Raw genomic sequence first — 60948 nt, forward strand, 5'->3', positions numbered from 1 at the left:
ATGGGATTTAAGGTCCCTTCCCAAACAAATCTGAGGATTCTGGAAGCACAGCAGAGATGATGGGCCAAGGCAGGGCAGCAGGACAAGCTTTTAGGCTGTGTCTCTGCTGGACAGCTCAGCCTGAACCCCACTGGTGCCTGGGACATTTGGGATCCTGAAGCCAGGGTGCTGCCAAGCCAGCCCCCTAGAAAGCCCCGGAAGCCTCAGTTCTACCTCATCCCAAAGCCATCTCCTCCCTAATGCCCACAGGGGAGTCCCAGGAGCTGTAGAGGTTTTGGAAAACTCACAGTGGATGGGGAAGATCTGCCCAAGCCCTGCACGTCATGTCCCTGTTCCTGCTGAGCAAACCCTCTGAAACCTCCTCCCATCACACACAGAGGAGGGGCCAGGGCAGGGGAACAGTTCAGCAAAGGGCAGGAGAACCCCAAGGATGGCAGGAGAACCCCAAGGATGGCAGGAGGGTGACATCCAGCCCCAGACCCAGCTGGATTGACCCCTCCTTTGCTCCCAAGGGACAGCCAGCTCTGGCCACAGCTCTGAGGTGACACAGGGGAGGTCACCAGGTTCCCACAGCACAGACAAGAACAGGGAAACCTCTGATAATGCCCTAAATATCCCTCAAAAATCCTAAAAATGCCTCAAAATCCTGCCAGCTGAGCAGACTGGGAGATGTCCAGCTGAGCTGAAGGCCTGGAGGCAGGGGAGGGAGGGAAGGAGGGAGGGAAGGAGGGATGGGGCTGGGCCACTGAGAGCCACAAGATTTGGGAAGCATCACTTTGATTTAATGGACCTTGATGTTTGAAAATTAAGTTGAGAGCTCTTTTCTTTGCCACAGGGCTGAGCAGCCAGCAGGATTTAGAAGGGCAAGAGCTTTCCAGATGAGCTGTGCAATTGTGTCATAAGAACCAAAATAATGATAAAAATAATGAGCAGGGGAGGGAGGGAGTGCTGGGCTCACATACAAATGTTAACCTGAGGGTCCTCTCAGCAGCACCCTAATAAAGGGATTAACCTGTTCTATCAATTAGTGGTGTTACACCTCTCAAGTGGGAATAAACTCATCCTTACAGACTAATTCCATAAACACACTGCACTCAGGGCCTTCAGTGAGCCCAGAGCTTTTAATGAAAGGAATGAGATTTGAACACAAATGAGATTTAAACACACATCTCTCTGCAAAGGGATTAGAGAGAGCGGCCAGTGCTGTTGGCATCTGTGGGGCTGGAGCCGTGTTGCCATAATAACCCAAAAGGCTGGGATGCAATGGGGGCATGGATGGAACCCCCTGGAGAACCCACCAGTGCAGCCAAGGGGGTGCCCAGCCCTCTGTGCTGTTTGGGTGCCCTGAGCTGTCAAACCTGGCAGCAGCAGCCCAGAGTGACAGAGGCGTCCCCAGCACCCCGGGATGTGGCCCTGGGGCTGTGCCTGAGGGTGGAGGAGCTGCAGCATCGCCAGAGCGCCCTGTGGGATTTTGGGGTGGGGTTTAGGAGAGCAGGAGGAGAGAAGCACAAGCAGCTTAGGCCAGGCTGTGAGCTCCAGGCCACCAGTTCTGTCCCTCAGCCTCCCTCCAGAGCCAGCAAGGCAGGGGCTCCCAGCTGCAGCTGGGGCACAGCACATCCCACAGCAGCAGCCTGGCACCATCAGCCCTGCAGGACAGCCCAGCACTGGGACACCTGCAGGACTCCAGAGCCTGGGGGTCAGGTTGGGCTGGGAGAACTGGGAGCAGATGGAACCAGGCAGTAACTTGGGTGAGACAGGGTGGGGCAGAGCCAGGGACATGGGATGTGCTGCTGTGAGAGCTGCAGCAGTGAAACAAGGTCAGCTGACCCCAGAGCAGGAGCAGGAGCCAGAGATGAGATGTCACAGGAAGGGGGAATGTGACACGGGGGAAGGCACCTGATTTATGGCACTGGCAGCCACGAGCTCTCGCTTACAGGAATGCCATGTCCTGGGTGTCGCTCTGGGGGACACTTCCCTGCAGGCACAGCACACAGGGACCTGATGGCATTGTATGGAGAAGCTGTGCTTTCCCTCAAATGCTTCAAGTACCAAATTGTAGATGACAGATTTTAGTGAGGACATTCCCCTCCGAGCAGGCTGAGAGGCTCCCAGGCATGCTCCTGTACCCACCTGCTTCCATGTGAGACCAAAGGCTCTCCAGAGAGCTCTCAGCTCCAAGCACCTCCTCAGAACCCCCTACTAACCCATTACTAACCCCTACTAACCCATTACTAACCCCCACGTGCATTAACAGCTCCCCAGTGAAGCAGCTGAACAGCAGTTTGCCTCCCCAGGGCTGATGCAGCCCCTCACTCGCTGCCTCTTTAGCACTGCACTGAAGTTCAACGTCTGTGCCTTAGAACAGTCCCTGAAGAGCAGGGGAGGCCCACAGGGGAGCCATTTACCCTCCTGGGAAGGTACAGATCCAGCTGGATCCAGTCTGACAGGGCAGTACTGGGCAGAGCCACGGATTCCCATTATTCCTGGAGGGAACAGTGCCCCAGCTGCTGCACAACACGAGGGCTCTGCAGCCCCAGGGGGGATGTCTGGTCAGGTTTATTTATCCTCAGGTTTATTTATTTTGGTTTATCCACCTCACCTCGGCCTCTCTGGCCCAGCTTTTCCAAGTGCTCTGTGAGTGCTCACCCTGTTCCAGAGGTACAAACACAGATCCTCAGTGTCAGTGGACTCCGAGCCTTGAGCAGCCACCAAGGAGGGGTCTCCTTCCTATTCCCCTGACCCAAATGTGCAGCACAAATACAAAACACTTCCCTGTCCCTCCCAGTGTTGTGCTTCCCTTGGATTCCATACAAATGCCATGTCCTGGCTTCTCCACCTGCACAACAGCCACTCTCTCTGTACTGAAAGCATTCCGAGGGAAAAGCGGGAATGATGAGACCCTTCAGCCCAGTCTGTATTTTCTCAGAATTCCAGAATGGTTTGGGTTGGAAGGACCATAAAGCCCATCCAGTGCCACCCCTGCCACAGGCAGGGACACCTTCCACTGTCCCAGGCTGCTCCCAGCCCTGTCCAGCCTGGCCTTGGGCACTGCCAGGGATCCAGGGGCAGCCACAGCTTTTCACCCTGCTCTAACTGAGCCATTGTCACACACACATTCAACAGTGACAATGCTTCCCACCTTCCCCAGAGGAAAAAAAGAAGGATTTTCCCTAAACTGAAAACACCTGGATCCCAGATTTCTGCTTGCCTCCTTTAACAGCTCCACAAGAACACACTGGCACAGCTGAACTTGAGTTGTTGAGGGAAGTGAATTGAGCTGAGTTTCCAGCAGGAACTGGAGTGGCTTTGCCAGGAAAAGGGACTGAGTGGCACCCACAGAAACTGCTGGCAGGCACAGCTGCTCCCTCCTGCACTGCCCCATGGTGCTCTGGACAGGGAAGTTCTGCCCTCAGAACCTCTGAGCAAGGCAGAAAATGCTCCCTGTAAACATTCCAGCTGTTCACTAAGGCAGGGATAAGGAATTCAGGGATACCCACATCAGAAAGGTGCTCACTCCTCAGACATACTGTTAAACTGGAGGAATAAGAACCACCCCATCACTGATTGAAAGGATGAAGACAGAAGAGGTTGTAGGGGCCGAGGTTCTCATCCCTCAGTGACCAGGAAGCCCAACACGCACCCCCTGCTGCATCTCCCCTCTGAGCAGAGCAGGCTCTGTGCTTGGGCACAGCTGAGTGAACAGCAAAGCTTAACAATGAAATGTCAGAGGGACAGCTTGGTGCCTTTCAGCTGACCAGTCCCTGAACAACTACTAAAAAAATGACTTAGGAATTAAAATATATAAGAAAGCTTTTACAAAAAGTAACTAAACAAAACCATAGAGTTTAATCAAACAACATATTAACACTTGTTAACTTTACTTTTACAACACAGCTATACCTATAAATCAACCAAAAATGAATGTTTAAGTTACTTTAACCAAGTCAACAAACTCAGACCCATATATTTAACCAATTCAAAGCCAGGCCAACCCTTCAGGACCTATTTAGTGAGTGTCCCAGTGCCAACCAAGGAGCGGGCAATACCCCATGGTAACAATTATTAGCATGAAGCTGCCAGTGAGATAAATGCCATAACCAGTGCCAGGGGCATCACTGGCCCCTGCCACTGGGCTGCCTCTGCCACCCCCAGCTCTCAGCCCCACAGCAGGACACTGCACAGCATGAATGGTGCTGATGGGGCTGCGTTTTCCCCTCCCAGCTCCGCCTGAATGCTCCTGTTGGGACATGTCACTGCATTTGAGATGCTCCCTGTAATTCCCAGACTAAAACAGAGCTGCTTTAACAACATCTGTTAGCACAGTGCACAGCAGAGGTGATTTCCATGATGAAAAACAAAGCCAAGGGCCCCAGCTCTGTCCCTAAACCTCTTGCTTTGAACTTAATTCAGCTGATTTCTCCTTGGTGTGGGGATTTTCACACAGAACAGATTCCCAGGATCACTGAGGTTGGAAAAGATCTCCGAAGTCACTGAATCCAACCTGTGACTGATCCCCACCTTGTCACCAGCCCACAGCACTGGGTGCCACATCCAGCTGTTCCTTGAGTATCTCCAGGGATGGGGACTCCACCCCTTTCCTGGGCAGGCCCTTCCAAAGCCTGACAACCCCTTCCATGAAGAAATTCCTCCTGATGTCCAACCTGAACTTCCCTTGGCACAGCTTGAGATTCTGTCCTCTTGTCCTGTCCCTGTTCCCTGGGAGCAGAGCCCACCCATAGCTCAGCAGGCTTTAGAGCGGATGTCCCTCATGCAGGAAGAAGCCAAACTCCACCTAAACCACAGCCAGATCACTTAAACAGGACACAGAATTGACCACAGCAGCCACGGGTGAAAATTAATCGAGATATTTAATACAGTGCAATCCATAGTAGTTTCTTAATTAAAATAATTGTGTGCATGTATCTGAATGGGTTATCAATTATCACAAAAAAGCAATAAACATTGTAGTGCTGTGTAGAAAAATGTACAACTGAACTTGAAACCTTCCCTACTTCCAAGAGAGTGTGGATCAACTGCAGATCATTCTCAGCAATTAAAATGGGCACAGTGACTACGTCGTTGCAGTGACAGACACAGGGCTGGCCACACAGCAGTCAAGGGATATAAATAGACCTGGCAAAGAACTAAAAACCTAAAGCATTCTTGCACCTAAAACACAATAAAGAAGCCAATGGGGGCTTACGACTTTTCCTGGTTTTTAAATGCCTTACAAGACTCCTAGACACACTTAAACTGACTTAAAATTACAGAGTGTTTTGCAGCTTATTTCAATTCAATATATGGCCCAAATTGAAGATGAAGATCCAGCAGTGGCAGGAGCACAGTCCCAAAGCTGAGTGTTTGATTTTGCAAATACCTTTTCTACAGAAATTCAACCGTATCGACAGCAGGCAATTCCCCTGCTCCCCCTTCTCTCCTCTGGGCAGACTTTTTTCCATGCTATGCAGAAAACAGCAATGCAGTTCCCACTGCTCTGGGTTAAAATTAAAGATAAAGACATTTTGCTTATGCTTTCTCCTCAACAAAACACATTTGCACCCAGAATAGGTAACCAAAGTCTTTTTTCCAGCCAGGGGCTGCTGTGGTTACATGGTTCCTGCCCAAGCTTCCAGCTCTTTCATGTCATCATCCTCTTCTTCCTCTTTCTTCTTGGCTGCAAAACCACAAAAGAGAACGAGTGAGTGGGAATCCTGAGAGAACCCTCTGTGCCACTGACAAACCAGTAAATGAAGCACCCAAGGCCAGCTGTGGACAAAAAATACACAAAACCTTTAGATCTGAAGTAAAAGCTGCTTTGGTGGAAGAGCCAGCATGGGCTAAACTTCCTGAGTGGAAAAAAACAACAGCTCCCCCAGGAAGAAGGCAGTGGGCATGAAAGGTCAAGTGTGATATTTTCCCATAATTTCCAAACCTCTTTCAGAGGGATGCAGCTTCTTACAGAAATTCATCTGATGTCTCCAGTATGAATCTCTTCCCCATCCAAATTAAATTCCTTATTCCATCACTGAATACTGTGAATGCAAAGAATGAGGTGTTTGGGTCAGGTACAGAGTGTGGAGGGGCTGGAGAGCCCTGGGAACATCCCAGCCCTCCCCTCCTGTGCTCCCTGGCAGCCCTGGATGTGGCTGTGGATGGGAGGGAGCAGCCTGGACACTGCCCTCTCCTCCTTCCTGGTTGTTCCAGGGCAGAAAATGCTGCTCTTTGTTATAACCTGACAAATTCAGTTTCCATTAACTCAGCAAGAAAAGGTTGGAACCCACAAATAGCTGCAATAATTTTGGAAAATGTCAAAAAAAAAAACCCCAAAGAGTGAAACATTTCCCAGTACAAGTGGTTTGTGTCATTCCAAAAGAAATGTCTACATCAGGAAAACTGAGTCAGCTCCAAGCTCCAGACCCCTCATTTGTACAAGGCTGGAATTTGGTTTTCTATATTAAGCTCCTCCAGCCTCCAATAAACAAAAACAGCTTCTGCCTGAATTTCTCCTGACACCGCCAACAACAAAATTCCTCATTCAGGCTGATTAAAGCCAAAGTCCAGACTGCTCCTGAGAAGTGGAAAAGCAGGAAAGCTTGTGATAATCTTCCCCTCAGTGGATAAAAAGGAGGTAACAGAGTCAGCTCTACCTCAAAAGACACATTATTATTGCCAAAAAGACAATGACATGTGAACCTGAAGCATTAGGGTCAGTTTTCCCTTTGGAAGTCTGACCATGGTAATCACAAGCAAACTTTTAATCCCAGTGTTAAGTGAGTTTTAAGTGAAAATCAATTTAGGTTCAAAAAATAAACCCCCACAAAATCCCCACACAACACCACCCCAGAATCCCAATTCTTCCCAAGTGCCAGCCTTGGAGGCAGCTTTATTGAAGCAAAAAGTGCCACTTAAATACATTAATGGAATTCATGGAATTCTCGTTTCCATCCAAAAGCAGCTTAGCATAAATCCTGTGAAACACTGAGCTTCATGCTTGCAGCTTTCACTACTGAACTTGTACACAATTTATATTATTTTAGGGAGTTTCCCTAAGTTTTGGGCTGTGTAGCTCCTTAAATATGTCCACAATTACAACACCTCTTACTTGTGTGCAGCCACAAAATGCAAAGAGTAGATTTGGGTCCAAGACATTGTGTTTTAAGACCATTTAGAGAACAAACCTCATTAAACCAGCCAGGCAATAAAAAGGCAATGCACTGGTTCATTTAATCTATTTCTCCTGAATCTGATAAAGTCTCAGATTTCAGATACTCTGACAGAACTTCCTCCCCTCTCACCAACTCTGGTCAGCAGTTCTGCCTGGCAGAACACAACCAGGAACACACAAAGTCATGGTGTCAGAATGAAAGCAGTGACACACCAGGAGCGGGGCACAAAGCAGAACCTGCTCAGGCAGTGCTGCTGCTTCCCACACCCCTCCAAGCCTGGAAAGGCAGCAGGATAATTACACATACACTGACCAGCTGGGATTATTTACATCCACTGCTGGTTTGGACTTTTTTTCTCTTCCAAGACATGGAACAGAGCTGCAAAGTCTGGAAGTTATTCATCATAGTCAGGCAGATTCAGCAAAATGGGCTTGCAAAGCTCCATATCCCATTAGTGCTGCCAGAGGTGTCCCAGCTCAGCCAGATTCCATGGGGAATGTTCATGCAAGAGGGACCAGTTCAGATTTAAGAGCAGCTTTGAACTCTCTGTGTAAATACAAACATTTCCTGTCCATCTTCCAGGTAAAATCCTCACATCACCTACGATTCCCTGGGTGTGTGTGCTCCAAGACTGGGATCACCCTGACTTTGGGGCTGCCTGGCTTGGCTGCTGCAGAGGAGCCCACAGCCTTCCCAAAGAGGGCACCCAAGGGAAGATCCTCCCAAGGCCAGGAAAGCAGGGATGAAATGAAAACCCAAAGCACAGCAAGGAAGCACAGATCCATGGGGGAAGCTGAACCTGCCTGGGACTGGATCACCCTGGAGCTCTTTTCCAACTGCAGTGATTTTATGAGTTAATTTACTCCGCCCTCCCTTTCACCACCTCAGGGTGTCTTGTCAAGATTTCTTCCTTGTTGAGGCCCAGCAGCACCTCAGCAAAGGCTCCCTTCTCCCACACCTCCACTGCACCCTGAGCATCATCCAGGCTGCAGAGTACGTGGATGAGCAGGAGCAGAAAACAGCTGCTCCTGTGACAGGGAGTGATTTCTGTGCTTCTTCTGAAAGGCAGGTGCCCCTTCAGAGAGAAAAGGCACTGGGTGTGATGTGGGATTCAGAAAGTAATTCCAAGCAAAATGTCTGTGCTGCCTGCAGCCAGAGCTCCCAAATGCAAGGAGCTGGCAGATTAATAAGCACACTTTTAATGATGCAGGATGTTGCAGTGAAGGTTGATCCATACCTGGCTTGGAGGGTATTGATATTGAGGGCACGTTTGGTAGTGGTACTGTCTCCGGACCACTGATTTCCAGCAAGTTTTTGTCTAGTTCTTCTTGTTCTAGTTCCTCTAGCTCTGCCATGAGTTCATCCTAGGATTTCAAGGAGAAAAAAGAGAAAAGAAAGAACTTTAAGTCGTATTTATTAACAATCAGATATAGCTGATCATATTAAGAAAATAGCCCAAATGCACAGGGTCAGAGCAAAGTGAGGAGATGAGGAGTCTGATTCTGATGTGATTCCTGTACTTCATCTCGTGGAGGGAAAGCAGAGGAGGGAAGGAGAAATCCAAGTCCAAATATTCTCAGGTCAGGCCATCCAGACCATTCTGAGCATAAAGTCCAGATCACAGCCACCAACAACTGCAGCAGAGATTTCAGAGCCCAGTCCTGCAGCCAGGCACACACAACGTGCAGATCTCCAGAGGAAGATCTCCTGGGGGACACAGCTCCTGGAGGGATTTCAAAGCCATGCAGATGTGGTGCTCAGGGGCTGGCAGGGCTGGGCCAGTGGTTGGACTCTCTGATCTTCCCAACCCAGAGGATTCCATGACTCACAGGTACAAACAGAAGCAAATTAAAAGCCATACCTCATCAAATTCCTCCCCAAATCCGACTGGCTTGGAGATGGCTGTAGAGATCTCATCTGCCAGCTCCTGCTGTTCTGCAATGTCCTGCATTAATTCATCTACTTTATCAATGTCCCTGGAAAAGAAAGGAAAGAATTCAGTATCAGCAGGCACCTTCCCAATCAACACTGCATTTCCTGGCTTCTGTGGAAATGCCCCACCACAGTGACACTGCCAAGGCCCTTTCCCAAAATGCACTTTGCATGCAAGTCTGGGTTTTATGCCCCTGGTCTCAACACAATTAGAGATGGATGTTTAACTCTTCCCTGCAAGCTTAGCTCCCAGCAGTTATACAGACACCAGGGAGAGCTTTTGTTCTGCACCACTGATGTTAATAATAATTTGCTCTCTTCCCTGATTCAGCATTATTACATCCACAATATTTGCTTGTGGAGCCAGCACAACATTCCCATAAAGCAGTTTTACCTTTAATTATTGCTACATACACCAACTCCATTGCAGAAAAACAAGTTTTAAGACCCCCCCCCCCCCTTGAGGCCTGAAATGCTTGCTGTTACAACATGGATCTGTAACTGCTGCAGGCTCCCATTTTCTTTAGGCCACATGGTGCTACCCAGCTTTTGGATAAATGTAGAAAATAAAAGTGTAGTAAACTGAGGAAGCATCATATTTGTGTCTTTTGTTCAATTTTAGTTTTAAGTGAGAGCCTTTCACTGGAAGGTTTTGCTGCTCCAGCTCCACCTTTGGTGTGGAACACCTGGCATTCAGCAGATCTGACAAATGCCAAACTACAGATCCCGTGGGAAGACGCAGCAGGGAGTAACTTACATGTTGTCATGAGCAGCTTTCATGGCCTTAGCAGCAAACCCCATGTTCTTGAGCACTTCAGTGTTGGTGTTGGCATTCTCCAGGGCTTCCCTCTGGAATTCAATTGTTGATAACGTGCCATCTATCTGTGCCAGCTGCTTCTCATACCTCTTCTTGCGCTTCAGGGCCTGCAGGGCAGCTGCACAGCAAAGGACAGGGTGGCACTGGTGAGGTTTGTGCCCAAAACAGCCACTCACACTTTGCACCAAGTGCCTCTCAGCACAGAGAGATATGAAGCGTGTTCTAGTGTTTATTGTCCTTTCTTCCCAGATCACCTGCTGCCCAACCCTTGATTTGCCTCCTTCTACAAAGGTGTTCAGAGGTGGCTGCTGCCCCATCCCTGTCACGGCAGGGTGCCAGCCCAGACTCACTCCTAACACACCACAGACAGAGACCATGCTACAGCAAACAGAAAGCTTCGATATCCAGGCTCATCCCCCAAAACCAGCCTTGTTCACCTTCCCCCCATCACAGGAAGGCAGCACTGCTGGTGCAGCTCCTGCCAGGTGAGGTCTCTGTGCTGCTGCAGATCCCCCCTCCTGCTGAACCCCTGGGAGAAGCAGCTTGTTCAAATCCAAGGAGAAATGTTCCCTCAGCTTTGCACTTACACGTGAAATACACCTTCTAAAGATGTTGGTATTTATGTATGTTTTGTGTTACTCCTCCTAGAAGCTGTTTACACAACAGCCTGAGCTGAGAGAAGGCCTCATGAAGGTGGTTTGAGCAGTTTGCTGCTTGTGAGCACTGGGCAGTGCAGGAGGAGCCCCCCAGGACAGCTCCCGCCCCTGGGGACGTGTGTGGGAAGACTGGTCCAACCTGCTCTACCCACCCCACCCACGCAGGGAGCACCCAGCAGGTGACAACAGCCCACAGCCAGCTCCTCTCATGACACCTGGGCAGAAATCACTGCCATGGCCATTCCTGAGACAGGTGTGAAAAGCACGTTCCCCTCTTGTAAAAATTTAAGTTTAATAAAGGACTTTAAAAAAGTTTAATAGGAGATAAAGATTATAAAGCAAAGATAATTAGAGCCAGGTGTGTCTTGGCACTGAGCTAAGAGCACATTTGCTATTTTAGAAACACTCTTTATATCCTATTTTTATTGCATTAGTTTGTTACATATTTATAAACAATTATGCATAGTAAACTGTTTTCCTCAAGTTAGTTTACATAGTCTGAGAAGTGTTTAGTATGGTTCTTTTTCAGATTTGTTTTTTAGAGCATTGTGTATTCTCTGGCTGTGGTTTTACTCTATTTTTATTATAACTTTTAGTTTTGGGCTTTGGTCCATATTGTCTCTAGACAGTGAGTTTGATAGTTGCTATATCTGTAGTAGGTGTCTTCATCTGTTTATTGGATGTTTTCTTATCTCAGCAGGCATTTTAACACAAGCATACTTACATCAGCTATTTCACTGCTATGTCTAAGCTTCATTAACAACAGAAATAAAAACTATATCTTTATAACAGAGTCACTTTAACACTACACATCTAAAATCTATTTAAATATTTTCAAAAAGCCAATATTACAATATGTATCTCTTACCCAGGGAACACCAACTACCTTCACACAGAGCTCCACCAGACAGGCTCAGTGCCACAGCCCTGCAGTGTCCAAGGCCAGGCTGGACAGGGCTGGTGGCACATGGAGTAAGACACAATACAGCTTCCCCCCGTGGCACTGCCCTTCCCTCCCTGCTCTGGACTGACCTGTCCTCCCCAGGACAGCCCTGCTCATCCAGTACCCTCATCACCCTCACCCGGGCCCCGAGCTGCTGCTCCAGCAGCCTGCCCTCGGCCACACACACTCTTCATTTCTTCAGTGCTCTGACCTCTGAGTCTCACAGCAGAAACCCCTTCATGGGACACAGCCCTGGCTCTGCTGAGAACCAGGCCTGGCCTTCCCAACAGCTCAGTCACACACACCAGGAACGGTGGCAAATAAAGCTTGAAATCCTTACATCTCTGAGAGCCATTCTTTCCAGAGCAGGAAACAAGGAGTAGGAAATGCTGACAAGAGACAGCTTCCCTTCTCTCCCCTAGCAGAGGGCTAACTCAGGGATGTGATGAGTAGGTTCAAGTGGCTGCTCTCCTAACAGCTGATGGAGCCCACGGGCACCCCTGGCAGAGGCCATCCTGAGATGCTGACAGTCCTGCAAGGTAAAGTCCCAAACGGAGCTTCAGCTCTGCAACTGGTTATGAATAACCTGCATTTGTATCATTTCAAATTAACTGATGTGTTAGAGAACAAAAAAAGCACTTTTTATGGGAAGACCCAGCTAAGGACGCCAAGCACACGAAGCAGCTCAGGATTATTTAGGAGAAGCCAGTAAAAACACCTTGCCTGCTCCAAGAGAAGCCCAGGCACCAAAACAAGCCCCTGCACTGACTTTCTCTCCAGTAAATCTGCCCAGTTTTGGGGCCAGTCCAGCATCCATGTGTGTGACAGGACTGAGAAGAGGGGGTTTTCAAAGGACAATGTTGGATTTGCAGAATGAGGCACAACACAAACACCCCAAACATTCCAGCTTTAGCCAGATCGTGAAGTGATGAGTAACACATTGCTGGGATATTCAGGCTGGTTCATTCTGCACTAATGGTTTAATTAAGGATATAGGACATAAAAACTGTTAATAGCTGTGTTTATATAGTGACAGATGCTGGGGAAATGCCTGACAAGAAGGGGATGTTCTTTATTGAGAATTTTGTGCCTCGTGGAGAACTACTGGCAAAACCAAAGATTTTATAGCAATATATAACATTATACAAAGCCGAGTAAAGTGCTACAATTTCTGTACAGCTCCCCACTCCAGCTTTCTCTGAGAACAATTACAGTTTGTCTGCATTTCATGCTTCTTTAGAACAAGCTGCTCAGACACCAGCCACTGCAGGGATCACCGTGAGCAATCACAAGTTCTTATCAGCTCTTATCAGGGCTGTTGGGTAACCCTGTCCCTCCCATTCCCACCCACACCTCTTGTGCACCACAACTGCCCTTAAACTGCACATGGATTTGTGGTATTCTCTGTTTCTCACCCCTTCAGACCAAGGCAGATATTTATTTTCTCCTCTCTTTCCTAAGGCCAAAGATCAGGAACCTACTGAAATCTTATCAACAGCCAGAGTAACAGTTTTTGTCAAGTTTTTATTAAAGTCAAAGCTATAAAGACTTAATCTGACATGAATTACATTGGCTCTTTTTCTCAAAAAAAAAAAAAATCCAAAATCAGAAATAAATAAGTGTTGGAACCTGGCTGCTGAGAATTTCAGACTTTCTGTGCTGACAGGCACTGACCCCCAAGAGAGCACTGCATTTGATCTGAAACCGTAGAGAAAACTTCCAAAATTAAATAACAGAATTAAGATTATGAGCGTGGAGCTCAAATAGAAGTGTATATATCACATAGCAGAAAACCTAAAGTTTTAGAATATAGTAATATATAAAAACAAGATAGAAGTTTCAGGGCAGAGACTAGTCCTTCTTCTTTCCCTTCTTCCTAAATTTGAGTAGTATGATATAAGTAAATAAAAAAATCCACATTGCAAGCCACAAATAATTAGTTATTAAGTAAAAAGTAAAATTATTTTAAGCGTCATTTCTTTATTAAACAGTTTATCCTTCAAAGACCTTACAGAGACATACATCTCCATTTTTAACTTATGAGAATTAAGCACTACAAAACTCACAACTTGTAAGACTATAATATAAATAAGAACCAATAAACATCTAAGTCCAAACAAAAAATACCTTCTCACACATTTAATCCCAACCTTAACAAGAAAAACAAAAAACCCCCACAAACAAACAAACAAAAAACATGAAAAAACACCCCAAAATAAACCCCCAAAAACTCCATTAAGTAAGAGCCAGAGCCAGAGGGGTACAAATGCCCTGCAGCACTGTGCACATGCAAGAACTGGGTGTGTTTGAAATCAGAGTGGGACAGGGCCTCTCTGTGCCCTTCTCAAAGGCTGCTATCACATCCAACAGCCATGGCAAGGCTCTCCTCAGCACCCACACCCCAACTGATGCCTTTACTGCTTCCAAGGCAGTAATTAGAGGCAGAAATGCAGTTTATAGCCAGCTTTAATTGCTGTGGAGCTGCTTCAGCAGGACCTGTGACCATGCACTAGGTTAGAATCATTTATCCCTGGCCAGCCAGAGTTCACTCATGCCCTAGAAGGTGCTGTAGAGATCACCCCGCAGAGTTTTCTAGAATCAGCTGATCTCAGCTTTGCAGCAGCGGGACAAACTCCTTATCCTGGACCCAAAAGCCATGCAGGATTTCCAGGGCCAGCCTCTCCCAGCAGCTCCTGCACAGGGCCTGACGTGCAGAGGTCCAGCTGGGCTGAACTGCCTCTGGAAAATCCCTGGGACATAAAAAGCAGGACCGTGAGGACCATGGAGCATACAAAAACTCACTCTGCTAACACCCAACAATGCTTGCTTTTACAAAACATAGGAGTAAAAAGTTTGTTCATCAGCATAAAGCAGAGTGCAATGATAATTTTATACCTTGGCCTCCCCAACAGCTCTTCCTCTGCCTCAGCTTAATGGCTGAACTCACTCTGAAATATCCCTGTGACATAAACACCAGCTGCTGTAAGAGGGGACTGAACAACCCTCCATAACAGCAAAAACATCTGATCACTCCATGGGCACTTTCCACAAGACAAGAGCAAGAACCTGCCAATAAAGAGGGTTTTCCACACCTTCTCCTTACCAGGCACACTGGTGTTTTAACTTGTAAGTCCCATGTGCAGCATGAATTGTAAGCACTTAAAAGATCCTCTAAAAAAAACAATCAGCAGATAACAAACCTTAGCTGTACTTTATCTGAATTGTAATAAAGCTTTCAGAGAAAACGTATGACTGGAGGAAAAAGCAGTTAGATATATTTGTATATAATTATTATTATAATTTAATTAAAGGGAATATATTTAATACTGCCTGGGTGACTTCTGCCATCCATCAGCAGACAGTGAGTAGGCTCAAAATGCCCTTTTCCAGAAGACATTTTGATATATTAATTGTCTTTATTATCAGCTGTGACAGGGATGTTGCCACCAATTTTTATTCATAAAGATTCAAATGATTGCCCCGCAGAGCCCTGACCAGTTGAAATGGGTATCAATAGTTTATTACCTCTTTTGCACTGGCAAAGGAATGTAAAATTCCTCTGTGTTAATGAGCATCAGACTGTGATCTCTGCAGTTCCTCTTCACAGAGAAATTCTCACAAAGAAAACACCACATCCAAGAGAGGAATAAAACTGCAGCTGAGTCCAGTCAGATCTGGGCTGGCTGCTTCAATTTCTTGAATGCAAAACCTGCCTAAAACTACATTCAAAGAACATTTTTCAAGCTTTTTAACACTTAAAAACCTATTCCTTCCTCTGCTTTCTGGTTTGGTTTGGGGTTTTTTGGGGGATGGTTTGTCATTGATTATTGGTTGGTTGGGTTTTTTTATTTCCAGTCTTTGATTGAACTATAAAATACTATTTTAATTGTCTATTTATTTGAATTTCTGAGGTAACCCCCACACTGCTAGAAATTCCAGCAGAAGTCCTACACCTCCTGTTTGACGTGGTGACTGCCAAGAATCCAGGGTCTCACTGGGATGTCACCACGACAGGACCCAGCCCTCCACCACCAGGGAGAAGCAGAACTCGTGTCGCTGTTTTCAGTCAATCCTCCTGACTGATGAACACCCAGAAATGAAAAGAGCAGAGTCACTCAGCCAGACTCCCCTCCTCTGTCAGCAGATCAGTCAGAAAAACATGACTGCTCACCCAGATAATTTCACTTTGTCCTCCAGAAACGCTATCTGTGAGAATATGATGTATTTTGAATTATTTTAACCCGTGTATAGGCAAATTATTATTATTAAATGAACTGTTGTAAGTCTGATTATTTTCTTTGCAATATTTACAAGCAGTTTGTTAGTCAAACGAGATGAATGTTCACTCTGATAAGTAGCTTGCAGGATAATAAAAATATAATTTTACTACATGGGATTGCATTCAGAGAGGAACAATTGACTATGAATGTCAGTGGTTTTGTTAAAAATCAACAGCCTTCCTGCAAATAAATATTCCTTACACAGTGGCAGCACAGGCAGTGTTCCTGGGATATTTATGTATGCAGCAATGCTGTGGAATTAATGCTTTTAAATATCATTAGCAGAAAAGAGTAGATCAGCAGACAAAAACATGGAAGAAAAGGCTTTCTCTACATAATTGGAACTTCAAGTTTTGCTGGCAAAAACACATTTCAGCTTGAGACGAGCAAAGAGCACTGGGAATAGAACTTGGGAATTTCACTGAATTCAAGAATACACCTGACCGAGGTGGAAGTGGTGATGATGCCACAGGATTTGTCCCCACACAGTGCAGGTGTCTCCTTCCTCTGCAAAGCCCTCCCAAAATTCACACTGACACCTAAAATAGGTGTCTGAATTTCTGTCTGAAATAGAGAGCCTTCTCCTCCAAGGGAAGACACTGCAGTTAATGGCTCTGATTGTTCCAGCTGAGGGGAAAATAACTTCATCTCACAGCTAATTCTTGCATTCTCTCTGGCAGAAATGGCAGCAGCAGAGATGCCAGGGCACAGGGACAGCAGCGATTTTAATGTGGCATGAGAAAGTTCCACAGCAGCCTCAGAAAATAACGTGCACCAAAATAATAAAGAGTGCAAGAGCTGCAGAGGAGCTGCCCAGACTGGGGTGCCTTGGCCCCTTGAGCTGCAAGCCCAGGCACTAAATAGGATTGAGATAATCAACTTAATAGTGGAAGAGCATTTTGCACATTACCCTGTGCATCCATCTGTAGTTTGCTCTGCAGAAAGCAGCAGCTTTATTTTTGCTGCTTCTGAAAATCCCAGTCCATCTTCCAGGCGCTCACCTGGGCAGCAAATTTCACCAGGAACAACATCCCGGCTGTCCTTGGAACGGGATAAACAAGGGGCACTGGGAGGTGGAAGCAGGAATTGCCTGCCTTGCCTGCAGTGAGGAGCTTTATCCTGGGCAGCAACTACTCATCTCTCACTGCTGAGATCCAGCAAACTGCCTACAGATCTCCAAAAACACCCTGCAAAGGGAACTTACAGCCATTGACAAGTTATCCCCCAGTGCTACCAGCAGATAAAATGACTGGTGAGTACAGACTGACCAAACTGGGAGTTCTGCCTTGAATAAGAACCTTTCTGATGGCTCCAGGAGCTGTTACACCAGGACTGCCCTCGTTGGTTCAATACAGAGGCATCCAGGCCACAGCAAGGATGGCTCATCCCAGGTGAGTCTCAGAACACAAAATGTCAGAGGTCCAGAGAGCCAGGGGTGATTCTGAGCTCCAAAGAGCCAGGGGTGATTTTAGGGTCCAAAGAGCCAGGTGTGATTTTAGGGTCCAAAGAGGCAGGGGTGATTTTAGGGTCCAAAGAGCCAGGGGTGATTCTGAGCTCCAAAGAGCCAGGGGTGATTTTAGGGTCCAAAGAGGCAGGGGTGATTCTGAGCTCCAGAGAGCCAGGGGTGATTTTAGGATCCAAAGAGCCAGGGGTGATTCTGAGCTCCAAAGAGCCAGGTGTGATTCTGAGCTCCAAAGAGCCAGGGGTGATTCTGAGCTCCAGACAGCCGGGTGTGATTTTAGGGTCCAAAGAGCCAGGTGTGATTCTGAGCTCCAATGAGCCAGGGGTGATTTTAGGATCCAAAGAGCCAGGGGTGATTCTGAGCTCCAAAGAGCCAGGTGTGATTCTGAGCTCCAAAGAGCCAGGGGTGATTCTGAGCTCCAGAGAGCCAGGGGTGATTTTGGGCACTGTGGTATCCAAGTGGCTGGGACACAGAGGTACCAAAGGATGGTTACAAATAAATATATTTATGATCCTGTGCACAGCAGCAGCAGCCCCTTTCCTGTTAGATCACCTCTGAGAGCTCTGCTGCCTCAGGGATGTGTTCAGCTCTAAAAGCCATGATCCACAGTTGTCCCTGATGCCAGGGCCTGTCTCAGCAGTCTCTTGTGCTTTTCTTTTGGGAAATGTGCACTTTTAGCAGACAACTGTGGCCAGAGTTAAGGCTTGGTCCTTCCCTTGTCTTTCTCTGCCTGTTTATTAAATCTCTAATAAAGTTTCCAAACTTTGCCCTCAAAGGAAGGCAGCTATTCCCATCTCAGAGATTGGGACTGATTAGAACTCCTTCAATAAAGCACCCAAACCCAAGCAGAGAATACAAAGGTTTTGGCTTTTCAAATACAAGATTACAACTTCCTCTTGAGCAAAGCAGTGCCAGAACATTTAGTCTAGTGTGCAAGAGATGAAACAAAACAATAAACACTCCTGCCCTAAAAATCTATAAATGTACAAAAGAAAAAAGCCAAAGAGATAAAGAAAAAAAAGCATCTGTGGAGCAGCAATCAGGGCTGTGATACAGCAACACCCAAACACAAGAGGAAGCAGCACCTTCACACCCCCCTGGCTCGGTCACAGCATCAGCTCAGCCCCTGGACTGCTGATGTTCCACATCCGCAGCTCAGAGGGAGTTCCTGCAGCCTTGGAAAGTGATTCCTCTCCCCCTTGAATGTCAAGGCAACACTCCTCTGGTCAGTAATCCTCTGTAAAATAATCTCCAGGCAACTGTGGCAGTTTTGTCAAAAAAAAAAAAAAAAAAAAAAAAAAAAAAAAAAAAAAAAAAAAAAAAAAAAGAAAGAGGGGGAAAAAAGTAATCAAAAAGAAGTCATCAAAAAAGGTCATAAAAAGGTCAGTTTTGTCAAAAAAAGTTAAAAAAAATCAAAAAAGTGTCATCAAAAAAAGTAATAAAAACGATAATCAAAAAAAAAAGTCAGTTTTGTCAAAAAAAAAAAAAAAAAGGGAAAAAAAAAAGTCATCTACAGTGAGCCTTGAAGCTCAAATGAGAAAACCAGGAAAGAGAAATCCCAGTTACAGAGACAGCTTTGTTCTACCCAGGAGCTGGAAGGAGTCTAAGAAATGCTGGTTCAGCCAAAACCATGCAGGCCTGAAGCTTCAAACCATTCCCTGAAATCTGATCCAGGCTCTGGAAGCAAAGCCTGATCTGCATTTCCCAGTTTCCAGGGTCTCACTCCTCAGGGTCCTGCATGTCTTTGGATGATGGCAGGGGATTGCAAGGCATCTGCAAAGCTGATCTACAAAAACACTTTTCTTCTTTCCAAATTAAATTATGTATTTTCTAAGGCTGCCTGAGTAAATTATCCTCTCTTAATCTTTCCAATGCCACTAACTCTGCCAGTTAAAAATCTGCACCTTCTTTGATACACACATCAAATTCTGGAGTGAAATGAGGTAATTATTCGGTATTCAAGCAAAGTTTAAACTTTTAGGATGAGAAATGTATGTTCCCTAAGGTGTCCCTGAGATTCTCACAGCCTGCAAATACTCTTTATGGGTTTTCTATTTTATTTTGAGGTTGCTGAAGGTACCTTGTTAAAGAGAATGCCAGTGAAAACTCAGAATCTTCCTATGAATCCCTGCCAGAAATGCATCAGGTTCAGCTTTGCAGGAATAGCTCTTAAGTATCTCAAAATGCTGGTTTTTCACAGGAAAACAAACAAACAAACAAACAAACAAACAAGCCAGTTCCCTAAGCTGAACTGTGTTTTTGTAATGAACTCACAAACTGAGAAGATCCTGCCCTGAAGTGGCACACTTCAAGACTTTTTCCTGCTGGGGAATTCAAAGAGTGGCTGCCTGGGAATCCATCAGGCATTTTCCAGCCTTGGACCATTATTATTAGAGCCTTGCCAAGTCTAAAAATTTCATTGATGCTGTCATAATATTTAGCATTTCTCTTAACAGCCTAACTTCCCTGATGAGCTATTCTGGGATGTGAAAAAGCACTTTTCTTGTGAATGCTGAGACTCCAGCACTGACTGTGGGGGAAAAGCTGAGAACACAAACCTTTAGAAAGCCAAAAGTTATAAAGCAAACAAGACAAACCATATTTATTTTTAAAAAGTTTGTACTTCTTGACTCAACCTCCAGACGCTCCAGTGGCAATGCTGCAGTGCTTTTTTGAGGCTGAACTGCAGTTTCCAATGCAATCCCATGCTCCAAGGCTGGGAGCAGCTCCAGAGCCAGGCTCAGCAATGAACTGCTCCTGCTGATAGGGCTGCCAGGGAAGCAGTCCCAAAAAGCCTTTCTGCCTCTCAGTGTCCTCCCAGGACAGGGCACGTGCAGAGCCACCATGGAGAGCCCCAAGGCACTTCCAGGAGGTACCACCTCACTGGAGATGCAGTTCCCAGGGAGCCCCCGATGAAGCTTGCTTTCCATGAAGTTATTTCATAACCAACCAAAATCACCTCCAAATGTATGAATACCACTGATGTTCCCGTCACTCTGCCATTTCTCTTTTCAGTTCCACTACATCTGAGCAACCTCTGTCCACAGAGTCCCTCAGTGTGGATGAAATCCTGCCAGGCCACGAGGAGCACACAGAGTGGATGTTTGGTGACACTAACACCCCACCACAGCAGCAACACAGCCCTGGCTTGCTGCACATCCCATCACATCCCAGGAAAGGCAGGAGAGATGTGATACTGATTATTTGGACACCTCCAAACTTCATAAGGCTTTCTGTTTGAGCTGGAGATGCAAATTACAACTAACATGTTTAATAGTTAGAAAATTAGAATTTATCAAGGAGCGGTTAAAAAAATTAAAAACATACAATGCCTTTTGTAAGTGTTTTGAGGGGCTAATTTCCTTCTTTTGTTTTCCAACATAGAAATAAGACAATTTATACAGTGAAATAAGAAGCTTAGAATAGGCTAGAATAAGTAACACATGTGAAAAGAAATTATTATTAATGTCTAAAATATTGTACTATCACCAACCTTCCATCATTCACTGCCACCAGTCAAGAGCTGCAAGACAACACATAATTATCCAATAATTGTGTTAGCTCCTAGAAACTGCTAATTGGCAAGGCTTCACCTCAACAGTGAACCCAGGGGAAGCCACAGCAGAGCTTTTCCAACTGGGCTTCCACCTGGAAGGACATCATGGACAGAACTGCTACTGCCTTTGCCACAGCCTGGCACTGAGCTTCACACTCTGCTCTTCCGTGTCCCACCAGTGCTGGGCCACCGTGGCCACCCCACTGCCCTTGGTAGTGGCCACAAGGAAGGATCCATGGAATCACATGGTTTGGGTTGAGAGGGACCTTAAAGATCACCCAGTGCCACCCCTGCCATGGCAGGGACACCTGGCACCACCCCAGGCTGCTCCCAGCCCTGTCCAGCCTGGCCTTGGGCACTGCCAGGGATCCAGGGGCAGCCCCAGCTGCTCTGGGCACCCTGTGCCAGGGCCTGCCCACCCTCACAGCCAGGAATTCCTCCCCAGTGTCCCACTCTGTCAGTATGGAGCCATTCCCCGTATCCTGCCATCCAGGCCCTTGTCCCCAGTCCCTCTCCAGCTCTCCTGGAGCCCCTTTAGGCCCTGGAAGGGGCTCTGAGCTCTCCTCGGAGCCCTCACCTCTCCAGGTGAGCACCCCCAGCTCCAGCCCTTCCTTCAGGACCTGGATCCCTGCTCCAGGACTCTGGGGGATGATTCAGAGCAGAACCAACCTCCTCATCACCAGCTCTGCTGCAGCCTTGGGCTGTCTCAGGGAGGCAGAAGCCTGACAACATTGATGCCTGGCCTGCTCTGGATTCTCCAACTGCACCCTGTTTGTTTCACACACTTTGTGCCAGGAGTTTGTTGAAGACCTGGCTGCAAACTTGATGGCAAGTCAAGGATGAGATTGCTCCAGCTTTTAGTTTTGCAGAAGTCATCCATTTTTAAGCAGTGGGAGTAAATGACAAGACTTTACTTTAAACCACTCACGTCCACACTTTGCTGGCTGCAAAAGTCAGGCCACGACCTGCTGCCTAAAGTCTCTGGGACAAACATCACATACCCAAAAACCAGAAATGGTAATGTAATTTTGGGTTTTTGGGATAAATAAGGGATTGACAGAGAGACCTGAATGATACAAATGCAAAGCCCAACACATCCCAGTCCAGATAAACTCTCCACAACTCAGCACAAGTCTAAGTAAAAGAGGGTTAAACCAAACTGATGATTTTCATCACCTGCAAATTATAGGTCTTGAATTAGCCTAGGAGCAGGATTCAGTAATTAGGCCTGGAGTTTAATAAGATACAAGAATCAAACATTTTGAGAGAAAAAGTAATAAACACAAAGATAGTAGCTGCAAACATGCCAGGTTTCCCTCCTGACAGGGTACAGGATCAGAGGAAGGATGTATTGCATCAAATACAGTTACCAAATCATGTATTTCAGAATCACAGGGTTTGCAGGGTTTTTTATGCCACTTTTTAAAGCAGTTTTTAAGAAGGTGTTTGTGAATCCCACCACTGCTCCCAAACTGTTTTATACCTGAGAGCCTTGTCTCCAAAAACCCTCGCTAAACATAGTTGGGGTAGAATGCAAAGGAGAAGGTTCCTCTTGTTTTTCAAGATCTAATTAAAAAGAGCAATTATCACTTTCCCCAAGGCAGGTGGTGAATGCCCTTCTCATTAACCTCCGGGGAAGATGAAGGACTCAGGCCTGCACTGCCATCAGTGTTCCTGCACTAAAGCCCTGGGTTATGGAGAAGCACCTGGAACTCAGAATCAATTTTCCATTAGACTGTGGCTTAAAACACAGAGAGGGCAGGCTGAGGGCCTGAAGATGGGCTGGGAGCGCTGCAGGACTCCCTGCACAGCACCTGATGATTCATGGAAACAAAGCCAGGGTCGGTCAGGGAGGATAATCACTGCTGCTGGCAAGCAGGAGCTCTAAGGCACGCTCCCAAACCACGTCCGAGGCCTGGCACACGCACTCACAGCCCTCTGGACAGAGCTGAGGCTGCAGCCTCCCCTGCCTCAGGGCAGCTGAAGCAGCCAGCCTTGCACACAGAACGAGCCCAGCCTGCTGCAGGCACTGCTGCCATGAGCTCATTAATGGCCCGGGTCGCTCCGATGCTATCACAGGTGCTGTGATAACAGAGCTGCCCTCTGAGCAGGGACTGCTGCCAGGAGAGGCAGAACCGCCCTCCCTCCCCCTTCCCATCCTGCCTCCCTCCCCCAGCCGGCTCCAGCACTTGCGTGGTTAAGCGTGGAAAACAACTTTTCTCTCTTTTTTTGTAAGAGCTGGGTTCTGTCCGGCTCAGCAAGTCAATCCAAGTCATGACCAACCCACACAAACACAAGGAGCAGCACAGAGGAACAGCAGGGTCACCCCTGGAGCAGCCTCACCCAGCCAGTCCCAGCTGCACATTGCAGGCAGGTTCCCAGCCAGGGGCAGCTCTGACACCAGAACCCTCCAGCTGCGGGGAAATCACATCAACAGACTGATGGGACAGCTTAGGAAGGGTAAAGGGATGCAAGCAGTTGATTTCCATCACAAACCATCACCTGAGGCAGCGCTGAGAGCCCCGGGTGGGCCCAAAGGCAGGACTTCAGCCAAGTCCAACCTCCTGGTTTGTTTGGTTTTGGGGCTGGGTGGAGAACAGGAGTGTTCTCTCTCCAGGAAAAGCCTGAATTATACAGCAGGAATCTAGCAGTGGGTTTGCATCTATTTTAGTGCTGGGGAAAAGCTCAACACTCTATTTATGTACAGTGAAAACAAAAACTTTGACATCAGGAAAGAAAAACTGCTCACTAACAGAAACCAGAACAGAGGGAAAATCCAAGAAATGTCACTCTCCCGCTAAAGCCTGAATATATTTTGGCACAAAATTGGCTTTTCACCCATTCCACTGTTTGTAGTCTTAGTGTTAACTAACAGAAAGGTAAGGTCGGTGGCAGGCAGGCACAAAACTGCATCGTGGATCTGAACCTGAGCGAGCTGCTTTTAACACTGGCACGCTGAAGCAGCACTGAGCTTCTCTCCCTCCTGCAGTCTTCACACGGAGACATAACTCGAGCTTCCTTGAGCTTCGGGTTCCAGGAGAAACAGACTGTGGAATTGTTATACCCGAGGTAGTCAGAGCTCAAGGCATTGTTGTCTGTGTGCCTGTGCTGTTCCTCTGGCAGCTCAGCTTTGCGTGATCGGCCACAGGAACAGAAACACCAGAGCAGCAGAGATTAGGATCAGTTCAAACTCCCCCGAAACTGAACCCTGAGCCCCAGAGCTCCAGAACCATTGGAGTAGATGGAGCAGCTCAGTTTGTATCACGAGGTTTGAGCGCTGAGAAAACAGCCCAGATGAAACAACGGCACGGACAAACTGGAGCGGAATAAAAGGAGGCTCCCGGAGCATCAGGCTCACAGCTGCACTCTGCTTTTGTTCGAGCAAAGTTGATTTTCAGGGCAGATGGAAAATGAGTGAGATACTGGCTGAGCAGTGTTCAAATTAGCACTGCTGCTGCTTCGAAAAATTCATTGAGAGGAGGAAATCGCTACTCCTGAGGTAGAGCTGAAGTGTGGGAGGGCTTCTCAGAGGGGTGGGGACAAACCCAGAACGCTGTTTTCAAAAGACTGAACGTTTCCATGAGAACACAAAGCACAAGCATAACCCAAGTTCCTCCCAGAAGAGGGAAGAGTAACTTGCCTGTTTTCAAACAACCCTTCCAATGATGATTAGTCTTGATAGTTTTTCATCCCATGGACAAAACACAGCAAGCACATTAAAGCCATCACTGCTGCTCTCCCCAGCACACTCAGAACTTGTCCTACAAGATGAAAGCCTCCCATGCCAAGAAACAACACAGACTGGGGGAATTTCTACTACTAAGTTCCTTATTATAACCTCAGGATTTCCTGAGCTGTCTGGTTACACAGCCTGGATACCCTAAATGCAGATTACAAAAAATACACACGTAAAGTAAGTTCATAAATTAACAAAACCCTGCATGTGCTTGGGGCAGGCACAGGAACCAGAAGCCTCTAAGTTTCTTCGATTAAGCTTTCCTTAGACTCCAGAAGGGCTGCAGGAATGAGTGAATGAGCCTTTGGAAAGCAGCTCACTTGGCACCTGAACAATCACCCAGTGTGCTGGGGAGCAGAGAATGTTTCCTTTTGTCTCCTCAAGTGTGCCAGACACCCTCTGGGTTTCCTCTGGGACAACAAAAACGCCATTCCAGGTTTTCCCAAGGTGGCTTTAAGCTTCCAGGTAAGCTCCCTGCCCCACTCTATCACCTTCTTTTGGCTGGCCCACAGCAGCCTCCAGGACCATCAGCAGGAGATCACAAACGTGCAGCGTCCACAGGAGATCCTCCAGGAACAGCAGGGATTCCAGAGTGAAGTGATTAAATCTTGGAAACTAAGCCTAATGATTCTCCAAATCTAATTTTTTAAAAGTTGATCCAACACTTAAAATAATCTCTAGCTAATTCTCTTTCTTTCAGTTTTACTTGAAAGCATTTTAACTATATCAAAGTATTTCCACTAAAATGACAGACTTTCACATATAAAACCAATATATTTTTATATTCAGTTGAAATATGGATTTAAATGACTTTGCATCAAAATCGCATAGATAATGGATTATAAACCAGCCTGAAGTCAGAGAAAAATCCAGTATCTGGATATTAAAAAATGCAATTTGTAGTTACTCAGCCGATGACTGACTTGAACTCAGAAAAACTGAGTGTGTCCGGAGGGGAATTCACTTCCCAGCAAGCCACAGACAATCAGCTGCCTTAACTCCCAGCCCAGCAAGAACAGTTGGCCTCTCAGTTCCAGAAATGGAAAAAGAGTGGTTTGGTTCTCCAGCAGAAACCCACCCCTGCCCTTCCATTCACAGCTCTTTAATTACTCCTCAGGCTCCCGTGCTGCTGCAAGCCCTCAATTAGCGTGAGCCACAATGGGCAGGTTTTCCTCCTCCCTCCACCTCCAAGGAAATTCAATCCCTCCCCTGGCCAGGTTCTGAAGGGCAGCAGAGAGAGATGCCTTTACAGCAGTGAGACAAAGCTGAACGGAAAGTTTAGCAGTTCAAGAAGCCCCGTGTGACCCAGAAGATGAAGAAACTGCAGACAGACACAATTTAGTTCTCGTTCTGAGCTTGTTACCAAGCTAGGCCAAAAACCACAGCACAGGCTCCCTTCTAGAACTGCTGCAGTGTATTTGATTTAGAACTGACTTGGTTAAGCCTCAGGTCAGGCTCTGCTGAGGTCCTCTCATAATCCCTGAGCCCTGGTGCACCGCCCCATCCACGTCACCCACACACAGGGAAGTTCTGGAGTCTGCGAGGAGCTAAAAGTGCTGACTGAAGGAGTGACATGAAACTCCCGAGGGTGATTACTGCCAGCTAACCCTCGCCAGACGTGTGTTTGCAGCTCCCTGTGCCACAGGCAGAGCCACTCCTGCTCCTGCACAGAGAGGGCAACATCCACAGAGAAATCAGGATGTGCTTTCCTGGAAACTTCTACTGACCAAGCTAAAACAAGGAAGAAGTTTGTTTTCAGAGCAATGTAATGTGACAACTGCCTTATCTCTAGACACATCAAGCACTGCCTGGAAAACACAGCCAGACCTGCCTGGGGAGCCAAGTTCCACCTGGGAAACAGCAATTCCATTAATTAGCTTTAGGAGTGTGTGTGGAAGAGCCTCTTGGAGGGGGCTGAGCAGTGGGAATAAACCCCAGGACAAACACTGCTTCCAAAAAATGAATATTGCCGTGAGAACACAAAGCACAAGCATAACCCAAGTTATTCCCAGAAGAGGGAATATTAACGATTAAATCTATGTTTATTTTCATCAGCTCTTACCAAAAGTACTGAGCATGCTGGGGAGAGCAGGAGTTACAGCCTGGGTGTTGTGCTGGTTGTTGTCTGTGGGATATTAACTTGCCTGTTTTCCAGAAACCATTTTAATGCTGGCCAGTGTTCTCCCTGGAAGTTCTTCATCCCAACAAAAAACAACAACCAGCACACACATTCCGGATGTAACTCCAACTCCTGCCCTTCCCAACACGCTCAGAACTTTTGGTAAGACGTGATGAAAATAAACAGACGGTAAAGACTTCTGTGGGCTGGAATTAAAAGCACCAGCAGGGCGCATCAAGGCCTGATGGCAGGCTGCTGCCCTGCTTCTCCCTTTCCTTGTCAGGGGTATTTCCCTGAGCTGTCCCCAGAGGTGCAGGGGACCACGGAGGCGACACGGGAGTCACGGGGGAGTGACGCGAGTGCCACACGGGGCAGCCCCACGGGGAGGGAAGGGAAGGGAAGGTGAGGTGTCCTCCCCTCAGAGCGAGGAAACCCGGCTGGGGCGGGAACCGCGCGGGGAGAGAGGATACTGGCAGTGGGTACAAAATAAAGGCACTCCGGTACAAAATAAAGGCTCCGTGTGTAAAACACAGCAGCACAGCCGCGTCCGCGCTGGCCAGGGGCCCTCCCGACCTGTTGCCCGCGTTCGGCCCGCCCCCCCCCGCTCACCGCGCTTGTTTTTGGTGCCGTGCTTGCGGGCGGCCGCCAGCTCCTGCTCGATCTTCTTTTCCAGGAACTCCTGCTTCTTGCTCAGCATCTCCTCCGTGTCGCGGAGCCGCTGGATCGCCTCCTGCGGGGACGGGCCCTTCCCGCCGCCCTTCCCGCCGGCGCCCGTCCCGAACAGCTTCCCCAGGAGCCCCGACATGGCTGCGCGGGGCCGGGCCGAGGCCGTGCAGCTGCGGTACCCGCTCCCCTTGCTCCGCTCCCCGTACACACCGACCCGAGGCCCGAGGACGCCGCCGCCGCCCGACTCCGCCCGCTCGCCTCGCCCCGCCGCCCCCGCACCGCCTACAACTCCCGGCGTGCCTCGCGCCGTAGCGCCGCGCGCGCCGGCGGGCTCCGCGCGCGGGGGCTGCTGGGAGATTGAGGCGCGGCCGCGGCGAGGCGCGGGGCACGCCGGGATAGGCGGCGTCTCCCGAGCGGAACCCGGCAGCGGCGGCGGGGCGCGTGCCGTCACGTGGCTGGCTGACGTCATGGGACCGCGTGACGTCACGCGCGGCGCGGGCAGGGAGGCGGGGCGGGGCGCGCGGGGCGGCGGCGGGCCCGGCCTGAGGGGAGCCGCGGGTGGAGCTCGGAGAGCCCGGCCAGGGCACTGAGGGGTAACCTGGCCCGATCCACACCGCGTCCCCAGCCCAGAGCGCCACTCCCAGTCCTTCCTTGGACACCGCCAGGGACCGGGACTTCAAACCTCCCTGGCAGCCCCTGCCAAGACCTGACAGCTTTTTCCATCAATAAATTCTTTGCAATACCCACCCTGAGCCTCCCCCGGCCCAGCCTGAGGCCGTTCCCTCTCCTCCTGTCCCTGTTCCCTGGAGCAGAGCTCGGCCCGCCCGGCTGTCCCCTCCTGTCAGGAGCTGTGCAGAGACACAAGGTCCGCCTGAGCCCCCTTTCCTCCAGGCTGAGCCCCTCAAGCTGCTCCTGCTGCTCCATTCCCTGCCCTGGACACGCCTGAAGCACCCAGGGAGTGACCACGGGAGCGTGCCCAGGAGCAGAGCGGGGAGCAGAGCCTGGTGTCAGCGGCAATGCCCTCCCCGCGGCTGGGGACTCCCCTTTGTGCACCCCTCAGGTGCTCCAGTGCTGAGATTCTTTCAAACTTCCTTTTCTGACGCGCCAGCTGTGCAGAGGCGAATCTCTAAATCCACAAGCAGGGCTGTTTAATGGGTGGTGACTCACTGTGAGCTCATTTCCCGGACACTTGAGGCACATGCTCTCAGCTGTGGGGGCAACACGGACATCAGTCCATGGTGTAATCCGTGATTTCACAGCACCTACGGACAAAATCCCATCGGGAAATCGAGTCTGGAGTCCCTCAGCCTGCTGCCAACTGGATACTTTTGACTTCTCTTTCTTTGTGCTTGGCCTCAATGACCTGTAACAGAGATAAACCCCCCCATCTCCAGTCACAGCAGGGTTGTGACAACAGGTAATTAATAACAGACTTAGACAATAATAATGTTTGTCACTGGAAATCACCCAAGAAAATTAATCACTGCTTTGGAGCAGGGCTGGGATATCACACACCACCTGGAAAAGAGGAAAAATGACCCAAACAAATGCTTGTTGGGTTAGAGAGCTTTTTTGTGCCCTGAGTAAGGGGGAAAAGCACTGCTCTGGGAAACACAAAGAACGTCCCACGTAGCAGGTGGGAGCTCGGCAACAGAGCCCTGTAATGGCTCCTGCCCTGTTCCACCTCCCTTACGCTGCAGGTGGGTGAGAAAGGCAAATAGAAAAAATCACCGAGGCTGATGGAAACACTGCCAGGGCAGGAAAGCTCCAGCTGACAGCACAGGAGACTGGGAAGAACAGGGCAGGAAGGGCTGTCACCTGCCCTTTGCTTCCTCCCACACAAGTGCCTGCTGTCACTGAGCACCACAGACCTTTGCTCTGATCCACTTCTCCCCGGGCATGGCCCTGGTTCTGGGGTTCTCCTGAGAACTTCCAGAAAATGCTTCCGAAATATGCTTCTGGAGTTGGATTTGTGAAGAAAACGGCCCAGGACACAAGGAGAAAACCAGTGCCCTGAGCACCTCTGACCCACCCCAGCCAGTGGGCAGAGCTCTGCCAGGGAAACAGAAACGGAGGGAATTTGGGCAGAAATCTTCCCTGCAGCAAATGGAAGAGCTTGTAGACATCTGAGTTTGCAGGAGTGAGGCAGCTGGACAAGAGTGGGGGAGGGAGGACAATCCCTCCAAGGTTTACTCCAAGAGGACAATCATTTTGCTCCTGAAAAAGCTGCTCTGGTTCAACACCGCCCCATATGCAAACACCTGTCAAACACCCAGGGTGGCATCTTTGAGCCCTGGTGGCCCACAGTTGTGTCAGGGGAAGTCCCCAGCCTTGGATCCCTCAAGAGCCACACTCAGGGCAGCTGGGTGGCTCTGCTCCCATGGCCATGTAGCCAGCTGGGTTCCAGCATCCCACCGAGCTGGGAGAAAGCAACATTTGGGAAGGGCAGGCCAGGTCTCCAGACTGGGCTTCTGAGCTGAAGGAGCTGCCCCCACACATCACCACCCCAAAACAGAGCTGACTGCATAGAGCACACAATGACACCTACAGCGTGGGACACAGGGAGGCACACAGGACAAGGATATTGAGCCAACTGCTCCCTGATCCTGTTCCCCTCCTGAGAGAGCAGAGTAACACAAACACTGTGGGTAAATTAACTGCCCTTCAAAGCAGACAGGAGCTTTCACAGAAGCACGGGCACACCTAATGAGGAAGGACCACCTGGCTGTCCCCGGCCCAGTCAGTTCATGCCAAGCACATCCACCCAGGGCAGGACAATCTGTGCAAATTGGTAATGAGGTCTCAGGACCTCTCTGCAGCCTCCTTCCTTATCCTGAGTCATAATCATGGGATCAGAGGGTGATTTGGGTTGGAAGGGACCCCAAAAACTATCTCATTTCATCCCCTGTCATGGCAGGGACACCTTCCACTATCCCAGGGTGCTCTAAGCCATGTCCAACCTGGCCTGGGACACTGCCAAGGATCCAGGGCCTGCCCACCCTCACAGGGAAGCATTTCTTCCTAATATCACATTTAAATCTTCCATCAGTTTGAGGCCATTCCCTCATCCAGGCCCTTGTGAAAAGTCCCTCTCCAGCCTTCTCATAAGCCCCTTCAAGTACTGGAAGTTGCCACGTTTCAACACGTCCCTGTCACCTCTCTTCCCATCCCTGTGCACTCCTGGAGCCTGGCTCCATCTTCTCTACCCCCTTCTGGGAGGCAGAGGCAAGACTCTCCTTAGCCTCATGTAAATCCTCAACAAGCCCTTCTCCCAGCCTCCCCTGGAAGCCCTGAGCTCCATTTCCACCCAGCCACCACAAACATCATGAAAAAAGGGAAATGAGCAGAAAGTAAGTTAGGAAGTGAGTGAGCAAAGTGAACTGGAGGCAGACCCATGCAGACTGCAACTGTGTGACAGTGTCCCAGGAGTGACAGTGTAAGCCATCATCACACGGAGCAGTCAGGGAGCACAGTGTACAGCCCTCTGCAAGCTGCTGTTTTTAAGATTTTAAAAATTGAGAAGACAAGAAGAAAACCTTGAGGTCAGACAATGGGCTGGATCAGACCAGTCAGACCAGTAATGCTGGGCTGACTGCTGCAGTGGCCAGAACAGCCACAGAGTCCCAGACACAGCCAGGATTTCCGTCCCCAGGACTGACTGAACCCGGCAGCACCTCTGGATAAACAGGCTGGGACTGCAGCCCTTTGCACCCACAGACACCTCAGCAGCTCATCACACAAACTCGCCTGGGAAAGCTCAGCTTGGCTTGCCCTACCCTTGGAGCAGGGAGAAAGCAGAGCATGGGGACACACATCCCAGCAGGCAGCAGGGATGTGCAGGTCTGGCTGCAGATCCTTCCCCTAAAGCCAGTGCATCCTGTGGCAGTGGAAAAGCAGAAGCTGAGGGCAGAACAGGAGCCTGGCAGGGCACTGGAGCAGGCAGCAGGACCCCTGCCTGCTCCCCAACCTGCCTGGGCTCCAGACCCGCCCCTGCACAATGGGAATTTTCAGTTTCTGGGTTTGGTGCTCCCATGCTGGCTTTGGGACTCGTGCTTAGGAAATCAGAGAAGCCAAGAGGACAACAAATGTCCCAGTGACACCAGACTTCCTTGCTGCTCAACCACACCAACTCCCCACTGAAGCTGCTGACAAGCACTGAGCTGAGGGAACACAGAGGCTGGGAAGCAGCTGCCAGAGCTGACACTGGAACATTGGCTCCTGGAGGCATCACAGGTCTCCTGCGTGACCTGGCCAGGTCACCTCACCCAGCCCTTTGTGAACAGAGGGGTCACATTTAACTGTTCTCAGGGATTGACTCATTGATGTCTAAGGCACTCAGAAATCCCTAGATCTGGGGAAAAACCATGAACAAACACTGTGGAGAGAACAGCACCCAGACAGAAGAGCCCACCCCACACACACACCGGTTCCCACACACTGACTCCACAAGTGAGGTCCAGGGTATTTATAACTTGTAGTACAGACACGGTGATCTTTCTACTGAGACAGACAGAGAGAAGATACCAGACAGAAGTCTATTGGGGTATTTCTGAACAGTGTTCCCAAAGGATCTCAGGATGAACTTGCTTCCACTAGGAAGGATGTTTGCTCTCAGAAGGGCCACCCAAATACTGGGCAATACAGTTTTTAGGCCAGAAAAACCACAGATGGGACAGGCTGTGATTTGCAAAGCCACCTGATTTCAGCAGCTCTGTTTGTTGCAAGTTTGCATGGTCCTCCTTCTTCCCTGATTCAGGGATCTTTGTCTTTCTTGCCCTAAGCTGACCCGTGGTACAGAGGGACAAGAAATAACGGAGCCACCCTCTTCAGTGCCTTGTAGGCATCAGTGGCCTCCAAGCAGTCCTCTGCCCAAGGATGGGAAGAACCAGTGGAGATGGAAGCCATTCCCTCCCATATCCATCTATCTCCCCAGAAGAGCTTTGGTCTTTTCCACAGGGATAAATTTGAGCACCGAGTCGGACAGTGCCAGCAGCAGCCCCCAGCCACACGGTGGCTCCGGGCATTGTCACTCCGAGGTCTGGATGTACACAGGGACAGCCAGCATGGTGCAGGGCCCATCCGAGGCCGTCTGCAGCTCCGCCAGGGCCAGGTTGGAGGCCATGCTGTTGTTCTGCCCTGGGACCAGCTCTGGGTCCGCAGCTCCTGACCCGCCGACCACGATGGACAGGACGGCGTCCGACTCCTGGAAGGGCTCCTTGTCGGGGCCCCCCTCGGGGGAGCTGTCCCCGGCAGCGCCGTCCTTGAGCTCCGGCAGCCCCAGCGCGCCGGGCAGCGCCAGCCCCGCCTTGCACCCCCGCGCCGCCCGCTTCTTCTGGGCCTTCCTGAGCTGCAGCTCCTTGTCCTTGGGCGAGCCCAGGCGGCACTTGTGGTCCCTCATGTACTTGTGGCGCGTGAAGCCCTTGCTGCACGTGGGGCAGCGGTACTTGTAGTTGCCTGTGTGCGAGCGCTGGTGCTCCACCATGTGGGCGCGGCGGCTGAAGGACTTGTTACAGTACTGGCACTTGTGGATCTTCATCCCTGCGCACAGAGGGAGTTGAGTTAGACCCAGCCATCCCACCAGGGAGAGCAGGACATCTTTGCCTCCTCCAAGGAGGTGCCCCCTGATCAAAGGGAGGAGACATCGTGCCACACACAGTAAAGCTGGGTGGCTACAGCTTCAATGTCTGTGTTTAACCATAACCACTTATGACTCTGCAAAGTCATAAAATATCCTGAGCTGGGAGGGACCCCCAGGATCACCTAGTCCAACCCCTGGCCCTGCCCAGACCCCCCAACAGCCCCACCCTGGGCATCCCTGGCAGCGCTGTCCCAACGCTCCTGGAGCTCTGGCAGCCTCGGGGCCGTGCCCATTCCCTGGGGAGCCTGGGCAGTGCCAGCACCCTCTGGGCAAGAACCTTTCCCTGATCTCCAGCCTGACCCTCCCTGGAACAGCTCCAGCCTGGGTCCTGTCACTGTCACAGAGAGCAGAGATCAGTGCCTGTCCCTTCATTGTCCCTGAGGAGGAAGCTGCAGACTGCAAATAAATATTCTTGCCTCAAGTAAGGGCATTAAAATATCACCAGAAAAACATGTCAGGTAATTGTAACAAAAATGCAAAACAATCTTGAAGTATTGTTGTTTTCAAGTGTATTTAGTAAATAAAGAAATTTTCACACTTTTTCCCCCCTCCAAAATATGGGAATGTACAGTCTGAAAGAACCCATGACTGCACTATCAGCCCATCCCATCTGATCCCACTCTGCAGGGCTTTGGGCACAAGGAAAGATGTCCAGTTTTACCCCAAGAGATAAAAGTCTGATTGTTCCCCCTGGGGCATGGGAATAAATTGTCTTTATTAGAATTGGGAGCATCATTTTTAGAACACAAGAAGGGAATCAAATCCCATGAGATCTTCTTTTGCATGTGAGATGGGACTGGGGAGGAGTGGACAGAGCACTCTGAATATCCACTTGATAGCAAACAGACCAAATAATCCAGCTCAGCTCCTGAGTCCCATCAGCAGGCCCTGCCTACAGATTATACTGTCTTAGAAACCAGCCCAAAGTTTAGACATAGTCCTGAATAGACACTCACTTAAAAAGGCCTGCAGCAAAACAGAGAATAAATCTAAAGCTAGTAAATGATTCTTATTTCTCAGGCTTAGTCCTTCTGTCATGTGCTCCTATAGCACCACAGGGAGTCCCGTGACTGCACTCCCAACCACTCACCTGAATGGGACAGAATGTGAGCCTTCAGCTTGTCAGGCCTGTTGAACTCTTTATTGCAGCCTGTGTGGCTTCTGCAACAACAACAGATGCTGGTGAGATGTGGGAACCAGCTGAGGAGCAATGCATAGACAGATCCCAGACCATCAAGACATCCATGACCCTTCTCCTCAGCAGCACCCAGATGTTTCTCTTGGTGCAGCCTCAGCAGGAGTTCCACTATTTCAGCCTTTCTGGGGAGGGGCAAGGACTAAACAGGCTGCCACATGTGGGTTTTCCTAAACTAAACATGGTCTGTGTCTCACTAAGAATGCTCTTAAGTGCAGCAGGTTCAAAATCCCAGCTGGAGACAGAAGCATTTTGGAAGGAGGCATGAGCTTGGCTGGAGCAGAGAGAAGCCAGTCAGCTTGGGCTAACTCAGAAAGTCCATGGCTGTGCCATGGATTTGGGACTGCACCTTCCAAAACTCAGTTCCTCTGGCTTGTACATTAGGTCCTATGTTGTCCCATGCTTTTGGAGACATGGCAGTGAGTGAGAGCTCAACATCCAGGGAACCTCTGTGGTCAAATAATGCTGCTTCTCTTTCTAGTGCTCCCCCAAGCCTCTCATGAAGGCAGGAGTTATTTTACAGGGCTGATGAAGCAATGAAATGTGGCCCTACAGGAAGGCAATAACAAAGAATTGGGACTCTTGGGTTCCCAGTTCAATGGCACACAGCATTCCAACCTCCCCAGGCAGCCTGGTAGGTGCCACAGTGTCCCCTAGGACACCTGCAGGACATTTTCCTCCCCACCCAGCCCCGTTCAGATATGCTGCCATGTGCAGACACACTACATACGAGAAGGGACATTTGTATTTCTTGAAGGGCTCGTGGATGAGCATGTGGCGCTTGAGCTTGTCCTTGCGATTGAACGCTGCGTCACACACCGAGCACTTGAAGGGCTTCTCACCTGGGGAGGAACAGACCAGGACTCACAGGCTGCTCTGGCACAGCCACCCAGGCTGCTCTGGCCACGGACAGGCCCCCAGGCCAGCTGTGCCACACTATAAACTTCCCTGCCCCACAGATAAATCACACAGAATCACACAGAATCACACAGAATTGGGTTGGAAGTGACCTTTGAAATCATCAAGTCCAACCTATAACCTAACACCACCTTGTGAACTACACCATGGCACTGGGTGCCACATCCAGGCTTTTCTCAAACACCTCCAGGGATGGTGACTCCACCACTTTCCTGAGCAGCCCATTCCAGTGCCTAGTCACCCCTTCTGTGAAATTCTTCCTGATGTCCAGCCTAAACTTCCTGGTCAAGCTGGCACAGCTTTACGGTGTGTCCTCTTGTCCTGTTGCTGGTTGCCTGGGAGAAGAGACCAACTCCTACCTGGCTACAGCCTCCTGTCAGGGAGTTGTAGACAGTGATAAGGTCTCCCCTGAGCCTCCTTTTCTCCAGGCCAAACAACCCCAACTCCCTCAGCCACTTCTCAATAAAATGATGAACAGATGGGCACAACCCGTGCTGCACACTGCTCCTGCTCCCCAGGGCCAGACTCCTTAGCTCTGCCACCACAGCGATGGGGAAGCCACCGGTGTCCCCCCTTTTCTAACTAGTGCAGTGCTGGGCACCAGGCTGAACCAAACCTGTGGATCTGAAACCACATTACTACAAATAACACTGTCATTCCTGCCACCAGGGCACAGGGTAGCCGGGGCCGTGGCACAGAGGTGACGAGCACTGGCAGCAGGACAGCCGTACCCGAGTGGATGTGGGCGTGCAGCTTGAGGTAGTGCTCCCGCCGGAAGAACTTCTTGCAGATCTGGCACTTGAACTTGCTGCCCCCGCCATGCGTGGGGATGTGGCGGCGCAGGTACCGCTCACAGGGGAACACCTGCAACACACAGACACAGCTCAGGGGAACACCTGCAACACACAGACACACCTGCAACACACAGACAGAGCTCAGGGGAACACCTGCAACACACAGACACAGCTCAGGGGAACACCTGCAACACACAGACACACCTGCAACACACAGAGAGAGCTCAGGGGAACACCTGCAACACACACACACACCTGCAACACACAGACAGAGCTCAGGGGAACACCTGCAACACACAGACACACAGCTACAACACACAGACACACACCTGCAACACACAGACAGAGCTCAGGGGAACACCTGCAACACTCACACACCTGCAACACACAGACACAGGGCTGAGAGGGAACAACTGCAACACACAGACACACACCTGCAACACACAGGCACAGCTCAGGGGAACACCTGCAACACACAGACACACACCTGCAACACACAGACACACAGCTCAGGGGAACACCTGCAACACACAGACACACAGCTGCAACACACAGACACAGAGCTCAGAGGGGAACACCTGCACCACAAACACAGCTCAGAGATGGCACCACGCATGGGACATCACGGAGCTGGCACAGGGCGTGTAGCCAGGATAGAAAACATAAGAATCATGGAATGATTTGGGTTGGAAGGAACCTTAAAGATCAACCAGTCCACCTGCTGTATGGCAGGGACACCTTCCACTATCCCAGGCTGCTCCAAGCCCTGTCCAACCTGGCCTTGGACACATCCAGGGATGGGGCAGCCACAGCTGCTCTGGGTAACCTGAGCAAGAAGCTCAGTTACAGCATTCCCAGGAAGGATCACTGTGAAAACCTTCAGGATTGTATAATGAAAGTATAGATAGAGCTTTAAAAAGAAGCCAACAAAAATTCAAAACAGAAAAAGCGGCGAAACTTTCTTAAGAAACACATAAGCTGAAACCTTGCTGTCAGTTATGTAACACTGTGCTGAGGACCAGCATCTCAGAAGGATGCCCAGTCTGCCACCAAAGCCAGCAGCAGCACGGGCTGGGCAAGGATCTCCAGCAATTCCTACCTTCCCCACAGAGTTAACTTCACTTTCTGCTTCCTCATAATCTGTTATCCAAGGCTCGTGCTCATGGAACCAAGGGTTCCTGTCCCCCTCAGGGCCCTTGCCAGGTGTCCAGGCCTGGCCCAGGCTGTGGCCAGCACTCACCTTCTGGCAGTGAGGGCAGGGGAAGTTGTGCGTTGCTGTCTGCAGATGGTGCTCCAGGGCTTCTGGGGTGGAGTATTTATTGACACACTTCACACACCTGCACGGGGAGAGAAAGAACAGAGCCTGTGAGCAAGGCTACTGCAGCAAATCCCACACCACAGGCACACCCGCCCAGCCCAGCCACCTTCCAGGATGATCTTTGACAGGACTGATCCAGAAAATAACCACTCAGGTGCTCTAAAACCTCAGCAATCCACATGCCAGTTCACACTCACACTTAGCATCCTTCAGAGAGGGAGATGCTGGAAAACTGAGTGCAGAAGCCTTTAAATACTAGTGCACTTGCCACAGGCTACCATGGGAGCACCCAGACTTGAGCACATATTCACACTGCTTCCTTATGGAGACAAGCCTTAGGTAGGGACTTCACTTTACTTCAAACACCTCCTTCCTTCTTCACTGCTTGAAGACATCAGCTCCCAGAGAAGGAGGTGAGAGCGGGGACACAGCACGGCAGGGGTCACACATCCTGGCAGTGCTCCTGCCAGAGGGCTCTGCCAAAGCTGACTGACAGCAGGCACTGCGACAGGCACCATCAGCAGTGAGGACAGAGGCATTCACACCCTGCTCCTGCTGTGAAACCCCTTCTCCCTAGGTCAGACTAAAACCTCCTCAAGCTCAAGCAAGGTTCTGATCTCAGGGATCCCCACTACTGAGCTGTAGAACAAAGCTGTAGAACTAGAAACCATGGTCTAGGCAAGAAATAGCAGATATTTATTCCATGAAGTTCCTAAGTGACTCCAGTATCTCCTGGGCTTCCTACTCCTCCTGAACATTTCTGTGGGCATTCCAAAAGCTACATGGAGCTCTCTGCGGAACTCCTCACACCTCCCCTCCACACTAACTAGTAGAAAAGCTTTCTAAGGAATCAACCCTTTTTCAGCAAAGGGATAGGAAACTTTTTTCTGGGCACAGCTTCTACAACCAACAATCCCTTTGCTGCAGGTGAAGAATCATAGAAACAGGCTGGGAAGGGCTTCCCTGGCTCTCTGACCCAGCCCAGGGCAGGCTCAGCCATGTGTATTTATCCTGGTTTAGGATCCTGGTTCCCTGGGAACTTCACTGTCTCAGCCAGCAACAACTAATAAAAAGCAAAGGAGAGCTCTCCCTCACTGTCCGTTCTGCAGACAACACTGTCCAGGAGAGGGATGGTGGAAGAGTGAGTGCAGCTTCTGAAAACAAACTGCACTACTTCTCTCCCGCCTCCTTGGCTCTCAGAACCAGTCTTAAAGGTGCAAAACTTATTTCTTGGCTAAACAGACGAACGGGGAAACAATTCAGCATCATGAAGTCACCCCAGGACACCATCTCACTCTTGACTGGTGATAAGAAGAGTTGCAGTGACAGGATCTTCCCACATAAGCAATCCCAGCTTTTCACTGTCGTTCAAAGAGACTCCCTGCATTCAAAGTGCTTGGCCTTTGCAGTCTGGTGGAGGGAACCCCCCATGTGCCACCCGGGTGTCCAAAAGCACCACGGCCACTGGACACAGGGCCCCCTGTCCCCTCTAAGGTCCCACCAAGCAAGCTCTGCACCCACTCACTCCTACAAGCCTTGTGAGCAGCGATTGTACTGTACTTGTACACGGCCATGTCCTTCTTGGGGCTGTGCTGGGGCAGCAGGCTGTGCGAGTACTGGTGCACGCCCAGCTCGTACAGCGAGGGGAAGTCCTTGCTGCAGAGGTGGCAGCGGTAACTCAGCTCCTCCTGGTGGCTCTTGATGTGCTCAAGGAAGGACTCCAGCTTCTGGAAGGTCTGGGCACAGGTCTTCACCACACATTTGTACACCTGGGAGAAGGGAGAGCAACTGGAGAGGCTCATCACAGAAACAGGCAGGGAAAACCCTCTGCCAACAGGCAGAACTGCCTTCCTTTCTGGAAAGAAGCACAGACTGTCAGGGCACACCCCTGAGAAAGCAACGTGGGAACAAGGGGTGCTGATGTGAGGGCCTGAAACCACTTGAGTGGGTGGGACCACAACACACCAGAAGTGATTGTCCCAGGATCCAAGAGCTGCCACTTACACTGAAAATTTTGGACTTCACAGAATCATAAAGGTTGGAAAAGAAAGATCTCCAAGGTCAGCGAGTCCAGTCTTTGACAGAACACCACCTTGTTAACTAAACCACAGCACCAAGTGCAGTCAGTTACTGAGCACTTCCAGGGAGGATGACTGCACCAGTTCCCTGCACACCCAGTTCAATGCCTGACAGCCCTCTCAGTAAAGCAATTCATCCTGATGTCCAACCTGAACCTCCCCTGGCACAGCTTGAGGCTGTCCTGTCCCTTGTGGGAACAGAGCCTGACTCCCCCCAGCTGCAATCTCCTGTCAGGAGTTGTGGAGAATGAGAAGGTCCCCTCTGAGCCTCCTTTTCTCCAGGCTGAGCCTCTTCAGCTCCCTCAGCCACTCCTCCTCTCCACTGCCCTTCTGTGGACAGAGCCAGCACCTCCGTGTCTTTCTGGAAGTGAAGGACCCAGAACTGGACACACTTCACTTCTTTGTTTCCTCTCTAGCCACCCAAACCTTCTTGGCTAAATTTCTCACTCAGTTTTCAAAGGAGTTTCCAAAGCCACCCAGACCACACAGCTACAACCCTGAGAGCTGAGCTGCACATGAAGAACTGGCAGCTCCACAGACCAAAAGGCTCAGGTCAGACCCCGATAACAGGTGCATTATAGGGAGCCAATCCCAATATTGCCACCCACCCAGGCACCCTCTGTCCCTACCTGCTCATTCTTGTGCTGTGTCATGTGTGATTTGAGCTGGAAGTAGGTGTTGAACTTGCTGGGGCAGAACTGGCACTGGTAAGAGCTGTCGATCAGGACAACCTGCTTGGCCTCCAGCTTGGCCGCCTCACTCTCCTCCAAGGGGCTCAGCTCCTGGGGCGGGGGCACCGCGTTCCTGGAGGGCTGCGGCAAACCTGGAGAGAGGGAAAGCCCCAGCCTGCCACGAGACAGCTCTGGAGCTGCTCTGCAAGCACCGTGCTGCCAGGACACACCAGGCCAGCCCCCTCCTCCCCTTCAGACTCTTTAGATCAGATGAATCTCACTAACAGGGTTGTTTAAAATTTGTTAACAGATTATTAAGGGCTCTGATCAATCTTTCTTCCCCACCCTAGCCCGTTCTCTTTTTCCAGGGATGTAACTGTGCTCTGTGGAGCAGTCAGAACAGGCCTCCACCAGTGGGCCAGAACCAGATTTACTGCCATCACTGGCAGGAGACAGGAGGTAAGATCCAGCCAGTGGTTCACAGTCCATGATGCATACAAAGAGAGCTCCAGTTGTCCCTTGTCCTAGACTTGACATTGCCACTGCATTCCCTCCCCTACCAGGTCTGAGGCCACCAGCAGAAAGGGCATCCAGACACCAGCAAGGAGCTCTTCTCTACCTCAGGTATTTACAGCTGGCCACTGTGGGCAGATCCAGCCTGGGCATGACCTGCAAAGTGCAAAGCCAGAGCACTGGGCTATCCTAAATCAGCAGCTGTCTGTCCCCTAGGCCAGAGCTGCCAGGTGTGGCTTGTGCACTGCCAAAGCTGTACTGCCAGGGAGTGAGAAGGGGAAGAAACCTGGCCCTGTTTATGCACATACTGGGACAGAGTTTGGAGCCACTGTCCCCACCAGCACCTGAACCCACCACAGGGGTATGAAATGATGCAGCTTCTGATGGAGCTGAGTAAATGCCACTCTTAGTCTGAGATGCTAAACACTACCACGGAATGCAAACAGCACACAGAGCTCCCCTCCCTCCCTGTGTGGCGGTGCAGAGACCTGCAGCCTCCTCACACCAGTGCTCTGCCCCACACACACCATGCCCAGGCACCACACCTGTGTTCTCCTCGTCCTCAGGCTGGCTGGGGTTCAGGGCCATGACCTGCACAGTGATGGAGTTGCGGGAGATGGTGCAGCCCAGCCCTGGAGGCCACACTTTATGGGTCTGCATGTGCTTCTTCACGTTGGACTTCTGGGCAAAGGCTCGGCCACACACGATGCACTGGAAGGGCTTCTCACCTGTGTGACTGAAGGAGAAGGCACCAGGTCAGCAGCTGGTGGAGACAGGAGGCAGCCCCCAGGCAAGGCCTGTGGGGGGACAAGGACAGTGCTGGCCACTTGGTTTGGCAGATCACACCTGGACCCACCAAACAAGGCTTTGAGACCTGATTCACCAGAGCAGGTGGATTGTGAGAGGCCTGGGGAAACAAGGCTGGTGCACAGACAAAACACCTGTGGTCTGGGAATGACAGGGGATCAAAGGAAGAAGCAGGAGAGGAAAACTGCTCTGCAGTAACATCAGGGCATTCACTGTCAGGGTCCCTGCACAGACCTTGGGGACCTCATCACTTTCTCAAGGGTACAAGCCTTTCCTTCCCCGTCACCCTTCTCTCTCCTGCACACGTCTCTTCTAGCTTGCAGCCCCCTGATCTGCCTGAACATGCTCTCCTTTGTCCATAGCAAAAAGGTCTTTCTACTCTGCCCTTCTGCTTCAACAGAAAGTGAAGAGTCCAGGCTGGGAAGAGGTGCAAAAACCACCACTTGTTCCTTCTCATCTGTTCTGAGTCCAGATGACTCCACTGGGGAAAAAAACTCTGCAGATTTCGGCTTCCTCCTGCCAGGGAAAAGCTCTCTGATTAGAGCTCCCTGCATAGGCATTGAGCTTGGCTTACACTTTGCTAACAGCACCAAACAGGAAGGCTGCAGCTTGCTGGGGAGGGAGAGGAAAGGGAAGGGCAGAGGTAAGCAGTGAGAATGCTGCTACACCAGTGATCAGGTGACAAGAGGTTTGGCTGACAAGGTCTCATCAGCAAGGAAAATAAGCCTCCAGTCCCAGCACATAATCAGCATGAAGACTACATCCACGATACAGCCTTCACTCCAGTCACTGGGGAAAAGGTATCCTGGGGTGAGAAGAGTGAAGAATCCCTCCCATTGCAGCACGGATTCTGGGACATAAACTGGGCTGCACAGACTCCCTCAGCAGGGCTCCAGCCCAGTCACTCTGCTGTGTGCAGGGCAGGGCACTGTTACCTCCTGATGTGCTGCTGCAGGTCAAAGTTCTTGGTAAAGGCCTTGTCACAGTATGTGCATTTCAGCTTGGGGGACTTGGGTTTGCCTGAAAGGAAGAGCACACACAACAATGAGATCACATGGCACAGCCCTGTCCCCACAGCGTCACAGGGCCCTCACCTCAAGACCTGACTGTTCAGGACCAAGAATAAAGAGCTTATAGGAAGATAAGATGTGCCTGGCTAGACTGGGGAGTGGTTATGGGCACAAACATTCATTAACACAGCCTGAGACAACTCTACAAATCCTGAGCAGTGTAGTCTGCTGGGGCAGGGCATCCCCTCAGGCAACAACCACTGCCTTCCAGGGACCTCTCCAGCTACAAAGCACCAACCTTAAAGGTGCTTTGGGCATTGGGAAAAGACATACACAGCATGGGTGAGAGGAAGGGCCCCACCTCTGTCTCTGCTGTGAACCCCTCAGGTCATCCACCAGTTTCATGCAAGGCCATCATGTTTCCCCTCCAGAGCTGCACAGCCAATGCCACCCCTCAGGGAGCCCGTGGCTCAGCAGCCCAGCTGGGACAAACCCAGTGACCCTCAGGGCAGGCGCTGGAAGGGACTCACCTTCCTGCAGCCCACTCAGGACAAGCCCAGTGACCCTCAGGGCAGGCGCTGGAAGGGACTCACCTTCCTGCAGCCCACTCTCGTTCTTGCAGCGGCGAGTTTTGGCAGCAGCAGGGGAATCAAAGCCAACCACAGAGCCTCCTCCTGCACTGCTCAGGGGGGTGGGAGCACTGGTGCTCTTGGCCTTGAACCCCTGCTTCCCAGGGCTGTACACAGGGGGAGAGGGGTACACGGGGCTTTCCACACACTGGCTTGGTACCTGTGGGAGGGCAGTTCATCAGTGGAACAGGTTTGCTACAGAGAATTATACCATGCCCTAACTTCCACCTCCACCCACACCAGGCTACAGTTGGGTTGACTTTTCTTCTGCCAAACTGAATCAAATTTCTGGTTCATCAGGCCAACAATGTCTCTCTAACCAAAACTGACACCCTACACAGTGTGAAACTCTCCTGCTGAACATCAAAAGCATCCAGAAGTTATTACAGCAGGAACAGGGCAGCAAAGAAATACTCCGAGGGAGCTGTCTTGTGCCCTATCTATGTCTCATGCCTGGAAGAGTTTCTTATCCCTCTGGAGCAGGTTACCAGAAGCATCCCTGCTGACCCTGTGGGTTCACACCAGTCCTGAAGCAGGGATCTCCAGGTCCTGCTGCCTGTCCTGGCAGGACTGCAGAAGGGAAGGAAGGCACAAGGAAACTCCAGGTGCCAAAGCACAACTGTTTACGTCAGCATCAAGATTAAGAAAGAACACTTAATAGACAGAGTGATCAGTCTGGGGTGATAGTTTAAAGGTATTTCTGCTGCCCACCCTGATAAATTAACACAGACCACTATTTATCCAACATCCCCATCCATTCCTGTCCATCCATTCCTGTCCACTGGCACTTCCAGATCAGATTCCAGTTACACAGGTAAGGATGCCAAACCTCAGCCACACCCAGCAGCTCCTGTTGTGAAGGGCAGTGCAAATGTAGAGACTGCAAACAGCTGATCCACCAGTAAATCCACACCTTGCCTGGGCCATTCTTTAGCAAAAGCCACCTTGACAAGCTCGTTGAGATTTAGACTGGATTTTTCTCTCCACATAAGCTGAAGTGTGCAGTGTGATGCTCTGTGCTTGTACAGAAGGTGAGGCCCTCACCTCTACTCCCTCTCACTCGCAGCACACGCAGGTATACCTCAGCCAGAAACAAATGTTCAAGTCTCCTAAGCCTGTGCCAGTCCTCTGTCTCTCTCAGCTGCTTCTCCTGTTCTCAGAATCCTCATCATCTTACTGATCTCCTGTTTGCTGCCTTCTCCCAGAGAATATAATTGCTGTCAAATAACCTAGCCCATCTTCCCACACTGTAATTCCACATTCCTCAAGGCCACATTGGATGGGGCTTGGAGCAATCTGGTCCAGTGGGAGGTGTCCATCCCGAAGGCAGGGGATGAGCTTTAAGGTCCCTTCCAACCCAACCCATTCTGTGATTCTCCAAGGACAGGTCCTTAGGAGCAGCCCTGGCCTTACCTCCATGGGCGGGTAGGGCTGCATGCCCAGGGTCTGGATCTCCACGGTGCTGGATGCTGCCATGGGAGCAGGGGCACTGTACACCTCCACCACCCCGCTGCCGCTGCCGGGCTGCCCGGGAGCCCCCAGGCTCGGCGGGGGAGGCGGAGGCTGCGGAGGGGGCGGCGGCGGGGGCGGCGGCGGCGGAGGGGGCTGGGACAGGTAGCCAGCCCCAGCGTGCATACTCATGCTGCTCTGCAAGCAGAGAGACAGGACACGTTGGAAATGCAGCAGCCAGGAGCTGGGGGGCTGCTCCCTCACACACATTCCCCATCCCGATCTGCCTGCGGGAACAGCAGGGATGTCTGGGCACACCACAGCACATCCAACTGGCAGGTTGGACCACACCGTGCTGGAGGCCTGGAATGACCTGCAGGTACACATGGCCTCCTCAAAACCCAAGCCCTCAAGCCCCACTGCTTTTGTTGCTTTGTTTTTAAAGCTTCTGGTTACAAGGAATATTTTCAGAGCATGGAGAGCGTGTACAGCCCAGCCAGTCTGGGGAGAGCCCAAAGCTCCCAGGAGAAGAGGAATCCATGGAGTAAGCTGACAAGGGTCCTGGAAGCCAGTAGTGATATGGGGGCTCAAAAAAAGCTGGAAAGACCACATTGCAAAGATCTGAGCACCCAGCAACAAGCAAGTTTGTGAGCAACACCAAGCTGTGTGGTGCAGTCAAAACACTGGAGGGAAGGAATGGGAATCCAGAGGGATCTGGACGGGCTTGAGAGCTGTGTCTGTGTGAACCTCAGGGAGTCCAACAAGACCAAATGCAAAGTGCTGCACCCAGGTCAGGGTGATCCCACGCACAGATGGGCAGTGAATGGATTGAGGGCAGCCCTGAGGGGAAGGACTTGGGAGTGTTGGTGCATGAGAAGCCCAACATGACCCAGCTGTGGGCACTGGCAGCACTGAAAGCCAACCATGTCCTGGGAGGGATCCTCAGCAGTGTGGGCAGCATCCCTGGAAGTGGTCAAGGCCAGGCTGGACAGGGCTTGGAGCAACCTGGTCTAGTGGAAGGTGTCACTCCCATGGCCAGGGGGTTGGAATTGGGTGAGCTTTCCCCATGACTCCCTGGATCCACACGTGCCCCTTACCTGCACCGGGGGCTGCACGGCTGGCATGGGCTGGTCCAAGGAGGTGAAAGCAGACATGGCTGACATCAGCACCTCATCACTGACCAAGATGTTCCCCTGCACCAGGGTCTGAATCAAAGGTGATGGGGGAACTGTGATGTACGTAGAGATTTGCTAAAAGAAAAGAAAGATCCACTATTAACCAGCAACAGGACAAAACAATACCCAAAAAACAATGACATTGCTTCTTCCTGAGCCTCAGGGTCTCTGCTTTCACTGCCTCTGGTCAGCAGTGAGCCACAGTAATTATCTGCAACTTCTTGCTGAGTCTGTGGGAGTTCTTAGCTCCACAAACGTTCTTCAGAAAGGAGGAAAAAAATATCACAGTGGCCCAGAAAGTGGCAATTGGCTGCAAGTCAAATCTATTAAACAAGATCTGCAGCACAAACTGGTCATGGACAAGTTCAGGCCTCTCGTGGGTGCTTGCCCCAGCAAGGGAAGGTGGAAAACTCAGGGAGGCTGCTCTGGCTCAGATGGTGAATGTCAGGCTCATCTCTTCAGACTGGACTCAGGTTATAGCAGGGGAGGGAGGCTGCTGAATTTCTTGGCAGTAAATAACCCGTGTTTGCAGCCCTGCGAAGAAGCACCATCCACTGGGACTACATTAACTTCAAGAAGCAGTTGGTTTGAAAGTACTTTGGAAGGCACAGCTGCAGGCACATTACATGTCATGCACCAGGGACTCCCACTGGAGGATTCTCTAGGGAATGAGAATTACTCCAGAGGGATATTCCCCCACCAGTCATCACACCTCATTACGTGGGCTTATTTGCAACAGTGAGAGAGAAGGGCTGCAGGGACGAAGCTGCTCCACCTCTGCCCACGAGCCAGACCACAGCCCAGGCCTCAGAGTGCACCCAGGCTCGTGGCCAGGCTCTGACACTGGGGCTGTTCAGTAGAGCCAAGGTCTGCCTGCAGCACAGACAGAACATGAAACCCCTTCTGTCCTGTCCTGAAAAAAGGCTGTCAGACACTCCTGCTGGAGGACCTCACTGCAGAGGGCCCCACTCCAACCGCAAGGTGAAAAGCCAACAAAGGGACAACAGCTGAGCCTCTCAGAAGAGAGCTCAGTCATGAGACACCACTGGATCCAAAACCATCACCCCGATGCCCCCCAGCCCCAAATCCCAGCAGCAGAGCCTGTGCCTGCAGCACGGTACCTGGCGGGCAGCACTGGGAGCCTGCTGCACCGAGGTGATGGACGGGGTGTACGCGCTGTTGGTGGCCAGAGATACCGAGGAGAGGGACGGGGCACTGCCCTGGCACTGCTCTCTCTTGTGGGTCATGAAGGCAGGCAGGGAGTTGAACTGCTTCTTACACTTCCCACACAGGAACACATCTTCGTCGTCTGCAATGAAGAAGAGCAGAGCTTCAGGCCTTCTCCTGCATTGCCCAGTGCTCCAACCAGCACCCACAATGCAGGGGAGCAGACACCTTTGGATCTCGGCACCTCGAGGACATCCTTGTCAGGAGAGAGCAGCTGCAAGGGCCAAGCTGTCCCTCCTCCTCTCCCTAAAACCAAGTGATGTGACTGAGCCCATCTTAGCCCTGCTCCCATACACAAACCCCACTGGCTCCCTGGTACACACTAATCCCACTGTCTGTCTTCTCATCCCAAATACAGGAACAAGCAACCTTGCTCCTGTAGCACACTCTGCTTTTAGTAAAAGCAGCTCCTTCCTCAGCATTATGCTGGCTGAGGTGGATTTTATGCACAAAGCACAAGAAGTACCTTGGATAAGGGCACAGAGTCACTGTCAGCTTGTGTCCTAACACCCCTCCACAACACTGCTGGTTTTTGGCACCTATGCCTGACATTAGAAGCAGAAAGAATACAACCCAGTTACATGTCCCAGCTGAAATCTGCAGGTTAGCAAACCACAAACCATTTGCACTCCATCCAGGCAGACTGACAAGGCTGTTCCCCTGTCTGAGCCACAGCCCAAAGCTGACCTTTTTTGGGGACTCAGACTGTAACTCCTTGGGGGATAACTCCCCAGCCACCCAGCAAATTCTAGTCCAGCACTGTGAGGGTCCACATGCACATAAATGACTAGTTCCCATATTCACTCACACAGAGATGTTCCAGGACTGGAGCACTTGAGCATCTCTAGAGCAGAAGGACTGGATATTAAATAAAAAGCATGAACAGTAACAGGCACTAGATGTGGGCACAGTGGCTTCTCCCTCCCTTTGGGTCTTTCCGGGAAGCTCATGGCCAAGTCTGTTGTCATGACTGTCTCCAAAAACATCACTGCTCTCTTGGGCACTTGTCCCTTCCTCCTGCTCTGTCTGGTCCTGCTGAGGGCTCACAACACTCACAGCAGTACCCTACACACCCAGCTGTTCTGCCAGCTGTGCACGCTGCAGGGGAGATGTGCAGCCCTCCTGCCCTGTCCTCTGTCCCAGTGCCAGCAGGACTCACCCATGGGCTGGATGGCGGCGGAGGAGTTGACATTGGGAGCAGACGGGTCGGTGACACCTCCTTGCCCATCCAGTAAGGACTGCACAGCCAGCACTGTCTGATTATCCATCCCTGAAAGGAGACACAAGCATGGATGGTGAACTGAGCACAGCCACACAGGGGTGTTTGGCACTCCTGAAACACCCTCCAGCTGCTGCTCCCTCCTTCCCCAGCCACTCTCAGCTCCTCACCTTGGACTCCACAGCACCAACTACCACACAACAGCAATGCTCCCACCTGTCTTCAGAACTCCTTTGGTGCAAAAAGAGAAGGGAACAAGGGCAAGGAAAGCCAAAAGAGGGTTTGGTTTCAGGCACCTGCTGCAGAAAGGAAGAATGCTTATAACCCTGGGGATGCAAAGAGCTGAGAATGTCACAGGGAGTGTGGGGATGTCACAGGGCAGAAGCCTGGGTGGAACTGCCCGGGGATGCAGCACAGACACCGAGCTCGGGGCAGACAAAATCCTTGCGTGCAGCAGCTCTCCCAGCAGCAGTGTCACAAATGCCTCCCTGTTTTCAAGGCCAGCATTCCCAGATCTGATCAGACACAGGGCACACACACCCAGTCAGATTTGCTGTTAGAATCACCTTACGTGCTTTGGCACAAACATTTTTCACTACAGCTAAAACATTTTAAAATATTCTAGAAAAATACAGAAGATTGGGACTGCTCATCTATGGAGACAACCTGGCCAGCAGCATGGGACTGTGGATTAGGCATGACACACTCTATTTAGAAATGGAATGTAAAGACACAAAGGATAACCTGATTTTGGGAGAAAAAGAGCAAAAAGGGGTGATTTTTACCACTCCTTCCTATTACTCTTTCATGACCCAGAACTCACAAAGGAAGCAAACGGCACAGCAAGGTTGTATGTTAGATCTTGTGGATTAAGGGAGAGAAGAAAGCTGGGGCGTTCTTAGTGGTTTTTCACTTCCAGATCTTTGCAAAGCAAAAGTGCAAAGCTCAGAACTCGGAATTGTGAGCCACAGGAAAGGAAAATCAATGGGTCTGATCACTCCTAAGCAGCGAGGTGAGGACTGTGCAGAGATGAGGGGAGGTTGCTCAGCAGACAGCAGCAGGAAAGACAGTGAATGAAGCACCATAGCAGATCACAGCATAAGGGACCAGCAGAGCAGGAGCATCCACCACCCCAAGTTCCCCTCCTAAAATTTCTCCTGAACAACTGGAATGTTACCTTCGTGGTGGGGAGTACCCATATAAACTACAGCCTTTTAAAGATACCCTCAATACTCCTTTCTCCTGCATTCCCAGGGTGAAGCATGTCACACTAAGGTTCTGTGAACACCTTTTTCATCCTTCCACTGAGGAGATGCTACAAGCCCTGCTCGCGTCCCTGGCAGAGAGCAGAGCACCATCCTCCAAGGGCACAAGGCGTGCTGGAAGGCAGCAGAGCCCACGGCATCCCACACTCCCATCAAATTCCCGCCATGCCTATGGGAAGCCTTTCACACAGATCAGAGGCACAGCAAAGCTGCAGGTCCAGTTCAGCGAGCCTTGGCTTGCAGGCAGAGCTAGAGCCAAAGCCCTGCTCTAAAACACACCTCGCCCTGCACGAAGAACCTCCAAAGCCCTGCTCTAAAACACACCTCCCCCTGCACGAAGAACCTCCAGAGCCCTGCTCTGAAACACACCTTGCCCTGCACGAAAAACCTCCAGAGCCCTGCTCTGAAACACACCTCCCCCTGCACGAAGAACCTCCAGAGCCCTGCTCTGAAACACAGCTCCCCCTGCACGAAGAACCTCCAGAGCCCTGCTCTGAAACACAGCTCCCCCTGCACGAAGAACCTCCAGAGCCCTGCTCTGAAACACAGCTCCCCCTGCATGAAGAACCTCCAAAGCCCTGCTCTGAAACACACCTCGCCCTGCATGAAGAACCTCCAAAGCCCTGCTCTAAAACACACCTCCCCCTGCACGAAGAACCTCCAAAGCCCTGCTCTAAAACACACCTTGCCCTGCACGAAGAAGCTCTGCTCAAGTGCAAAGGGAGCGCTGCAGGCTCCTGACAGCACATGCAAAGCACAGAGCGGCACGGAGCAGCGCTTCTCCAGCAAAAATCAGCTAGGAGGAAAAGAAGGATCAAAAACTCAGGTGAAGTATAGTGTGGGGATAATGCTACTGCACAAACAGTGCCACTCTTGATATGCTTGGCACTGGACTCCCTTCTGGCACTGTCATATTCTCCAAGGAAAAAAGCCAAACCATTGCCTTGATGCCACGAGGAGGAAGAAGCTTCAGGAAAGGCTGAGACCTGAACACAATGATGCAGCAACACTGTCAGTGTTGCACTCGGCCTCTTGATGGAGAACAATGGCCCAGGCAACAGAAATATTTATTTGGCAATTCAGAGCCCCTGAACTTCGCTGAGGAACTGCACACCACCACACTTCCCAGAGGGAAACCCCTGAGGGCACGGCTAACAACCCAAGCTGGCCGTTACTTGGTTACACGGATGCCAGTCACAGCCACGCACGGACTCCGGGAGAAAGCTCTGGATGGGTCCTGCCCTGCCCAGAGCCAGCACCAGCCTGCAGGATGCTCTTCAGCCACGGAACTGAAAAACCCCGCTCCCGCTCTCCTGGCAGCAGCAGGAGCTGAGGCGCCCAGAGCCTGACAAAACCAAAGAGATTTGAGGAAGCCAAGACAAAAGCACAGGACTACTGATCTGCCCTTTTTTTCTTCCCTTTCAAATTTCTCTCAGCTGGAGATGAAGCAAGACTGTCCATGTCACCCAGGTGCTAATTTGCCCCTGTGATAAAGCCTTTTTTTCTGACAGGAGCACCAGGTGCTTTTGTGACAGGTGAAGATGCACCTGTGCCCTGCAGCACGCTGACACCAGGCTGCTCTAAGAATGCCAAGTCACCATCGACTTGTAATCCAATCAAGACAAAACAAACAAGCTTAGGCACTAAAAGCTGCCAATTGCTGCGGGCTTAAAAAACCCCCACTCTTTTTCAATTTGCTAAAAAGCTTTGCTGTCCTGAATGCTGCAGGGAAACTAACACAGAGGAGCTGACTCTACACAGGGTGTTGGCAAATACACCAAGTAACTTGACAAAATAGAGAAAAAATATTTATTCTCTGCTCCTCTCTCTGCTGCTGTGGTCACAGGTGATATTCAAAAGCACAGGTAACAATCCCAATGTCACACCTTCCAGGCAGTGGTGTGTCCCCATGCAAAGGAAAATACATCTGTAATCCAATTTAGGAAATCAATACCTATGAAATATTTTCTCTCCAAGGAAAGCAGTCCCTAGCCCAATGTCAGACTGCCACAGCTTGGCAGGTCATCCTTGGATGGCACCGGCTGGAACAGTGTCCCAACGCTAAAGTGAGATGTATTTGAGCACAACGCGTTCACCCACCCAACAGGCACCGCTCGGGCTGTGCCAAAGAGCACAGTCACCCCTCGAAAGACACATGCAGGGGCCAGCACCCACCCAGGCACTATCCCTGGGGCTGGCACGGAGCATGGCACAGCAGCGGGATGGGCAGTGTGAGCCCTGGGGCGGGGGGAGGATGGGGGACCCCAGCATGCAGGGACAGTGAGAGTGCCCTGGGCATTGGTGGTGCTGCTTCCTGGGCACAGAGACAGGGGTGATGGGAATGGCCCGCTGGGCACAGGAGCGGAGAGGGGGTGAGAGGGGCTGGAGCACCAGGTACAGGATGGGGATGGAGTGTCCAGGAGCACCAGGTACAGGATGGGGATGGAGTGTCCAGGAGCAGCAGGTACAGGATGGGGATGGAGTGTCCCAGAGCAGCAGGGACAGGATGGGGATGGAGCGTCCGGGAGCACCAGGGACAGGGTAGGGATGAGGTGCCCCAGAGCAGCAGGCGCAGGGGCAGGGTAGGGATGAGGTACCCTACAGCAGCAGGCACAAGGCAGGGAAAGCATGGGATGCCTTGGGGCGTCGGGCACTGGCACAGGGTAGGGATGCGGTGCACCGAGCACAGGGCCCGTGGTTAACGAGGGCTGCCCGGTGCGCAGGGCACCGCGCTGGGCGGTGCGGGGATGCGGCGGCGCACAGGCAGGAGGTGGCACAGGGCCGGGGGAGCGGAGGTGACAGCGGCGCCGCAGGGAGCCGCGGACGGCGTGGCGAGCCGCGGGCTGCCGGCGGGGACTGCAGCCGCGCCTGCGGTGCGGGCAGCGGAGGAGCAGCGCGGGAGGCAGCCCGGGGCTACCGGGAGCGCCACACGCCGCGCCGGGCCGGGCCTCACGGGGCGGCCCCGCGGCGGCCCCTCGACCCGCGCGGCGGCGGCGCTGGACAGGGGGAGCTCGGAGGAGCGGGGGTCGCGCACCCCGGCTGTCGCCGCGGCCCGGGAGGTCCCGGCGCGGCCCCGGTCTGGCCCCGTTACCTTCCAGCGCCTCGAAGATCGCCTGCGCCATCTTGGAGCGGCGGCGGCAGCGGCGCCGCCAGGGGGCGCCCGCCGCCCGCTACGGGCCCGCAGCGCGGGAGAGGTGGGGGAGGCCCCGGGGGGGGGGGGGGGGGGGGGGGGGTCGTGTTTAACTCGGGGCGCGGCGGAGCGGCGCTGCGACAGCCCGCGCAGACCGGGCAGGGACCGCCCGCTGGCCGCTCCTGCCCTGCTCGGGCTGCCGGCGCGGCCGCGGCGGCCACGACCCCCGGCCCATGACCGGGCTGTGCCGGGCCGGGCTCACAGCGGCGCCCGCCGCCCTCACGGCGCGGGTGGGCGGGACGCCTCGCTCAGCCCCCATTGGCTGCAGGACAAGCTCTCCACACCAATGAGAGAGCGAACTGGTGCCGCTTATTGGCCGAGAGCCGTGATTGACAGGAGTGCGGGCCTACGGGAGCGGCGGGCGGGGCGGCGCCCCCGGAAGCGGCGTGCGGCGGGGCGCCATGGCCGGCGGGGCCATGGCGGGCGGCGGGGATTCGCTCCGCGCTCTGCTCCGCGCCGCCAACGCGCTCCTGCAGCAGCGCCGCTACCACGCCGCGCTCGCCGTCATCAAGGGCTTCCGCAACGGTGCCGTGTGAGTGCCGGGCCCGGGCGGCGGGGTCTCGGTCCGTCCCGGCCGGTGGGGAGGCCGGCGCTCTGTGGCGGGGGTGCTGTGGGGGGAGGCGATTCCGCCTCCCTCAGCCGCTGTTGGGGTGCGCTGGGCTGGGTTTAGGGTCCCGTTCGGGCCTAAGGGTTTCGGGTCCCCTTCGGGCCTGGCTCGCTGAGGTGCGTGTGCTCTTCTCCCTCCGGCTGAGCTGCTCCCGGTTTGCTCTGCTGCTACTGCTGGGCTGGCTTAAAAGTAATAGATATTTGGCTAAATAACCTTTTTTTGTCTGTTAGTAGACTAGAAATACAATAATTTCATGGTATAAAACGAGCTCTATGAAATATTTGTCCACCTTTACAGTTATGGAGCCAAAATCCGTGCCCCACACGCCCTGGTGATGACTTTCCTGTTCAAGAGTGGAAGGTACAAACGCTAATTCTGTGTTTTCGTGTTGCTGCTTGGAATGTTTTCATCACAGCTGTCCGTTTTCCATGTTTCTAGGGGGTTTAAAAAGCAGAAACACGTGTGAGCCGTGGTTGAGCCTTGTCCTGATAGAGACACACACACAAATATATATAATTGAGGGATTTAATCACTCATGGAATGGTTGATGAGGACAGAGGGGGAATTAGCAGATGCCAACAGCAATGTTCTGTCCTGTGTTGAAATATGGGAACCCAGGCTATAGCAGTGCACGTTGTGCCTTTCCCTGAGTGTCAGAGGTTTGCATTTAGCAATAAAAAAGTTTTAAAAGGGCTCTTTGGGTAGTGAGAACATTAAACACAGTCCACAGTCTGGGTAGGGCTGTGCTCTGATGAGGGAATTTCTCCTCCTTCCCCAGACATTGCTGGGGTACCCAAACCATCAGTGTAGGCTGGGGGTGCAGTGCCCAGGCTGAGTGAGTGCGGGATCTTGCCTTTTCTCTCCTGTAATTGTGTGTTTCTTTCCCTCAGTTTCAGGGAGAAGCTGAAGGCCATTGCCCAGGCCACGTACGCTCACTCCCGGAACCTGGCCTGCTTTGTGTTCACCTACAAGGGGCTCCTGGCAGCGCAGTCCCGGCTGCAGGGGAAAAGAATCCCATTCCATTCCTTCCTTGCAGCCTGCATTGGGGGCTGGCTGGTGTTTGGTGACAACAATCCCATCAACAGCCAGGTAAAGGCACTTGCTGGAAGTTTCTCTGGCCAGGTAAAACAACAGGTGTGCCAGGAACTGGTTAGGGGCACCTGTTTCTGGTGGTTCTGGCCACAGAGCGTTGCACTTTTATCATGTTCCCTGCACAAACTGCAGTGTGCCTGCTCTGCACTCCAGTCCCAGCTGTGGCTGTGTCTCCATGAGCAGCGTGGGCAGTTGCAGTGCTGGAAGCCCAGGTGTGCCTCCAGGGCTGCACTGAGTTTGGAGGAAGGCAGCCAGGTGACCCAGAGCTACAGGGTTACCCCAGCTGTCACCTGAGCTGTGGTCCCTACCTGTGTGTTCCTGGTCTGGCCATCACAGGGTGAAACTCTTCACCTGGAGTGTTGTGAGTGTAGAACTTGATCAGTTAGAGCTGCACTGAACTAAACTGACTAAACTGACCGCTGAACTGGCTAAACTGACCGCTGAACTGGCTGAACTGACAGCTGAACTGGCTAAACTGGCTAAACTGACAGCTGAACTGGCTAAACTGACCACTGAACTGGCTAAACTGACCATTGAACTGGCTAAACTGGCTAAACTGACAGCTGAACTGGCTAAACTGACCACTGAACTGGCTAAACTGACCATTGAACTGGCTAAACTGGCTAAACTGACCGCTGAACTGGCTAAACTGACCACTGAACTGGCTAAACTGACCACTGAACTGGCTAAACTGACCACTGAACTGGCTAAACTGACCATTGAACTGGCTAAACTGGCTAAACTGACCGCTGAACTGGCTAAACTGACCGCTGAACTGGCTAAACTGGCTAAACTGACCGCTGAACTGGCTAAACTGACCGCTGAACTGGCTAAACTGGCTAAACTGACAGCTGAACTGGCTAAACTGACCGCTGAACTGGCTAAACTGACCGCTGAACTGGCTAAACTGACCACTGAACTGGCTAAACTGGCTAAACTGACAGCTGAACTGGCTAAACTGGTGAAAGCTGCTCAGGGAGTGTTTGATTTAAAGCTGGTTGTTGGCACACAGTCACAAACCAGGGAGTAAAACAGAGCTGCAGATTAAACCCCAGTGCTCGACTTAAGCCAGGCCTGGTGTTAGGCTGTGTCCAGGCTCCTGAGCTCACACCTGCTTGGCAGGACTGCTCTGGGACTGTTCCATCAGCACCATGAGGTGGCATGAGCTGGGCAGAGACAGGAGTTGTGCAAGTGCCCAGCGGCGCTGCGTGAATTGCAGCCTGGCGATTGGCAAATCAGAGCAGCAGGCCTCGGAGGAGACAAACAGCCGTGGTTTGGCAGAGTGCTGACAGGGGAAGTGACGGCCTGTTGGCTTTGGAGTGGGGGAGTTGTTCCTGTCCCTCCTGGCTGGGTTGTCACTTGTGCAGCCCTGCAGCTGGCTGTGCTCAGCCCTCACCCCGCTGCCTGGCTTTCTCCTGCAGATCATCATGTACCTGCTGTCCCGGATCCTGTTCGGTCTGTCCCGGCTGGCTGTGGAAAAGGGCTACATCCCACAGCCCAAGCAGGATCCCTTCCCTCTCCTGGCTGCCCTGGTGTGGGGGACAGTCCTGTGGCTCTTTGAATACCACAAGGAGACTCTGCAGCCCTCCCTGCAGTCCTCCATGACCTACCTGTACGAGGACAGTGAGGTGTGGCACGACGTGTCTGACTTCCTCATCTACAACAAAAGGACAGACAGCAAGTAGGTGCTTCACTCTAAACCACTTTGGAATGGGATGGGACCTCCCAGCAGCTGAGGGAAAAGGTTATTCTGTTGCTTTTTACCTGTGATTTTTTAAAATTAACATCTATCAAGCAGAGTTGGCTTTTGTCTCTAGGCCAGAATGTTCTGATCAGTTTTTTGGCCCCTTTTGGAGCGAGCACGTGCCCCACTGAAACTTGTTGCAGTCTGTTTTTAAGAGGCCTTATTTTCCCTACAAGTGTGGCACTGGGGTTTGTTCTTTAAAAACTAAATATATTTATAAAATGGCAGTCTGACACTAAGTGGAGAGTATGAAAACATGTTCTAGAGCTCATCTGAATGTTTACAAGTGTTTTTTTCTGTGCTGTTGTGCTCACTGTGGTGTGATTGAGGGTGAAGGGAGTGGGGGACCTGCTGAGCTCTGAGAGCAGGGCCATCAGTTCTTCATTGCTGTGCATGGCTGAGAATCCTGTTTAAATTATTATAAGGACAGTTATGTGCTCCTTGAGGGAGTTCCTCTGCAGTTTTCCCTCAGGGAGACAATAAAATGTGTGAGAACAGAACTGTTAGGATTGTCTTGTACCAGCCTGGTCAATCAGGCTTGGAAAGACTATTTGCTTGGTTCCTTTCCTGCACTTGGGCTGAATCTCTGCCTCTGCAAAGTGCACTAATGAATACCCTGTAATTATTTTAAACTTGTTTGTAAAGCTTTTAAAAGCTGCTTGAACTAAATACCAAAAACAGTTACACAACTTGGGCTGCTCTGTGGCCAGGCTTCAGATCTCATGCTGGATCTAAGGGAGCAACACTTCCCAAGCACTTTTATTTTGGTGGAGCAGGACAAGGCTTTCTCTGAGGTCCAGAATCTGCCCTCCACAGCAGTGGGAAGTGTTTCCTGTAACCAGATTTGAATCTGACTTTGTAGCTGTAGTTTGTGCAGGCTTAATGGATTAATTTATTAATTATCTTCCTCTCAAAAACACTCTGCTGAGCCCCAGGATAGGGCAGCACTCCCTGGGCTCAGGCAGAAGATTGACTAGATAGCTGAGAAAGCACAAAAACTGGTTTAATTAATCAATTAATAAATTCAAACTCCTCGTAGTGCCAGGCACTCACCTGCCATATATCACTACACAGTTCACTCAATGATGTGCATTGAAATAATTCTGCCACACTGGTTTGATGTGGTGATATTTCCAAGAGAATCATAAAATTCCCTGCTCCCCTTTGGCTCAGTTGGGACTGTTTGGTTCACTTTCCCTGTATCCACCTGCTTTTCCCTGACCTGCCCATGGCATTTCATAATCCTGCTGATGCTCTCTTCATCATCTTTGGAGCTCTTTACCCTGCAGGCTCTGGCAGTTTCTCCTATTCAATGGTACAGCTGAAATGGTACTTTCAACTTCAGGGAGCTTCTGATTAAAAAAAAAAAATCTCGATTTCTTTTAAAGTAATTTTCCTTGTCCTCCTAACCTTCTTTATTACTGTTGCACATATTCAGAGTCCTCCTTGCTCTTCATTTTCCCACTTTTCTTTGTCCATGCAAATCCATGATGTACATGGTGGCCAAAAAACCAAGACACTTCTTTGTCATAATAACTCTCTATGATCCCTTCAACTTCTAATTTCATTGCTAACTTCTAATTAACTGCTGTTACAGTCTGGACTGAATAATTGAATGGGAATATCCATCAGACCCCATGAAAGCTGTCAAATTAGGAATTTGGTTTGTTTCTTTTGGTTAAATAGTTTTCTTTGTATATAGAAGCATAAAGATTCGATACAGAAAAACTGCTGAAGCTACAGGTGAGGCCTGATTCCTTTATAAACATCTTTCCACCACTGCTGGGTATTTGAAGCATCACAGTTTTTCTGGCAGAAGCCTCAGTATTGTTCCAACTAAGAGCATTGATATTCTGCTAAAATTGCTCAATTTCTGCAAGCTTTGATGGGATTTCAGAAGGCTGACAGCTGTGGCTTGGGAATTGCTCCCTAAAACTATTAAACTCCCAAATCCTTGACCATGTGTAATTATTGCAGCAAAAAGAAGCTGTGGGCTGGTTCTGAGAGCTGGGTGTCTCTGAGAAGGTTCTGATCTGTTGAATTTGTAGCTTGTGGTTCCCTTAGAGGTGGAATAACCTTTTTTTGCTGGGCATTGTACCATTGTGGCTGCTGGTGAAGCAGAGAAGGACCAGTGGCCCTTCCTGACCTTTTCACACTGCTCTCTGTCCTCTCTAGAAGATAAATCCCCGCCAAAAACCAGTGTCTGCAATCAGCCTGGCAGCAGTGACATGACTTCCCCTTGGTTCAGAACACCCTTTTTCTCTTGGGAACCTTTCCCTTTCTAAGGAAGCCGTGCCTGGGGCTGCAGTGGGGCTGCAGGGGGCAGCTGCCATGCCTGGATGCCAGCTCCTGCCGGGAGCACAGCCCCTGGGGCTCTGCTGACCGTTGGTTTTCCTGCTGGGCCGGGCCAGGACGTTGAGCTGCGAGTCAGTGCTTTCCCCAGGGAAGTAATTGGGACAGCTCCTTAATGACATCAGCCCCCATGGCTGTTCCTGGGAGCAGATAGCTGGGGATGAGCCCCTTCTGCCACCAAGGTGTTGGAACAATGCCGGCGTGTAGTAGGGAAGTGAACTAGAAGTAATTTGTCTGAGTCAGACTTTTGGGATATGTAAGTGACACCCCCTGCCCTCCCCCAGGGCATTGTGTGGGGAATGGAGTGCCCTGTTTGGGTTCCCTTTTTATTAGCATTAAAAGCAAAAGAAATAAAGAGACAGTTGGGAAGCCACCTGCGTATGGCCAAGTGCTTAAGGATCACAAAGAAGGGTCATTTTCTACCCCTAGCCCTGACTGGTTTTGAATTTTAAGATGAGCATGGGGTTGTTTGTCTACAGCAACTTTATTCTCCCCCTTGTTATTTTTTCCTTGACACCTGACTGATGCTGAGTGTCTCTAAAGAGGAGCAGAGTGTCTCTATCTTTGCTCAGTTGGACAAAAAAAGAGGAACACTGGATAAAATTGAAGTGTTTAAAATGATGCTTCTCCCTTAGATTTTAAGCCTCTCTTAGAGGCAGTTTTAAAGGTTAATGAATCAAACTGATCAAAAGTTTTCAGCAATCCTGAGCTTTTCAAGCAGACTGACTATCCTGGGCTATTAATCATTTATTTTATGAAGGAACAAAGCAGGCTCAGGGTTATTTACTGCTGCTGCCTGCTGCCCTGGCATACCCACTGTGCTTCCCTTCCCTTTGGAGGACAGCTTGTGTGCTGGGCTGGCTCTGGGGATGGCTGGAGAACCCTTTCCGGGACAATTGCATTATTTAACAAAGGTGAAAATGAGACAGCTGCCTGACATTTGGGTTGGGGAAGGTTTTCTGGGCTGTGTTTGATGCTGGCAGTGAAGGAGAGGGTGTTTCTGAGAGCAAAGCCTGTGTTTGGCCATTCAGTGCTGCAGAGGAGGGCTCGAGGAGGCTGGGGCTGCTGGGGGGTGTGACCCTGTGTCTGTAATGGGACAGTGCCTTTGTCCTGGCCACCGTCCCCGTGTCTGTGCAATAACCACAGAACTGGGCCTGTTCAGGGCATTTGTCAGAGAATTGTGGGATGCTTCAGGTTGGATGGGACCTTAAAAACCATCCCACCCCCTGCCATAGGCAGGGACACTTTTCTCTGTCCCAGGCTGCTCCAAGCCCCATCCAGCCTGGCCCTGGACCCTGCCAGGGATGGAGCAGCCACAGCTTCTCTGGGCACCCTGTGCCAGGGTGGGGAGGGTGCAGAGGAGCTTTGGTATTGGTGCTGTGAGGCTTCCCTGCCCTGCTAGAGTAGATCGAGCTCTGCTTTACCCCAGCTGGATGTGGGTGGAAGGCAGAGATGATCCCTGGCTGCTGAAAGAGCCCCAAAGCAGGGTCCCCCTGTGCAGAGTGAACTCTGCAGCCACGGCTGCCTGGTGCTGCTGGAGCCACCAGAACCCTGTGCAGATCCCTCACCCGGGAGAAGCTGCTGGGACTCCAACTCGTTTTCCCTGCATCAGCACAAAGGTGACCTTTGGATAATACCTTGAGCTGTGTGCTGCTCCCTATTTGTCAGGCTGTGTTTGTCTCCCTGGCTCATGCTAGCCTGAAGCAGAATGTGTTTTCTGATGCTGCTTTTGAAACCCAACAGATAAAGGAGGAGGGAAAATAAGGTGTCATGTCTGTCTGCCGCTGTTAATATTTTTGGGGTGTTAATCTTGAGTTTTCAACCTGTGTGTTCCTACCAGATTGGTGGAGGAGGTAACTTTTTTCTTTACTTAGAAGAATTTTCATGTCTCTGGTGGTGAGGAGGGAGAAAAACAAACTGAAAGCTCTTGAATACAGGTATTATTACCTCTGCTTTTGATATCTATTTTGTATTCATAATTACTGTGTAATCCAGTCCCTGATTTTCTAACAGCATAGAATAAACTAAAGAATATAAACTCAGGTAACTTATGTGACACTGATCAGAATGCTTGTAGAAATATCTTGGATTTTGGGTTTAAAACAATAAAAAGAGAGGGCAGGGGCTTGTTGATGTGGCTCTGTCCACTATGAATCACCTTCTTGTGGCCATTATTTCTGTATAATCACTCTTTGAATGTTACAATACCGTGCTTTGTCTACAAATAAAAATCCTAATTTTTTGTCTTTTTTTACTGTCATCATTTTAAAGCTAAAACCTATGGAGCAATGCTTGATTATTGCATGTCTGTAGTCCTGGCTGTAGAGAAGCCATGCACAAGGTGCAGTTTTGGCAGGGTTTGGGCTCTGGTGTTACCAGCTTGGAACCAACAGCCAGTGCTGCTTTGACCCCACCATCAGATTTCATTCCTGTGGGGGTAAGGATGCCAGCTGCAGAAACAAGTTGGGATGGTTGACACCCCTTTTTGTTTTTTCAAATATGACAAACAGAGAAAAACAAGGATGTCTGTGGATGGTTTTGCTGCCTCTTCCAAGCTAAAAGTTCAGAGGGAATGTGCTGTAGAGGTGACTGCTGTGGTGGTGGGGATGGAGTGTCTGCAAGAGCAAACCTCCAGCTTTGCAGCTGTTGGAATGCTGGAGTGTCCAGCCTGGGCCATGAGAAGCCAAATTAACACCTCCAAACTGATGCCAGTGCTACCTTCAA

General features: G+C 50.8%; 3 protein-coding genes across 3 annotated transcripts; 1 reads left to right on the forward strand and 2 right to left on the reverse strand.

Annotated features, from left to right (window-relative positions):
• Positions 1-4849: 4849 nt before the first annotated feature.
• Positions 4850-27609, reverse strand: CHMP4B (charged multivesicular body protein 4B). The gene is made up of 5 exons (XM_038159104.1): positions 27277-27609; positions 9856-10033; positions 9028-9142; positions 8404-8530; positions 4850-5674 (listed from the first exon to the last, which is right to left on the reverse strand). The coding sequence occupies exons 1-5, from the start codon at positions 27470-27472 to the stop codon at positions 5607-5609; spliced, it is 684 nt and encodes a 227-aa protein (XP_038015032.1). The 5' UTR covers positions 27473-27609; the 3' UTR covers positions 4850-5606.
• Positions 27610-31783: 4174 nt separating this feature from the next.
• ZNF341 (zinc finger protein 341) lies at positions 31784-52467 on the reverse strand. Its single transcript, XM_038158915.1, has 15 exons — positions 52331-52467; positions 47915-48025; positions 46650-46837; positions 45451-45603; positions 44318-44551; positions 42869-43064; positions 42201-42285; positions 41004-41194; positions 39904-40097; positions 38757-38965; positions 37119-37215; positions 35816-35948; positions 34897-35008; positions 34062-34132; positions 31784-32871 (listed from the first exon to the last, which is right to left on the reverse strand). The coding sequence occupies exons 1-15, from the start codon at positions 52359-52361 to the stop codon at positions 32360-32362; spliced, it is 2517 nt and encodes an 838-aa protein (XP_038014843.1). The 5' UTR covers positions 52362-52467; the 3' UTR covers positions 31784-32359.
• A 321-nt stretch (positions 52468-52788) lies between these two features.
• On the forward strand, positions 52789-60472 carry PXMP4 (peroxisomal membrane protein 4). Its single transcript, XM_038158917.1, has 4 exons — positions 52789-52961; positions 53334-53396; positions 53927-54125; positions 55550-60472. The coding sequence occupies exons 1-4, from the start codon at positions 52831-52833 to the stop codon at positions 55811-55813; spliced, it is 657 nt and encodes a 218-aa protein (XP_038014845.1). The 5' UTR covers positions 52789-52830; the 3' UTR covers positions 55814-60472.
• Positions 60473-60948: the final 476 nt, after the last annotated feature.

Source organism: Motacilla alba, chromosome 20, assembly GCF_015832195.1.
Source record: "Motacilla alba alba isolate MOTALB_02 chromosome 20, Motacilla_alba_V1.0_pri, whole genome shotgun sequence".
NCBI classification, from domain to species: domain Eukaryota; kingdom Metazoa; phylum Chordata; class Aves; order Passeriformes; family Motacillidae; genus Motacilla; species Motacilla alba.

Coding starts and splice junctions, on each gene's coding strand:
- CHMP4B (XM_038159104.1), bottom strand. CDS start 27,472: ATGTCGGGGCTCCTGGGGAAGCTGTTCGGGACGGGCGCCGGCGGGAAG. Junction 8,531..9,027: donor TTGGGGAGGAATTTGATGAG/GTATGGCTTTTA, acceptor TTGAAATCCTAG/GATGAACTCATGGCAGAGCT. Junction 5,675..8,403: donor ATCAATACCCTCCAAGCCAG/GTATGGATCAAC, acceptor GTGGTTTTGCAG/CCAAGAAGAAAGAGGAAGAA.
- ZNF341 (XM_038158915.1), bottom strand. CDS start 52,361: ATGGCGCAGGCGATCTTCGAGGCGCTGGAAG. Junction 40,098..41,003: donor TGAGGACGAGGAGAACACAG/GTGTGGTGCCTG, acceptor CCCTCTCTCCAG/GTTTGCCGCAGCCCTCCAGG. Junction 34,133..34,896: donor AAATACAAATGTCCCTTCTC/GTATGTAGTGTG, acceptor TTGTTGTTGCAG/AAGCCACACAGGCTGCAATA.
- PXMP4 (XM_038158917.1), top strand. CDS start 52,831: ATGGCCGGCGGGGCCATGGCGGGCGGCGGGGATTCGCTCCGCGCTCTG. Junction 52,962..53,333: donor GGCTTCCGCAACGGTGCCGT/GTGAGTGCCGGG, acceptor CCACCTTTACAG/TTATGGAGCCAAAATCCGTG. Junction 54,126..55,549: donor ACAATCCCATCAACAGCCAG/GTAAAGGCACTT, acceptor TTTCTCCTGCAG/ATCATCATGTACCTGCTGTC.